The sequence below is a fragment of the Mercurialis annua genome, linkage group LG8, assembly GCF_937616625.2.
Source record: "Mercurialis annua linkage group LG8, ddMerAnnu1.2, whole genome shotgun sequence".
In the NCBI taxonomy this organism is placed as follows: Eukaryota; Viridiplantae; Streptophyta; class Magnoliopsida; order Malpighiales; family Euphorbiaceae; genus Mercurialis; species Mercurialis annua.
In genome coordinates, this window is record NC_065577.1 from 38069045 (window position 1) to 38140282 (window position 71238).

A 71238-nucleotide genomic window follows, 5' to 3' on the forward strand; every position below is an offset into this window, starting at 1 on the left:
ATGGCGGAGTTACGATGGACTGATAGCGGAGCGACGAAGAAGAAGAGAACAAAAATGGAGAAGAAGAAGAAGAAGAAGAAGAAGAAGAAAGTGACGGAAAAAAACAAACAGAGAAGAAGAAGAAGAAAAAGAAGAGAGAGAAAAAAGTGACAATTGTCACTTAGAGTAAAAAAAATAGAGAAAATAACAGAAAAAGGCAGAATTCTGCACTTCTTTTCCCAGAATACCATTTTTCTAGTTTCTTTTCATCACTACCATTTTTTCATAATTTCTTTTCATCACCACAATCTTTAAACAAATCACTATTGCAACCTTCATAAAACACGATCTGTATGAATAGAGGCGGCGGCGGAAATCCCCCTCCTTCCCCGTGTGAAACGCTACCTTCAGAAAACACGATCCATTTCCAGATAAAAAAAAGTGATTGAGAGTAAGGAAAAATATGTCATCCCTAAATGGATTTCTATGAGATTTAGATTAATGTCAAGGGATTTCATGGTGGCGGTGGAGAAAATGTTAGATCTGGATGGTTTTCTTGGGTTTTTCTTCATGTTTATCATGAATTAGTTATAAAAATGAAATATTTAGGATTCAGTTGGTATTAGTGGTGCAGTGCTAACATTCTACATAAGTTTTAATTTAATTAACATTAAGGCCTAAGCCTAACAAATGAATGAAGAAAGTGAAATTTAAATCAGAAAAAGAGCAGTGAACCTGAGGCGAGAAAAAGAGAAGCAAGGGCAAAGATGCAGAAGCTTTAAACAAGAAGGATAAAGTGGTCTAAAACGGTAAAACTATGGCAGTGGAGAACTTTTTTGGCTTATTGTTTTCAAAGTGGAAACCATTTCACACACTTTTATAGTTTATACTTTATATAATAGGTACACATATTATACATCTTCAAATACATTTATTATGATTTATTAACAAAACAATTATTTTAAATTAAAAAAATTAATTTTAATTAATAACAACACGATGAATTTAATTTATATAATAAATTTTTAAAATAAACAAACTTACTTGATACATCTTTGATATATATTTTATACATCTTTAATACAAATTTTGATACATCTCCGATACATTATTTATACATGATAAATACATTTATTAAATATACACGATATATACATTTTGTTTTTTTAGTATGTATTAAAGATGTATATTTTTTCTATTTAAAAATAGAAATTTATATTATATATATCATTAATGTATTTCTTTATTTGTTTTACACTTATTTTTTTTATTCTAAAAATATAACTTTTTAAATGTATCTAATAGATACATTTTTGATACATAATTTATACATAATAGATACATATTTAGTTTTTTTAATTGTATATAATATGTATCTTACATGTATATATTTTATTCAATAAAATAAATTTGTATTATATTTATATATCATAGTTTGTATTTTTATAGTATTTTTTTATCAAATTTTAAAAAAAATTGCAGTTTTAAAAATTGTGACATAAAATATTTAAATAATTTTGGTATTTTTAAAAGTGAAACTTTAATTTTAATAATAATGAAAATGAAAATGTTAAATAATTTTATTGATATAATTTTATTGATATAATTTTATTGATAAAATAATACTCCCTCCGTCCCATTTTGTTTGTCCACTTTCTAATTTCATACATATTAAGAAAATTTTAATTACTGACAGTTCTTCCTTTTGTACCCTTTTTGATTCTTGAGTTAATTTACAATTGCTATATTAGAAAAGAAGAATAGTCAATACAATAATAGTAATAACATTAAATGCCAACAAAATTACAAGTTTATGAATAAACAAATGTAAGATAGTCAAACATATGTATTTATGGTACATAATATTCTATAAATTATATCCATTTATATTAAGGGTAAAAGAGGAAAATCTGTGTATATAATACAAATGTGATAATTATTTTAGGACATTTAAATATAGAATAGTGGACAAATAAAATGGGACGGAGGAAGTAGATTTTAATATACAAACAATCTGTTTTTGTTTAACAGATAGTAAACAAGGCTACTATGAGCTGCGCAGTGCGCATCATGCGCGGGTCATGCACCTGCTTACGTCAGCAAAAATGGTAGTGTTGAAATCTTTGTGATACGCGTGTAATAAAATTAAATTTGATGGCAAAGTGTGAAATTGATGGGTTTTTTTTGGTATTTTTGTTGTTTTCTCAAAAAAATATGGCTTGAGTAAAATAATAATAAAAATTAGGCATAATTATAATGTAAACATGTGTCAGAGTAAAAAAATAAAAACAATAAAAAAAGTGAGGTGTTTTCTTCATCTTTTTCTTGTGAGGTAGGAAATCAAATTATTTTTAAAAATAGGATACTTATTCTAATTTTTTCAAAAAAAAATTATAATTTTTATAAAAGTACTTATCGGCCCTTTTATTTTTTCTGGGTATAGTTAAGTCCTTTTTGTTTTCAAATAGAATAAATAACTCCTTTCGTATACCACCATTAGAAACACTCGTTAATGGCTAACATGTCTCTCATAATCATATAGGGAAAAAATTCAAAAATAATTTTAATGCCTAAAATATTTATTGAAAATTTGAAGAGAAAATGTCCCAAAAATAAATTAAGATAGTTTATTTGTTTGATTTTAAAACAACAAGAATTTAATTGTTTAATTTTAAAAATACGAAGATTTAATTGTGCTCTAAAAATATAAAAAAACTGATCTATACTTTTAAAAAAATATTGAAATTTTTTATACCTTCGCCATAATTTTTATAAAATTAGTTTGACCTTTGTATTTTTAAAAGGACATGATGAGGGTTTATTTATTCTAGGTCAATAGCTTACTTAGGTCCCTTAATTTTCTTATCTATTTTATGTAGCTTATATCTTTACTAATAACTTAAGTGATTGTTTAATCCCTTGAACCCAAATGTTGATCTTTTACTCCTTTCGTTCTTTTTTAGTTGTCCATTTAGCCAAAATTGCACATATTAAAATAGTGAGATTTTTGTTTAAATAATAGGAGTAAAATATTAATATAACTCTATTATGAAATAAATGTTTTGTAAATTGAGTTATAAAATTATTTATTAGGGAGGATTAAATTTGAAAGATAATAGCTAATATTATCTTAAAATTCTAAATGAACAATTAAATATAGACAAATTCATTTGCTTAAATGGACAACTAAAAAAGAATGTGGGAGTATTAAAAACGAGTATAGAGTGTTTAACTTTGTTCCTAAATAAATGAGGGTGGTAAAAAGAAAATGGGGCATTCCGAGAATTGAACTCGGGACCTCTTGCACCCTAAGCAAGAATCATGCCACTAGACCAAATGCCCTTTGATGATATTAATTTGTTATATGTAATAATTTAACTAAATGTGTAGGGATAAACTCATCTTCCCTTCTTCACTTCTCAACTAACTACTTAAAAAATACGGGGTACATGAGGTTTTCTGAACGGGTCTCAAATCTTTAAGTCTTCTCCATTCAGATTAATCCCCACTTGAGCCGTGTAGGTCCCTTGCAGGAGGCAAACTCTGGCCCCAAATTTTAAACGGCTACATATATGAGTACGGTTCAACCAAAAAAAAATTAAATGCTTTTACTTAAAACTTTGACCAAACAAAAAAAATTAACTACTTAAATAAGTTACAAGATGTGTGATCTTATCTATACTATATATAAAAGTACGGATGGGAAACATGCACATCTACGTTAATGTAATTTTCATTTTATAAAATATAATTATTAATTAAAAACTATTGAAATTAGAGTACTAACTAATATAAAATACTATATTAAAATAATTATCAAAATTAGAATACCAACTAAAATAAACTACTATGTTAAGATAATTGTTTAGAATACTAATTAAAATAGACTACTTTTAATATTTAATAATTATTTTCTAAATCATATGGAATTCTAAATAAATTAAACTACTTCAAATAGATTGTTATTTTAATTATTGTTTGATATTTTCTATTTAAATTCTCGATAATTATAAAATTTGATTATCAATTAAAAATATTAAACTATTAATAAAATCATATAAAATATTAAATAAAATAACTTATTTCTAATTAACTATTATTTTATATATTACTTAGTAATTTGACAAGTATAGTTATAATAAAAGGACACACAATTCTCATGCATTTATATTACTAAGTAATTTGACGAGTATAGTTATAATAAAAGGTTACACAATTCTCATGCATTTTTTATTGGATGCAATAACCTAAAGATTTAAAGTTTTACTCCTCTTATGAGTTACAATTAAACTTTTTAATTTTAGCAGTTATAGTTTCATTTAAAAAACGTTTCATTTCAATTATAACCAAGTATGTTCAATTAAATCAATTGAATTTGATTATGCTTACTTGGTAGAAGACTAAATATACTATAAAAAAAGTGATGCAATAAAAAGATTAAAAAAAAAACCCTTTAGGGGTGAGATAAAAGATAAAAAGATACACCGAAATAAATCTTCTTTATAGCTCTTTGTTCCATTTTAGAAGTATTTATTATTATTATTATTATTTTATTCGGCTAATGTCAAAAAAATCACGAACTTTACACGTTTTCTCATTTTAATCATGAAGTTTAAATTTTCTCATTTTCATACACGAACTACCACTTTTTCCCAAATTCATACACGCTGCTGAGGTGGCACTCATTAATTGGTGTAAAATGACCTCCACCTCAGCGAATTACACCAATAGAGCTGTGACACCTTAGCACCGTGCATGAATTTGAGAAAAAGTGGTAGTTCGTGCATGAAAATGAGAAAATTTAAAGTGCATGATTAAAATGAAAAAACATGTAAAGTTCGTGAATTTTTATGACATTACCCCTATTTTATTTTCATGTAATTTTTTTTGGGTAATGTCATAAAAATTCACGAACTTTACATGTTTTCTCATTTTAATCATGCACTTTAAATTTTTTCATTTTCGTGCACGAACTACCATTTTTTTCTCAAATTCATGCACGGTGCTGAGGTGTCACGGCTCCATTAGTGTAATTCGCTGAGGTGGAGGTCATTTTACACCAATGAATGAGTGCCACTTCAGCACCGTGTATGAATTTGGGAAAAGTGGCAGTTCGTGTATGAAAATGAGAAAATTTAAACTTCATGATTAAAATGAGAAAACGTGTAAAGTTCGTGATTTTTTTTGACATTAACCCTTTTTTTAAAATGACTAAAAGAAGAATAGGAAAAAAAACTCAACCTAAAAGTAAAAATGAATTTTAAAATGAGACATTTTAGAATGAAAATGTAATTGATTATTTCAAGTTATACAAAGTAATTTTCTAATTGTTTTTTCTTTAAATTCATGAAAAACAAACAAACTGAAATTTCAAAAACAAGCACACATTACAACATACTCAAGACAACTTAAAATATCAAACACAAACATTTAGTATGTAACATAGACACTAAACTCAAGCAGAGTCTCTATACCATCAGTCTCATGCTGATTAGTAGCCGGGAACGTCTTAACAATGGCAAATCCCTGAGCATTCACATATTTTCCGGTGCCGCCCATAATAGCAAGCTGAGATTCCGACACGGCGGTCCGATGAACCCCGAAAAAGCTAAGACTATCTTCATAATGACTGTTTTGGAACATAACTGTAAATGCCATAGTTTGACTAGTACCATCAACAGAACTAGCTATGTAAAACCCCTGTGCCCTGCCAACAAATTGTGACCTTAAATCGTGCCCTTCGGTTAGTTCATCATCGATCACGGTCATGGTTCCGAACATGAGCTGTTGAGGAGTTGACGGAAGGCTGTCTCCGCTAACGACCGGGAAATTAAATCCGTTATTATTATTACCATTATTTTGTGACACAACATTTGCTGTGGTACCACTTAGGCCTGTGAGGAAAGGTAGGTTATTGTTATTAATAAGTCCGTTGTTGTTGTTGTTTTGAGGCACCCCGTTGCTAACCGGGAGGACTGCACCGTTGGGTTTGGCGAACGGAACTTGACCGTTGACTGCCGGGTTGCTGACAATGCCTGTTACAGCTCGAGCTGTAGGGTTTGACCCTCCAAGAATATCGTGCATGAAAAAGGTTAAGGTATGACCATCAGAGTTAACCGTTGGCGTGGAACCCGTGCCTGCAGAAACACCCGGCTGCGTGGATGCTACTGGTGTGGGGAATGGCTCTGGTGGCACCACCGGAGCCTCGGGATCCTCGTCGAGCATCCGGGAAGCGGTTGTTAAGGCAATGGTGAGGGAAATGAAGAGAAAATAGGCTAGAAATTTGTTGTTTTCCATTTGATAAATTGCAGTGGGAAGAATGAGATAACAGAGTTAAGAATTGCTAGATTTCTTTTGTGTTTCTGGTTATGCATTTAGGGTAACGCCAATATGTGTATTTATAGTTTTGAGTTGAGTATTAAGAGTTGATGAAATGGAGTTGGTACAATAATAAGTTTTAGTGCTATGGTTAGAAATAAATTAATCTGTGTTTTAGCTCACCTAAACAAGGTCTGGATCAACTTTTCCACTACAGCTAATTATAAGGTCTGGATCACCTTTAGTAAGAAACTTTTTGTGTCCTGAGAATATTATTTCTGCAAACCCTGCAACTACTGTGTTACATGGAAATTTCCCGAGTTTTATGTCTCAACATTTCGTTTCCATTTCTGAAAACGCTTATAAAACTTCAAAACTATATATATATGTCTATGACTATCTTTATAAGAATGTTGTTTTGCTTATGTACTATTTTGGCGTTTCGCGTTTCAGCATATTTCATACTACAGAAACTGCAACTGTTAGGGCAACTGATAACTCTATGATTCTGACATCCAAAGAGAGCATCACACCAAAGAACATAAAATGTACAATATAATTGATCACGGAGAACGACGACAGAACTTTCGGAAAGATCCTGCATCTGATACATCATATGAAAAGAAAAATGTGTATTTATAGAATTTTGAACTAGCAGATGTCCTTTTAAAAAATGGGTTTTCACAGGTTGATCCCCAGAATACCATTTCAGGAAGATGACCAACACATCACGCATTGCTTAAACACAGGAATACTACTGCAATCTATGTAACACGAGAATAAAAACGCTAAAATAAGAAATGCCAATACGAAATTAAAAATAAAGAAACAAACTTTTACAGTTTCAGAAGCGTTTCAAAATCCGAAACAAAATGCAGAAAAATGGAACTTGATAAATTTTGGAACAACATAGACTGCAATTGCCTGCAACAATTTATGCAGATCAAACAGCTTCTCGAAGAAAAACTCGACTATTATTATTTCTCATCAACGGTGACAAAAATGCAAATTTTTTGAAACAATACCTTGATATAGCACGAAAGAATATCTATGAATCACTTGTATTCTTTAACAAAAACTACAGAAATTGACTTATCAATCTCAAACCTCACACTATCAAAACTTTTGCTATACACCCTTGTCTATCTCTAATGGTTCTGAAAAAAGGTAATGACCAAAACAGATGACAAGTCCAAGAAACAAAAAAATAAAATCTCTGACTCTGCTTTTTTCTTCAAAAACAATCAAAAATATCTGCCTATCTAATGTAATTCTCACTATATATCAAGAATGAAACTGCCATCTACCCAAAAAACAGTTCATCAATCAAAGAATTCTCTATTTCTCTACCGATAATCTGAATATCTTCATCCAACTTCATCCACTTATCGTCTCTCCCAAAGAATTTCTCAGATTCGTTTACCTGGTTAACGAGAAACTTCCATAGCTTCTCCTCAATCATTTCATCTCCCTGGCTAAAGCATAACCTTCTCGATAAAGGTTTTGTTGAAGCTAGCAAACCTGTCGACGGTTGTAAAATCTCAACCAGTCCGGAATTTATGCGGTCAAATAATAGCTTCCTTTCTGATCTCTTCCAAGATATCTGTCCGCCATACTTCTTCTCCATGGACTCAAAGACGCAATAACTGATTAACTCTCGAGAGTGCCACATGTCATAATCTGTTTGCGTGTTTGTATTGCAAAAACCCGCCTCTGCCAACACGTCTACCATATAGGAGAAGTCCCTGCTCTCTTCAACTTTGACTAAATGCATAAGGTTTTGTTTTTCATCAGAGTCATTTACGGATCCTTCCTCCGAATCTTCGTCACTAGAAACCATAATGCTGGATATTTCCGAGTATGTTTCGAATGCCTCTGATTCTAGAAGTTCAAGTTGCAGTTGTAAACCTGTCAAAAACAAGAATTGTCAAATAATAAAAAAATAACACATTCACAAAAATAGATATATCATATATGTAAAACTAGAAGAAAAGGAGTTGTTAGCTAACCATGTAAAGAAGTTTTCACACTTTTAAAACAATCAGAGATGTATGTGATTTCTTTCTTGTATGATGGTTCCAGTACAGAATTTGGACTAAGTCGATAAGCCTCCTCTGCACTCATCGGAGACTCTGGGTCTGTACCAGAATATGGTGAAGAGATAGAATCTTCTTCAAATATTTCTCTGCATATTTCCTGAAAAATCATGAAAGATTGCATTTAAGAAATGGAATAAATAATTTCAGGTATGTACTCATTAAACGAAAATCAAATCAATTTAAAAAAAAAAATCAGAGTAAGATCTAAAAATTATCAGCATATACGGATATACCAAATGAAATTGTAAATAGGAAGCAGACAACATGCTTAGTGGTTAGTACTCAAAAACAGCAGCCATTTAGAATATCATTTAAACTTTATTGTTACCTGCAAAAACGGCAGGATCAATTTATACAATGTCTTTAAGGATTGCTATGAACATATGATTTGACTTTATTTTAATGCAGGAGCAATATAGCTTGTTAAAAAGCTATATAGAACGGAAACAGACAGAAAAACAATAATTTTTCATAATTATAGACTATAAATATAGAGTTTATGAGTCTCAGAATCGTTTCTCAAAATGAAAATGAAACCTCGAAATGTAGAACTCAAGAAGTTTTCATGAACATAGTTGAAAAGTGCAAAGTAGAAAGTTTTAGGATAGTGAATCTAAATGTAAACAAACAGAAAAAGCTCATTGCAAACAATTTTGCATAGAAAAACATTTAATATTAATATTATCTTCTAAATTAAAATCCGCATTATTCGATTTTAAGCACACAGGTATTTTTTTTTTCTAAAATAAATTCCATGAGCAAGAGGCAATAGACCTGAACTGAAACATCTTGCATATCCGGTGAATCTTTCTCTTCTGCTAACAAAATCGAGTCTTTCTCCCCTGGCTTCTCTTTTAACCTATTGATGGATTCTTGGTCTCTCAGTTGTTCGCCATTTGTGCACGCTTCATAGCTGCTTCTCGTATCAGGATTCGCATCAGCATTGAAGTACGGAAGTAGGGACCTGTATTTTGATATATTTCTAAAACACTCATTCTCCCCACCACCCAAACTGCTTAAGCCTAGAGAATTACAAAAGTTAACACCTCCAATGCCTGAACCATCTTCACCCCGAGTTTTGCAACTACTAGCCCTTTCAGCTAGTTGAAACTTTTTTGCTGTCTTCCATCTTTCGGATATTTGTTTCTTCGCTGCCCTGGCCACATATGATCCATCTGAATTGTAAACCTGGCTGTTCCTATAAGATAAAACTGGAGAAGAACGTATACTCGGCCTAGATTCTTTTTCAAAGGGCTTATTAACACTAATTTCAGAACATGGTTTCATGCAAGATATAGTACTTGTACTGTGCCCGACATCTTTGGTTCTTTCCCTTAAAAATCTAGACCTTCGCATGCCAGTTTGAACGCCATTTGGAATGTTTTGGCTTCCTTTCACTTCCACGCGCATATTCCTTTTACGAGTAATTAAAATATCATTTTTCTTTTCATTGCCTGAATCAATGTTACCTGCCTCTCGCAAGTTTGGTTTTAGGACCGAAGTACTGGAAGTTAGGAATGATCTGTTGTCCACCTTCAAATTTGATTTCCTCGACTTGTTTGTATCATCAACGTATATCCCATAACCATTCTGAACTTTCTTCAGCGGGTCCACATACTTTTGTTCACATTTCCTTGATTTCTTGCACACAGTAATGCCTCCAAATTCTGCGACTTGCCCTGCTTGTAAAGAGACATCATTTGTCTCATCAAGTTTCTTATTCCCCGAAAGTTGGCGCTTGTTTCTCCTCAAAGATTCTAACACTTGAAAGACATTCTTGCACTCATCCTGATCTTCAAGAATTGGTCTAAATGAATAGCTATCATATAATTTCTCTCTGACACCAATAGAAACAACTCTATACAAATAATCCTCAGATAGCACTCTTGGTTTCTTTTGAACAGGCTGCTGCCGCGGAGGTTCATCAAGACCCATTAATCTCGCTATAATACTTGGCGTTGGCTGTTTAAATTCTCGTTTTGTCGACATTTCTTCAGCTACTTTAAGTAAGTAGTCTGAAGATTGAAGACACTCCCGAAAGAACACAATCGTATACCTGCATCCAATCAAATAGAATTGGTATTTTCAGGAAAACAATATAAAAAATTAACAATTTTCCATTTTCCATTTTTTCCTATTTGCTATATATGCAAAAATAAGAATTAAATGCCCATAAATCAAAACAATAGTAAGCTACAAGCCTACAATACATGCTCTATCTTCCTAAGTAATACATGCCAAATTAAGACAATTCCCAAAAATAGATTTTAGCAGCAAAATTGATGAGATGAACCTGAAGATAAAACTAAAGTTTGGCTCTAAACACAATCACGAAACGCCAACCCGTAAACTAAAGTAGAATATAATTTTCTAAATACACACCTCACACCAAAAACATAGCCTAAACCAGCAACAACTTCCCTTATTGGATATACAACAAGTAAGCCTAAACAAAACCTAAACAAAAGTTTGGATTTACATTTTGAGAAAAAAAAAACCTAAAAATGGATTAGAATACCCTAAACATAATATAATTATTTACAAACTTTGCAGGCTAGTCACATATGCAGAAACAAAATCATAGGAGATAATTTCATTTGGTCAGCAATAACTAAAACAATATAGAAAGGACTTTAAATTGAGTATCAGTTATCATTATCATTAAATGAACATTACAAAACTATATACTATTAAATTCCAAAATTCATCATCACCAAACTTCCATAATAGCATGAAATCAAATCATAAAAAAGAACAAAACAAGCAACAATCATAACAACAAATAACAATCCATGGCTTTATTACAAAACAGAACAAACAAAACAAAACATTAAATCAAAAACCCATCTTCACAAAATAAATACAAACCAACAAAAATAAAAGAAACCCAGAAAATAATGATCAGAACCAAATAAAAAACTGACCTTTTTGTAGTATTTTTCGAAAGATCGTCAATATCAAGAACAGATGAATCTTTTTATTCCACCCACGAGTCAATTTGGAATCAAAATTGCCTCATTTTAACGTTATGTAAATAAAGAAACAATCTTTAATTATAAATCACTCTCTAAAACAAAATCTTGATTAAAAGAAATAGATAGAGAGAGACGCCGACTTATTATTAAAAACAGTCAACACTTCAACAAATAATAAATGTAAAACAAAAGTCAAAATTCACTTCATTTTGTTGCAAATTTTTACACGCAAAATATAAAAACAAAGAATTTTTATTGGGTTATTTTAAATCTTTGATAAATTTATTGGGTTTTCTTTAAATATTAGTATTATAATGATCACCATGATCATAAATAAACCAAGGAATTGTAGTGAAGAAACAAAAAGGAAATAGAGAGAGAAATAGATGCTAAAATGATTGATTGAATTGAATAATTTATTTTTGTGAAAATTAAAGTAAGAAATATTGGATGGTGGGTTTGTTTTTGTTTGTCGTTTCATGCATTTACGCGCCCAAAAAATTTCATTTAATTGTGCTGTCTGTTGGCGTATTTGGCGCTAGGGCAAGGATACGGTTATTTTCTCAGATACATAAAATATTTTGTTATTTCCAATACACATGTTTTTGCTATTTTCAGATCCGTTATAATTTGGGTTAAATGTTTTTGCAAATATGGAATTATAATTTCCTTATAAAATAATTGTCGAAATATAAAAGGGCTTTTTATATGTTTTACGGGATTTCTTACCCCAATAACTTTTATACGGGCCAAAAATTTTCTTTACTTTTCATACAGTCTTTTATTACTTTCTTGACCTAAATTTTTAAATTCTTCTCTTTTATACGAACTTCTTTCTTAGCTCTGACATTGGCGATTTCTTTTTCGTTTTTCTCTTATTTCTTTTCTTCTTCTCCCCACGATTTCTTCTTCTGATAGTCGTCGCCCTTCATCAAGTCTCAGTGCCGCTCCACTGCCGCCTTCGTTGTGCCGCCGCCGTTCGCTTATTTTTGTGTTTTCTTTTTCAGATCTGAATCGGAGTTTATTGTCGCAAGGAAGAATAGATATCAGAAGTTTTTAATGATTTTAAAAAGTTTTTTAAAGGCATATGATCAGATTTTGAGACAAAAAAATTCACCATTCTTCTTCTTTTTCTTTTTCATTTTCAGATCTAGAAATTATTTTATTAACTGTTTTTAAGTCACGATAATTTTTTTACCATTAAACATGTGTAAAGATTATCTTTAAGAAATGTAATACTAATTTTCATGTACATAAAATAATTTTATGATTTTATGGAATGAAAATATGTTATTTCTGCAGTTTTACTATGTCTGGTTATATTTCTGTGTTTTTTTAATTCTGCAGCACGATTTGTTGATAATGGTAAATTGATAAAATTATTGTAATGTTTCAGTGTTGTTGATTTTATGTTAATTTTATGTTGATAATCAGTTGATATTTATTGATTTTAACATTTACAAATAAGATAATGATGTCCGTGAAATAAACTAAAAAAATAAAAATTTAACTGAGACTAGATAATGATATGTTAGCTTTGGGAAAAAAGACAAACAAAGATGTTGAATTATTGCCATGTTACAATGTTGAAATTGTGTTGATTTTCGGTTAATATTTTGTTGACTTTAACATTGGTGAAAAGGACAATAATAATATTGAATTATTAAAATGTTACAATGTTGATCTTGTGTTGATATTGTGTTGATGTTATGTTGATATCAACATATGTAATAAACTAACTGATTTAAATTTTTCAATATGTTTTTATACTAATTTTTATTTTTTCAATATTTTTTCAATTTAATTTCAATTTTTTTATTTTATTTTCACATATAATGTGTTCTTTTTCGTTAATGATAAAATCAATTAAATATCAACATAATATTAATGCAATATCAACATAAGATCGACATTGTAACACTATAATAATTTAACATCATTATTTTCCTTTTCACCAATGCTAAAATCAACAAAATATCAACCGAAAATTAACACAATGTCAACACTATATCATTACAATAATTCAACTTCATTATTTGTTTTCTTCCATGATGCTACCATACATTATCTAGTCTCAATTAAATTTAACTTAATTTAATTTTTAAGTTTATTCCACAGACAATATTATTTTATTTTCCAATGTTAAAATAAAAAAAATCAGTTGATATCAACATAAAATCAACAACACTGTGATATTACAATAATTCAGCAATCAATCATCATCAACAAATCGTTCTGCAGAATTAAAAAAAACACAGAAACACAAGAAAAATGCAAAAATAACATAATTTTATTCCATAAAATCACAAAATTATTCTACATAACATGAAATGAGTATTAGATTCTTTAAAGATACTCTTTTATACATGTTTAATGGTGAAAAACAGTAAAAAAAATAACAAATTACAGATCTGAAAATGAAAAAAAAGAACAAAAAAATTCAGATCTGAAATCAAAACGATAAAAAAAAGATGACGGCGAGACGAAGACGGAACGGCGGAGGTGGAACAGCGGAAGTGGAACAATGGAAGAGAAACGATGGAAATGGAACGGCGGAGGCGGAAGGTGAGCTGAGAGAAATAAATGAGAGGAAAATTTGAGGAGAGAGAAAATTATTTGGTTTATGAGGATTTGACTTGGAGTAGTATATATTAGTCCGTATAAAAGTAATAATCTCCAGCATGGATGGTAGTTTTCATATTGAAAACTCTTACCCGTATAAAAGTAATATTTTTGTAAATGTTAGATGTTTATGTAAAAAGCCCAATATAAAATGATAAACAAAAAATAGTCTAAATAAATGCAAAATAATTACTCCCTCAGTCCTATTTTAAAAAGAGAAAATAACAAAAAAACCACAATAATGACTTTTTATTTCACATAATGCAATATTAATTAATTTGTTTACTTGATTACAATTTTTCTTTCATAAAATACCAACTTCTATTATACTTTTCAACCAACACCACCTTCCTCCCAAGCCAACATGTGTCCACCAAATCACATATATTTTTCAACCGAAGGGGTCCACAGTTGAGATATGATTCACGGGACTGATGAAACAAAAAGAAAAGAGGGGCCCTTGGTTTCAATTATAGCCGTCAGCATTATGATTTAGAGTACGTCGCATTATGACTTAAGAGTGCCCCATCAATTTTTAAATATCCACTTGCCTGCATTCTTTTTATCAGTTATCACTTTAGGTCCTTTTTCTTTATTTGCGTTATTAGCAAAAATCGGTACACATTCTTTACATCTTGTTTTAAAAATGGTACCACAAACTTTAATTTCTATGATTTTTGTATTTTTGTTTTATTGTTTATATTTTTATTTTATATTAGTGTTTTTATTTTGTACACTTCCGATACATTTTTGATTCATTTTTTATAATATTTTATTCATCTCTGATACATGTTTGATATATATTCGACCGTTCAAACACTTTTTCTTGTGTTTTATACATATTTGATACGTTTCAAATATATTAGATAATTATTGATTTATAATTTTTAAAGAAAATAGTTAAACGACGCGTATGTAGGTTAATTTCTCTTTTTCAAAATCTTGAATTGAGACAGTCAATGATGGAACAATTCCGTGTTGTTGAATTTTTGGATTTTTTTGTTGCATGGAAGAAGTGTAAATAGTTTTACAATGCCATCAGATAAGACTTGGAGGAAATTAGGTGATTCTGCCACCAAAAAAATCTTCTATGAAGATATTATGGCTATGGAGAATGTGTGGAAATTATAAATAAATGCATTAGTTAGTGAAGAAGTGGAGACATTTTGGGTCTAGAAAAAGAATTAGATGTAGTAAAATTAAAGTATAATTAACCAATTTAATTGTTATTTTTTATTTTAGTCTATTTAATTGATTCAGTTGTCTAATTTGATCGGTTCGTTTTATATTTATACATCTATGATGTATAATTTATACATGATAGATACATTTTTTAACGTACTTTATAGATACATCGTTGATACATAAATTATACACGATTGATACATTTCAATACATCTTAGATATATTAGATGATTATTGATTTATTATTTAAAAATAGTTAAACGACATATGTATAGGTTTTTTTTTTTGCCAAACGCGTAGGTATTTTAAAATTTACCTTAATAGATACATCGCTGATAAATAATTTATACATGATAAATATATTTTTTAAATATACTTAACATATGCATAATTTATGTATAATAGATACATCGCTGATGCATTGTTATTTATCAAAAAAAAAATTAAACATGATAGTATATTTTTTAAATGTACTAATAGATACATCGCTGATACATAATTTATACATGAGATATACATTTTTAAAATATATTTAAATAGATACATCGTTAATACATATATACTTTTTAAATATTCGTAATAGATACATCCGTGATACATAATTTCTATGTGATATATATTATTATAAGTTAGGCCCGTGTATCAATAAAATTGAAAAATTATCAAACATATAATTTAATATATCGCCGATAGATGTATGATACATATTTAATACATCGCTGATACATTTCTGATTTGTCAAGTTCTATAGTTTCAAGGACTGCCATCGTTGGAGTATTATTTATAGCGTGGATACATATCTGATATATTCAAATAAATCATCGTCAAATTCTATAAAAAATATATATATAAACATGATAGACACATTTTTTAAATGTATTTAATAGATACATCGCTGATACATAATTTATACACGATAGATATATTTTTAAATGTATTTAAATAGATACATGATAGATACATTTTTACTAAATTTATACATTTTTATTAAATTTACACACTATATATTTTTTACATATATTTGTTTGATACATCATTGATACATAATTATTTATTGTAGTTAATTAAACTAACTTTCTAATTTTTGTAAATATTACTTTAAATAATTTTGTGGATTTTTTTATATTTATAAATATACAGGAATAATAAAATACGATATATAATCAAAATATATTTTTAAAAGATAAATAAAAAACTGTCAATTTTATTTTTTTGGAGAATGTATCAATGATGTATCGGAGATGTATCGGATGATATTACAAAACTGTGTCTATAATTTGTTGATGCTTGCGTGCTATTGGCTGACACTCTGACGCGCTGACGCGCTATGACGCGCGCTGACGCGCTCTGACACGCCAATCACATGTGCTAGTTGTTTTTATTCCTTTTTATTAAGATAATGTCATGTTTGCCATGTGTCACCTTTTTAATGGAATGGTGTTTGTTGTAAACTTTTGTGCTTTTGTGGTAGGAATGATAAATAATGGAGTTAGGTGACAATGTATGAAATGTTGAGCCATTTTTGTGGTATTTTTGTGATATTCTCTTTTAAAAATCTCATTTGGATTGTTTCATTTTAAAAGTTTAAATTTTTTTTAGAGTATTTTTATATTAAACTTTTTTTTAACCTTCATTTAGTCATTTTAAATAAATTTTATAAAAAAATTCATTATCATTAATAGAGAGAAAATATAAAAAAATAAAGATAGTAAATATTTTTTTAATCTTTATGTAAAGCAAATGAGATTTTTAAAATGAAACGGAAAAAATATTCAAATATAAAAATTAATTTTATAAAAAAATTATCAAATTATAAACGTAGGTAAGACATGTATATAATTATATAGTAAACCGTTAATCATTTTATACAATAGCTATAATTTAATAATTTTTTTATAGTTAAACAATTTCTTTATAGAAAATAACAGATAATAGTTATTTTATAATTTTTTATATTTCAATAGCTATTATATAAAAACGCTATAGTTTAACAACCATAAAAATATTTAATTTGGACTATTTTGAATTTGAGGATTGGATAAAAGGAAGAATTTAGGAGTGGAGATAGTGACATTGAAATTGTACAGTATAGCAGCACTTGTGAATCGGCATCTTTATGGTTGGCGGTTGGTCAACCGTATTTGGTGTGAGAAAAACACGTTCACGTGATTTTCACGTGATATTTTGTGATTAATGTTCATTTTAGGTTTAGCAATGGAAACTGGAATCAATGTGCTAAGATTGAATAAGATGGGCTAAAATAGAGGCCTAGACCCAAGATTTAAGGCCTGTTGATGTGCTAGGCTGTAAGCAAAGTCACCAACAATTCTTCTGGCAGTTAATCATTTTTTGATGAGTTAATTAGACAAAATATTATAATATATGAATTTAATTCTATTTTTACGCTGCTATCTTTCATTATTGATAATTACAATTTGTATTATTTTTTTAAAAACTTTCTATTTTAAATAAATACGTTCATCTCTTCATCTTCTTCTTCTGTTCTCAGCCAAACCTAATTTATTCACCATCTCATTCTAATTTTCCTCCTTTTAATTTACAGCCGCCGGATCTATCTTTTTCAACTCGACTTCTGCTTCCGTTGGGTGTTTCTTCTCCGCCGTGAGTCCACTTCTACTGCTACTACTGCGATTTCCGGCCTTTTTTTTCCGCCGCGGGTCATCTACATACTCTTCTAGCGATTCCTCGTCTTCAGTCACTACCGCCGTCGTCGGACACCATCGTCACAAGCCCACTGCTGCCGCTGTCGCACACCATCGTTTCAGTCAAGTCTTTTTTAGATCTTAAATCGAATCAATATTTCGGGTGTTAGTTAACGCATTTTTTTTTGTGAACAACAGTAGTGATGTGGTTGTGGTTCATTTTTTGGTGTTGCACAACTTGCACTTTAAGTGTTTGAAGAAATGCTTATGAGAATTGTAATGTTTTGAGTGTTGGATAACCAATGGTTAACATTGAATAAACTGTTGGTTAACTTGTAATAAAATTTATTTTGAATATATCATTAATAAAATCGTTAGTAAACTGTTGCTGAATTTTATTTTTATTGCTAGTTAACCAATGGTGTACTAGTGGTACACCAATAATTTTATTTTTTAGTACATTGTTAGTAGACGTTGGGTTAAGCGTTGATAAATGTATAATAATTTTCATTTTGAATATATGGTTATAATTTGTAGTATTTTATGTAAAAAAGTATATTGGCCTTTTTATACTTTTGTTTTTAGAATACTGTTAGTGAACTATTAGTAAACAGTTGATAAATTTATAGTTAATTAATTTTTAGTATATTATTAATAATTTTTTAGTAAACTAAAATTGTGCATATAAAATATAAATTATTTTCTAGTATACCGTTAGTAACATGTTAGTATATTACTGGTTAATCAAAATCGTATTTCTGAGATTAAAAAAAATATTTTTTAGAATAACAAAAGAAACATTTTTTGAGAATATTTTAACTTTCTATAAATACTTATCAAACGAGGCTTTTTTGAGATCGTTGCATTATTCTTACCATACTTATAGTTCTAGTGGCATTATTATATAAATTCACTATCCATACGTGTTTTCTTAATTCAATAATAAATTTTAGAAATTGTTAAATTTACACACCAATTTTCAATTTATCTCAACTCAATAAGCAATGTCATAATCTACTAAGGTGATGCTCATTCATTAGTGTGATTTATTTTTGAAGTGGTTTTTGGACAACCGCTTTGATTTATTATGATTTGACCTATCAAATTGAGACTAAATAAAAATTGATATAAAAATTAGATTTTTTTTAAGTTCTATGATTAAATACTCTCAAAAATATAATACTTCTTCCCTCTCTATAGAGTTATCCACTTTTTCTTTATTATACGGTTTAAAAAAAATACAATTATTGTTATAGATCTTATTGTTAACCCTTATTTAATGTAGAGTCCATGTTTAATTTACTTGTATAAATCAATAAATACTAGTTTATTACTGGATTTTAAATAGCGGTAATATGTTAAGATTGAATTAAAAAATTGTTACTTTTTAGAAGTGGATAAGAGTTTTGAAACAATTTTTTTTAAAGTGAACAACTCTATTAGGACGGAGCGAGATATTAATTCTATCGGTGATTCCACCTCGTTGACTAATATTTAATAGCAATTATATAAACAAAAAACAGTGATATATTTATAATAAACTTAATCAAATTCATAAATATTTTTTAATGTAAGTTTTCTATGGTTAGTTTATTCTTTATAAAGTGTATCTTACTTTATTTAGTTATCATCCCGAATTTTTTAAATAGTGCAAATTTGTCATTCTTTATTAAAGCTGTGTTTAAAATATTATGCTATAAATTTTTTAATCTTTTTATATTCTATAATTAAACATTTTATCAAAAATTTAAACCTTTTTAAATATTAACCGATTAAACAGTGTAATTATTTTTAAATTTAATTTTAGAAATGATAGTATTAAAAACCGATTTATAAAGAAAGTTTATGATGAACCGGTTAACCAATACATAACTGGCCCAAATTTTGATGCATTGAGTTGCGGGATAATCCCCGCGGTGCTGTTTTAACGGTTAGTTCATGGAGCTCAGACATAACGTCACTGTCCATTTTTACGGCCGGCGATTTGGTTGATGACTCAGCATTAACAAATCACCAGCCATCTTTAACATATTTAAGATAACATATTATATTAGTATATCAGTTTTATAATTCAGCGCCATTTGAGTACAATTCTGAAAAAGCTGCATTTCCGAATTACTTTTATCTCGTATTTTTGCTATTCTCCGGACTCTATTTTTCATAATTTTTGAAGGTAAAAATCCACTCTCAGTTATATCATAATGTGAAATTCAGTTTCTAATTTATAATTTCTAGTTTTTTTGAATCTCAGAAATGACAGCGACGGCGCGTAGAGGAATTCATTTCCTGCAGAGCTTAAAAGCGACGAAAATACCGGCGGAGGTGATAGAAGAAGGGCAAAAGCGTGTAATCGACGCTTCTCTTACTCTTATTCGCGAGAGAGCAAAGCTTAAGGTATATAAATTAGGAAACTAATTAATTAAACAGGTTACGTGTTAGTGAAATTGATTCTGATTATTATTACTTGATCAGGGTGAGCTAGTGCGTGCTTTAGGAGGTGCTGTAGCTTCGTCGTCGCTTATCGGAGTACCGTTAGGGCATAATTCGTCGTTTCTTCAAGGCCCTGCTTTTGCTCCTCCGAGAATTAGAGAGGCAATTTGGTGTGGCAGTACTAATTCAACTACTGAAGAAGGTACTTTTGGTGTTCTTGTAGGATTTAATTGTATATTAATCCTTTGGTTTGGTTTGGTTTGTTTAGAATTTATGTGAAATTGGTTGTGTTTATTAGGGGTGTAATCGAGTCAAGTCGAAATACTGTCAAGCTCAAGCTCGAGTCCGACTCTAAATTGACTCTAAAATCTAAATCTCGAAACTTGACTCAAAAGCGATCAAAGCTTGAGTTCGAACTCAGAACATTTGAGACTCGAGTTCGAATGGACTCGATTATCTCTATAAATATTTTAAAATTAAATTTTAATATAAACATAAAGTTCTTATTTGTAATATATAATATAATCATAAAGGGTAAAAAAGTAAATTAACTAAAATTCAATTAGGCTAGTGAGCTTATCAAGCTTAGTATTTTGAAGCGGTTTTGAGTAATATTTTAGTCAGTCCCCAGTAGCTCTTGAGTTGGTTTGACTTGGTGACACCCTATGTTAGATGAATTACTATGAAATAAATTCTAGAGTTATAAAGGGTATACTAACCTTTATTTTTCCTTTACCTTATGAGTTATGTGAATAGTTCGAATTAGAATATGATTCATTTCTGATAATTTCAATTATTACCCATATATGATATATGTAATATTATGCCATGGTTGTTCTGCTGTTCTGGCCTTATTCGTGTTTATGTTGAATTCTTCTGTATATGCTTATTTGTGAAACAATGATTGTAATGCAGGGAAAGAATTAAATGACCCAAGGGTTTTAACTGATGTTGGTGATGTCCCTGTCCAAGAAATTCGAGATTGTGGTGTAGATGACGACAGGTTAATGAATGTCATTAGCGAGTCTGTCAAGCTGGTCATGGAAGAGGTGTGTGATTGTTGTTTTAATATTAATTACTACTTTGATTGTAATATGTCGAGAATATTACTTCTGCTTTAAAGGTTTGGTACACTATTTAAATTGAGAAATCTTATATTCATATCAGAACAGCAGAAATTGGTTTAATTTCTTACCTTGCTTTCTATTTCTTTCAAGAATTGCACTGCGAATCGTTGCTCTTGGCTTGGATGTTTGTGTTTTACATTTGTTTGTGAGTTCACCTTATCTTCGCTAACCTTCCAAAAAGTTGCTTCTTTGATACTGTATTTGTTGGCATTTAATCGTAGATTGCTTTAAAGCATTGCGGAAATCTACTCAAGAGTTGAAAATCTGCCCTGTATAATGGTGGCAGTTCTATTTATTAATTCATTTAGAGAAAAAAAGAATTATCATGTATTATTGAACCAAACACTATGTAAGTCAACTTTCTCTACCCTTTGTTTGGTTCAATTATACTCTAAAGTTCATTTGATTTGCAAATGAATTCAGTTAGTAATTCATTTGATACATGCATGATTATTTAATTTATTTCTACAAAAATTAGAAAACTAAATAATTTTTTGAAGATAACCAAACACAACTTTGTTCATTTCGAATTAATTCACATACTTTGTGTATGTCATTTGAACCAAGCACAAGCGTACTATATTTATGTGGTTTATATATTGCACTAGCTAGCTGAATGTGTAATTGTTGTCATTATTCTGTGAAGGATATAAAATATTGCTTAGTGACTTCAGAAGCAGGTATTAAAAGGATTACATGTTAAGTTAAAATGCGGTGTTCTGAGTGCGTAGTTACTGGATTATATTTCTCCATATTTTAATTAATCTCAGATAGAAGCGTTTTACTACATTTTTAATTTTTGAGGTGTTACACATTGACAATAACTGAAAGCATTGCAGCTGTTTTTTCTTTGTTACCTTCTTGTTTAGATATATGAATGATATTATTAATATTACAACTCATTTGATGTTTTCTGCTATTCCAGGAACCATTACGTCCATTAGTTTTAGGCGGTGATCATTCAATATCTTATCCTGTGGTAAGAGCTGTTTCTGAGAAGCTTGGCGGACCTGTGGATATTCTTCATCTGGACGCTCATCCTGATATCTATCATGCCTTTGAAGGAAATAAATATTCCCATGCCTCTTCATTTGCCCGGATAATGGAAGGTGGTTATGCACGGCGGCTCCTGCAAGTATGCCCTATGCCCTCTTTATACTTTAAATGGCCGACATGCTCTGCTTTAATCTTGCATATTCATAATTTCATCCATTTTATGATATGCATACTTTCAGGAAGTTAACCTCATAATTTTCATTGTAAGATGGATCTGTCTAATAAAAGCTGTAAATCAATTTCAGATTTAATTTCTAGTTTATTTAATATTACCTATCACAATTGTGAAATAATGTAGCTTACTGGACACAACTCGGGAATGAATGTGGTTATCTGCATATTTTAAGTTTATCGTTGGAAACCCAATGTAATGCTTGAACTCGAGATCATGTGCCCTTGTACTTATTAACATTAAGAATAGTCATTGACACCTAAATAATAGACTTCAAAGAGAGCTTGTTTTTTTCTGGAACAGAAACGAAACTGATTCCGGAAATTTTCAGGTGGGAATCAGATCAATAAACAAAGAAGGCCGAGAACAGGGAAAAAAGTATGGAGTGGAGCAACATGAAATGCGAACCTTCTCAAGAGATCGGCAGTTTCTAGAAAATCTGGTACGTTTTTCTCATATTTTTGGATGTGCATATGAATGCGGTATATGAATTGACTCCAATTTCGGTTTATCAGAAATTAGGAGAAGGTGTGAAGGGAGTGTATATCTCAATAGACGTGGATTGTCTTGACCCCGCCTTTGCTCCGGGCGTGTCTCACATTGAGCCAGGGGGTCTTTCTTTTCGTGATGTTCTCAACATCCTCCACAACCTTGAAGCGGATGTTGTTGCAGCAGATGTGGTCGAATTCAATCCACAGCGTGACACTGTTGATGGGATGACTGCGATGGTTGCTGCCAAACTTGTAAGAGAACTCACCGCAAAGATATCCAAATGATAAATCTCACATTTTTGTTTGATCATCAAAGTCCAATTATAGAAAATGCTCACCTTGGATTATAATTACTATTATAAAAGTTAGATATAAGTAGTAATTTAGACTTCTTAATCTTTCAAAATGGTGTTTCTTTTTTTAAAATAGTAGTATCAAATAAATCATTTTTTGTATCAATTTTTGAGTCACTGAACTGAAGTGTTGCATATGTCAAAATAGATCTTGGGAATTGTCATTTTTTGAATTGCAATTAATTTTCAACATGGAAATTAATCTTCCAAATTGTCATTTCTTGGAGTTGAAGTAAGTACAACTACAACGGTCTTATCTTCTATTCAATTTGTAAATGGAACAAGTTGAGACATTTTATTTCTCTCTATATTTTTACCCCCACAAACCTGCATATAATCCACCCCACAATTAAAGTTACTCTTAATATGCTGCCACCGTCAAATTTATATTATTACCTACATTAGGTGATAATAATAACTATATAGTCCGATGTATATTCTGCATGTACGAGTTAATTAGTTATGTTATCAACATTGAAATTTCAATATAGTTCATTCTTAGATACTTTGTTATCTATAAATAGATCTTAATTGTAGCAATTACACGATAGTTACAAAAAATATATTTTTTAGTTTTTTTCCGATTACAGTCAAATTTAATATTTTTTTTAATCGAAGATATTTATTAAAATTATAATACAATTGACGAAATTAAAAAAATTGATCATATATTTATATTGCATAATTGAATGCAATTAGAAATGTACTTATCGAAATTAGGCTTAATTGACAAAATTGAAAATGTCGGGTTATAAGTAAAAGAGTTATTTGCGTGTTAAATCCCCGACCTTTTGCGTTTGTAGTGATTTAAGCATATTGTTTAAAATGTTGCAGCACACATTGCATCCCTTTTAAATTTTATATTTTATATCACATTTTTATTTTCTATGGAATACAAAGCTATAAAACGTGTATGCGGTGAAAAACACAAATGTGCTATAAAAAGTTAAATTAAAAATAAAAGATATTTTTTTTATTAGAAATGAGAATTTCATTCATACTAGGCAAATATGAGGATAATAAACTCCATAGATCATTGGGCATTTCTTGAATTATAAAAAAGTCATTAAACAAACTTTTCTTATAAAATTGTCACTGAACTATACGTTTTATTATAAAAATATTTATGTTTTTACAAAAAAAATACTAAACTTTTCATCAATTACAAAAAAAGTCATTGGGTTATACCTTTTATTACAAAAAGGTCACTGAATTATGTCCTTTTTTGAATTTTGGCTTGCCATGTAAGCAAAAATATTGAGTTTTTGGGTGAAAATGGTACGTTTTATATGGGTGAACCCCTTTATAACAAAAACTGTAGTTTAGTGATCATTGTGTAATAAAAGTTTGTTTGATGACCTTTCTGTAATTTGAAAAAATTCTGCTTACCTACATAGTTTAATATTCCTGATAACGTAGCACATCTAGTAGGGGCGAAGCAACCTCGCTAGGAACGAACATCACTAAGTCAAGCATTTCACCGACCTGGCAACAATGTCCGACCTTCTTGAAATCATAGAGCACATGACTTGGGGGGTCACCGGATCGATGGGAGTTCAAACATCATCCGAGACAATCATGCCTGATAAGGTCGGATCGGGAATCCTATCCGGGCTCTGAGTTATATTCAACTCAGACCTAGGCCGAGCTCCGAAGGGCCGGACCATCTGGTCCGAGCTCTGAGCAACTCTCGGATACAAGAGCCATGATAACTTGACTCCCAAGTTATCCGGGCTTCAAGGTTTGACCGGGCTCCGAGGTCCTGCCCCTCAGCGCTCACTCGTGTACCAGATCCTGGGACCACAGAAGATCTTCTGACAGGTACGTGAGGAATGTTCCCTCTGACACACCTAACAACCCGTGCCTCCCGCAGGGATATTCTACCACGTCAGCATAACTGATTTCTGGGACCACTTGGCTCACAGCCTGCCAGCAAGGCAGGTTTGTCCTTAAACCCTAACTATAAATAGAGGGTTTAAGGACAAACCCTAGGTAATTCTTTTTTCTCTACTCAAAACACTCCTCTTCTCTTCTTCTTCTTCCTTTACTTTAAAACCTTACTTGAGCGTCGGAGTGAACGTCCGGTGACCCCCACCGGAGTTCCTTCTGACCTCTGTTTTCTTGTGGTGTGCAGGTCGGTAAAGCTCGGATTCTGTTTGGTGATTCATCACTTGGCGCCGTCTGTGGGAAATCGTTTTGTATTCCCCTGTTCTACTCTGGTTCTTTTGACGTTGCTGATCAGATCTTGACAAGAAACAATGGCTGAAGATCCTGTTTTGGACAGGGTAGACCCACTGGGAACTACGGTTACCGACACTAACTTGGCTGGTGGAGTTTCTGCTAGTGGTCGGACCTCTGTGATCACTGGCTTAACTCCTCCGGCGAATGCTCAGGTGGGAGGATCCAGGGCCTCCGGCAGTGGGGCTGGATTTGTGCCTTTATATGGGTTGGAAAACTATCCTAGGGCGAACCCTTTTGCTTCAGATGCAAGTCACACCCACTTATCAACCCCAGGAACCACCGTGCCTCAGAGTTTCCTCCACAATACCTTGTCTCCCACTCAACTCAACTTCCCGGTAGACGCTACACTGGTGGCTACGGGAACAGGAACAACTTCTGGGCAGGATATACCTCCGGCGGTCTTACAAGCTCAAGAATATTTAGAATACATGGCTCGCCAACTGCACCAGGCCCAGCAGATGCATTTTGCAGTCATGTCCCAGTATTACCCAAGTTACACTCCCTCGGCCACCCCCGTGGCCCCCCCACCCCAAGCTGCTGAGTTTCAGGATGGTCGTCCTCCGAGAGAAGAAGGTCGGAGCGATCACCCACGACCCAGACCTAGGGGTCCCACAGAGCATCAAGCACCAAGAGGCGAAGATCATCGTGACACTAATTTGCCGAGAGACGAAGGTCGGTATGATCGCCCTCTGCCGAGAGACGAAGGTCGGCATGATCGCCCTCTGCCGAGAGACGAAGGTCGGCATGATCGCCCTTTTCCGAGAGACGAAGGTCGGAATGATCCTCCCCCTCCTCGAAGGGAGGGGGTGCAAGACGAGAATCTACCACCGGGGATACAGCGCGGTGACGCTGGTTTGGGGAGGGGAGACCCAGACCCGGAGGCAGATCCTCTGCGGACTGCGAGAGCAGGAGTTCCACCGGTCAGGAGAAACGGGGCAGAAAGTGTTCACAGCTCGGGTGCAGCGTCACAGCATCAGAAAACTTTGCATGACGAAGTTACTCGTCTGGTCCAGGCCGAGCTGGATAGGCATAAAGGGCACAAGGCAGAGTCTCGACCTTTTACTACCTGTGGCATTGCTAGCCCCTTGTCAAAGGCTATATGGGATGACCCATTTCCAGATAAGTTTAAATATCCGCCCATTGACAGATATAACGGTAAATCCGACCCGATGACTCATTTAAGTTGCTTTCAGGTTGCCATGGGAGTCCAAAGTGTCTCGGACGCCACGGTGTGCAAAGTGTTCCCTTCAACGTTGAGTGATGCAGCGCAAAAGTGGTACCAGAACCTCAAGGAGGGCTCTATTACTAGTTTCAGGGAGCTCGCTATGGCTTTCAAAACTCATTTTGCCCCGAGCATCGAACGAAAGAAAAGATCCAGTGATTTGAAGAAATGCTTTCAAAAGCAGGGAGAAAGTTTGAAAGCTTACATTGCTCGGTTCAATGCCGAGGCGATCATGATAGAAGATTTGAACGATGATACCGCCATCGATGCTATGAAAGATAACACCAGCATGCAAGTCTTCCGAGACAGCCTGATCACCAACCCGGTTGACACTTACACCGAGTTGATGGACAGGGCTTGGAATTATATCAATCTCGACGAGGAAAGGCAGAGGAAGTCTTACGGGATGGCTAGCCCAGTTCCCAGTAAAACGCAGAATACTCAGGGATCCAACCGTAACCAAGATCGGTACCGACCTCTGAATGAGACTTCGGGGTACAGGGGTAACAAGCCGTTCAATGCTCAAACCAGTCCGCCAAGTACAGGGCCCGGCACGAAGCCAAGCTTCAGTATTGGAGGAGGAACGGAAGGATACGTGGACCGAGCAGGAGTACCAAGACAATACGTACCACTTAACACACCGAGGGAGCAGATTCTATCCTGGATCAAGCACAACAACGAAGAGATTCGTTATCCACCGAGGCTAGTGAAAGATGGAGACCGATCCAAGTTCTGTGATTTTCATGATGGTTATGGCCACGAAACAGAGGAATGTGGACGTTTGCGAAGTGAGATAGACAAGTTAGTCTGCCAGGGGCGATTACAACATTTTGTTGTGGCCAAGGAGGGCCAAGACCGAGGAAATACGAGGGTCAACTCGGTCAGATCGGAGCCAGGGGGGAGTAGGGAAGCCCAATCCCCATCAAAGAAAACACAAGTCACAGGAGTAATCAACACTATCTCAGGAGGAACTTTAGAATCTGAGTATGGTCGCAAACGCAGAAAGAAAAAGCAAAAGATGGTGATGTCGGTTTCCACGGGGTCGCCATGGCCTAACATTGTTTTTGGGCCAGAGGATGCGAAAGGAGTAGATTTTCCTCATGAAGACGCTTTGATTGTATCAGCCATCATTGGATCGAAATGGGTAAAACGATTGCTGGTGGACGATGGTAGCTCGGTTAACTTGTTGACTCTGTCAGTCTTTTTGTCGATGGGAGGATCCAAAACTGAACTTAAACCTGTGAACATTCCCCTCCTGGGGCTGGGAGGAGCTCCGGTCACCCCAGAAGGCATGGTCGAGCTAGACTTGGAACTCGGTGTTGAAACACCTCAGGAGGACGGAACAGAGGGAATCCTGGCGGAACCAACACGGAAGGTACGTTCACTGTTCATGATAGTTGACATGCCTCTAGCGTATAATGGTATCCTTGGTAGACCTATGTTGTATAGCACAGGTGCAGTGACTAGTATTCGTTACTTAATGATGAAAATCCCAGTGAAAACGAGGTTATAACTATCAGGGGAAATCAAACCCTATCCAGGCAATGCTACATGGCCACTATGGGCAGCACGGTGGAAACGATGAACATCGATACACCGGAGCTGCTCCTCAGAGAGAAAAAAGCTCAGAAACCCCGAGAAAATTTAGAAACGATCGAACTTACAGAGGGGTCCGAGATGTGTGTAAAGCTGGGGGTAGATTGGCCAAACGAGCACCGGGAGGCTATCATAGCTCGGATAAAACAGTATGTGCAGGAGTTTACCAACAAGCCAGAAGATATTGGGGGGGTAGACCCTAAGATAATCTCGTACAAGTTAAACGTGGATGCTAAATGCAAGCCTGTCAAGCAAAAGAAAAGAACTTTCTCTCTAGAGAAACAGATCGCTATCCGAGACGAAGTGGAAAAGCTTTTGAAAGCTGGATTCATCAGGAAAGTAGATTATCCGGAGTGGCTGGCTAATGTGGTTTTGATCAAGAAGTCCAACGGTAGATGGAGGCTTTGTATAGACTTCACTGATCTAAACAATGCCTGCCCAAAAGACAGTTTTCCTCTGCCGAACATTGACCAACTGGTGGACGCAACATGCGGATTTGCGGTCTACGCATTCTTAGATGCTTCTCAGGGATATCACCAGATCCCGATGAGTAAAGATGACGAAGAAAAGACAGCTTTCACAACGGATCTGGGGACTTATTGCTACGAGAAAATGCCTTTTGGTTTGAAAAATGCTGGGGCAACCTATCAAAGACTCATGAATCATGTTTTTAAAGATCAACTGGGCAAGAACGTCGAGGTTTATGTAGATGACATAGTCGTGAAATCCAAAGGGATCGAGGATCACGCAGAGGATCTGGCAGAAACTTTTGAAAAGCTAAAGGGTTTTAACCTCAAGCTGAACCCGGAAAAGTGTGTTTTCGCAGTCCGCTCGGGGAAATTTCTAGGGCACCTCATCTCGGAGAAAGGCATAGAGGCGAACCCGGAGAAAATCGAGGCAGTAATGAACATGAAAGCACCCAGCTCGGTAAAAGAAGTACAAAAGTTGAACGGGAGAGTAACGGCGTTGGGAAGATTCATGAGTTGCTCGGCCAAACGATGTTTGCCATTTTTCAAAATCCTGAAGAATACAAAGAATTTCAAGTGGACAGAGGAGTGCAACACAGCTTTTGAAGAGCTGAAGGTTTACCTCAGCACACCCCCGGTGCTAGGTAGACCTGAGCCTGGGGAAATCTTATATTTGTATCTCTCGGTGAATGACGAGACAGCAGCGGCAGTCCTGGTGAAGGAAGATAAGGGTCTGCAAACCCCAGTTTACTATCTCAGCAGGGTCTTGAAAGGCCCGGAGGTCAGATATCCAAAAATTGAGAAATTTGCTTTGGCATTGAAAGTGGCGGCGGAAAAGCTAAGGAGATATTTCGAGGCTCACATCATTGTAGTACGTACGAACCAACCTCTGAGAAAGGCGCTGCAGAGGCCAGAGATGTCGGGACGGCTGGTCAGCTGGTCGGTCCAGCTGGGAGGATATGACATCCGGTATGAACCGAGACCGGCTCTGAAAGCACAAGTATTGGCAGATTTCATAGCCGAGACCACAGCAAGCGACCAACCTGAGGAACCTGATGAACAACTTCTACGGTGGGTCTTAGAAGTCGACGGGGCATCAAATCTGGAAGGATCTGGGGCAGGCGTAGTCTTGAAAGGCCCTCACGGAGTCACACTCCGAAGCTCGGTAAAATTCGATTTCCCGGCATCCAACATTGCCGCGGAATATGAGGCTTTGTTGATCGGATTAAGAATGGTAAACGTGGTCAAGGCCGAGCACGTAACAATAAGGAGTGATTCTCAGTTAGTCGTTTGTCAAATCCTGGGTACTTTTGAAGCTCGGGATTCGGAAATGAGGAGATACGTGGACAGAGTCAAGTTCTTCTTGAACAAGATTCAGGAGCTCGGAGGAAAATGGGTGATAGAGCAAGTTCCTCGTTTGGAAAATCAAGAGGCCGATGTACTAGCCAAAGCAGCAACAGTGAACGAAAAGATACCGGGGGTCCATTTCTCTGTTCAAAAGCATTCCAGTATCGACAACCATGAAACCATTTTTCTAACTCAGCCTTTGGAAAATTGGATGCAAGGCATAGCCCACTACCTGATGGATGGAACTCTACCAGAAAACAGAGACAAAGCCTACAAAATCTTGCGACAAGCTCCGTACTACGCGTTCCTCGACGGAATCTTATACAGGAAGTCATTCACCCACCCGTGGTCGAGATGCTTGACAGCAGAGGAAGGGGAATATGTGCTGAGAGAAATACATGAAGGTATCTGTGGGGCACACATAGCTCCTCGCATGTTAGCAAAGAAAGCAGTGTTGCAGGGCTACTACTGGCCCCTAATGGTCAGGCAAGCAGAGGAGATAGTAAAGAAATGTGAAAACTGTCAGAGCCATCAGAACATCCGACATGCTCCCACCACAGAGCAGTGTCCTATTACCAGTCCTTGGCCATTTGCAACTTGGGGAATTGACATCCTGAGTCCTTTCACACCAACCACGGGGCAGAAAAAGTTCTTGATAGTGGCAGTAGATCACTTCACAAAGTGGATCGAGGTAGAGGCAGCGAGTACCATCACAGAAGCTCGGATCAGGGATTTCTTCTGGAGACAAATCGTGTGTCGTTTCGGTATACCCAGAGCGTTGGTAACTGACAACGGAAAGCAGTTCAACTGTCGAGCCTTCAAGGAATTTTGCAACGACTTGCACATTGACCTGCGATTCACTTCGGTAGTTCACCCGCAAAGCAATGGGATGACCGAAGTAACCAACCGGACGATCCTAAAAGGGCTTAAGGCCAGACTAGGGGAGTTCGATAGACAGTGGCTGGAAGAGCTACCAAAGGTCATATGGGCTTACCGAACCACGCCAAGGGCAGGCACAGGAGACACCCCGTTTTCTTTGACATACGGGTGCGAGGCAATGATACCTGTGGAAATCGGGATGCCGACTCTAAGGGTCCAGTTCTTCGATGAGGCTAAGAACGAAGAAGAACAGAAGTTATGCCTAGACCTGCTGGAAGAACGGAGAGAGCAGGCAGCGCTGAGAATTGAAGCATACAAACAAAGAATGGCTAAGTATCATAACAAGAGAGTTAAACCCCTGAGTTTCCAAGTTGGCGATCTGGTCCTGAGACGGGCAGACATTGCTAAGGGAAATGTTGGAGTGGGAAAGCTCGAACCCAATTGGGAAGGCCCCTATCGAGTCACTGAGGTCGGACGAGCAGGAGCTTACAAGATAACACACATGTCGGGCAGAGTGCTCCCGAGAACTTGGAACTCCCAGGTTCTTCGGAAATACTATCAGTAGTTACTTGTTTTCATTTTCGAGATACCTAGGGGTTTTTCCACTTATGTTTGAGTTAGGCTTTTGTAAAACTCAAACATAAGTTTTTCCCCTCAATGAATAAAAAAGATTAAAAAGAATTCATGTCTTTTCCAAAACCCGAGCACTCTACTCGGTAAAAAATCCACGGGCTATGTGCCATCCACGGGCTATGTGCCACCAGCGGGCTATGTGCCATCCACGGGCTATGTGCCATCCACGGGCTATGTGCCACCAGCGGGCTATGTGCCATCCACGGGCTATGTGCCATCCACGGGCTATGTACCACCAGCGGGCTATGTGCCATCCACGGGCTATGTGCCATCCACGGGCTATGTGCCATCCACGGGCTATGTGCCACCCGCGGGCTATGTGCCATCCACGGGCTATGTGCCACCCGCGGGCTATGTGCCACCCGCGGGCTATGTGCAACCAGCGGGCTATGGGCCATCCACGGGCTATGTGCCACCCGCGAGCTATGACAATCCCAGGTTATCCAGAGACAACAGGTTACCCACGCCGAATAATTTGTTTAAACTTGATCTATGAATAACTAAGAACTTATCCTAGCATTCTTTATCCCAAGTCTGAGTCAAGAGCCCATATATAAAAACAACAACAAGAAGCTAGAAAATTCACACCAAGAAAACCAGCTCGGAAACTAAACTAGGTTAGCTATGAAAAACATGTTGTCACATACTTAGTCAAAATTCTCAAAAGCAAAAAGTTCATTCAAAGAAACAACATTCAGATAAAAAGAAAACATAGGCATACCGACAAGTAAAAAACAAGATATATATACAAAGGCCAAAGTGATCAAACTTTGCAAAAATATTCAAAGTATAACAAAGGAGCCCAGAGCTCAACATTACAAAATAAAAGTAAAAATTGTTCAGAAATTACAAAAACGGTCATCCTAAACCGGGCCTTGATCTTGGTCATCAGCCAGATAGTCTTCAATATCTGCTGACATGTCATAATCCTCAGGCAGCTCTTTGGCACGGCGATGCAAATCAAGCACGTCCAGCTTAAAATCCGAGACATCGACATCAGCTCCAAACCGGCCTCTCACAAACTCGCCAACTTGGACCTCGCCGACGAACAACATCTTCCGGAAGTCCTCATACAAGTTCTCCTCTCGGACCGTGCCTTCCGCGGCTTGGGCCTCAGCTTTCTCGGCTCGCCTTTCGGCCTCAGCCAGTTTTTTCTTCAGGTCCTCCACCGAATCCCGGAGTCCCTTGGAGGCCAGCTCGTTCCGGCGAGTGACGTCAGCGAGCTGCTTGGAGAAATCTTCTTTCTCAGCAGCCTTCTCAGTCTCTAGACGACTGATGTCACCCCTTAGTTTTCCCAGCATCTCCAGGTCTTCCGACCTTCGATCCTCGGAGTTCTTCAATTTGTCCTCCAGCTGAGCCACCAGCGAAGCCCCGTCCGAAGCCCTTTGTCCGGCCTCCAAGGCCCTTTTCTCGGCTTCGCTGGCCCTCCTCTCCGCATCACGGGCCTTGGCCGCCTCAGACAACATAAGTTTTTTGGCCAAGAGAAGGTCGTCCTCGTTCTGACTAGCACGCCGGTCAGCCCGGTAAGACATTTGAGCCGCCTGAGAACGAACAGCAAAGTTATTTGAAATAACAAGAGAAATAAATCAAGTAAAAAGAGAAAAATCAAAGAGATTACCTGGATGCAGAGGGCAGAAACTGTTGCTAGCAGGTTCTCCGGTTTATAGGTCTTATAGTACGCCTCGTCCTCAAGAAGCGTGGTAACCCGAGCAATATCCCCAGCAATGGGTAGCTCGTGAATAGATAACCGGACGCCCGGGTTGTGCTGCCCAACCCACTCGGCAAATCTTGCCCGAGTTATGCCCTGATGGCCAGAGGCGGTCGTACTGGAATCCGAGGAAACGTCCGGCAGATCCGGCATTCGAGATTCCACAGCACGGGCGCTAGGACCCCCGACTTCAGGAGCAGCGCGTTGAGGAACCTCCTCGGGTTGTCGAGGTCCCATCACGGTCTCCGCCGAGCCCAGATCCACAAAGGGAATGTCCCTCCTCGGTGCGGCGGCAGGGGGAAACTCCACCTCGCCGGGCCTTTGAACTCGGAGAGGAATTGCATCCAACCCCGTGACCTGAACGCCTTCCGGAACCTCCGGAGACTTGGGATTAGCAGCAGCCTCACCCGCAGGGGAAGGCCAGGGGACAGCCGAACCCGCAGCGGGTGCAGCCCGCGGGACTGTAGGGGTCGCAGCTCGGACAGCGGGCTTTTTTCTTTTCTTCCCAATCAGTTTGGCGGGGTCCAGACTATTCACTGCAATCACATCAAAACATAACAGAGTTAAAATATAACACAAACAGTAGCAACAACTTCACATAACAGACAAAAAAAAAAGAAAAAAAAAGAAAACAACAAACAGACCAGCGCTAGCTGCAGCCGTGCCCTTCCAGTAATCAAACAGGAGTTTAGGACACAGGTCGTCGGCCTGTGCTTTCTCCCCAGCAGGAGCAGCATCCCGGAGCTTGTACATATCATCTCGCTCCAAAGGGCCGGGGATATGGAACCACTTGTCGGGCTTATAACACTTAGCGACCCAGGTGGTCACCATCCCCTGGAAGGTAGTAGGGTGAGATACTTGAAAATAGTCCTCCTTGAAGTCCCTTAAGGAGTCAGTTATCCCCGACACCAGCCCCCCGACCAAGTCTTTCCTCTCACCCCGGAATCGCAGATAGGCGAAATGACTCTGATCCTTCAGCGACATCAGGTACATACAACAGAAGAGTCGCATACTATCGGTCACCCCATTCTGCCGACACAGCTCCAAGAAACAAGAATAGTGCCGAACTCCATTAGGATGAATCTGGGATAATGGCACTTCGAAGTAGTTGCTCAACCTCTTGAACTGCTCGGATATGGGAAACCGGATGCCGGATTGGAGATGCTCCAAGGTGAGCATAATCGTGTTCTCGGGAGGAGCGTCATTTAATCTCTTCCCCGCGGGAATCATAGACAGCTCGTACTCCTGCGGGATGTCAAACGCTTTTCGCACAGCCCTCAAAAAACCCAGGGTGCACCGCGACGCCTTGATATCCCGATCATCAGGCTTATCACCGGCAGCTTTCCTCTTTTCTTTCCCTTTTCGGGAAGGGCCAGCAGGTACCGAGGTCCCCACCTCTTCCACCTCGGCAGTCTCATCAGGTCGGGGACGAACCACATAAAACTCAGTAGATGGCTCGTCCATATCCATATTGTTATCATCATAACCCACCCCTTCCTCGCGATCTGATGGGTCACCCGACATACCTAAGGACAGGGAAACAAGCTCGGATGAGACGAGTTCCACTAGACAAACAAGACAAATTTGCTAAAACTTGAAAATACAAATCAAAACAGATTTCCTAAGGGGTGAAACCATCAGAACACGAAGAACACCATAAAGAATTTCCAGATTTCTGGAAATTCTTTTCCCAAACGAAGAACACAAACAATAAAACAAAATCACGGAATTCAATCAAGCAGTTCATAACACATACATTGAAACAATAATGAATAACGATCAAACATTTCTGAGATAAAACTTTCCGAATCAACGTTGCACAAGAATAGAAGTCAAGCATATCAAACACAATGAAAAGTTTGAAACATAAAACAAAATCATTACAACAGAAGACACTTACTTGTAGAGAAATGCAGAAAGTTCCTGGAAAGATGTAGAAGAAGACTTGACACACGCAGCAAAAACAGCAACCAAACTCTGAAACACAGAAACCTCAGGGAAACGAAGAAATCTGGAAAAGACGAAGCACAGAGAGTTTTTTCTTTTCTTTTCTTACAAATCAGGAAGAAATGAAAAGAGAGAAAGAAAACGAAGAGTTTTGTAAGGTTTGAAAAATGAAACTTACAACTGAAAAGAGAGGGAAAATGAAAAGCCACGCTTTTAATTTTCTCTCTCATCCCACTCAAAACGTCCCCTGGGAAAGCGCTCACGCCTTAACTGCTAGACACGTGGACCTAGAGTAGACAACAAGCAACCGCCACATAGGACAACGACTACAACAGCTGTCAGACAGGACATCTCGACAGTCAAGTCCTTTCAACATAGCCATATTAGCCCACCTATCTCTCTGACAAACAGCTCGGTGTTAGAGACCATCCATAAACGGGACAAGCACGCCAAAGATCCCGTGATCTGAGATCTCGGTACACACTAACCAGCTCGGACATAAATATCCGACATACTGAGGGGGGACTAGTGATAACGTAGCACATCTAGTAGGGGCGAAGCAACCTCGCTAGGAACGAACATCACTAAGTCAAGCATTTCACCGACCTGGCAACAATGTCCAACCTTCTTGAAATCATAGAGCACATGACTTGGGGGGTCATCGGATCGATGGGAGTTCAAACATCATCTGAGACAATCATGCCTGATAAGGTCGGATCGGGAATCCTATCCGGGCTCTGAGTTATATTCAACTCAGACCTAGGCCGAGCTCCGAAGGGCCGGACCATCTGGTCCGAGCTCTGAGCAACTCTCGGATACAAGAGCCATGATAACTTGACTCCCAAGTTATCCGGGCTTCAAGGTTTGACCGGGCTCCGAGGTCCTGCCCCTCAGCGCTCACTCGTGTACCAGATCCTGGGACCACAGAAGATCTTCTGACAGGTACGTGAGGAATGTTCCCTCTGACACACCTAACAACCCGTGCCTCCCGCAGGGATATTCTACCACGTCAGCATAACTGATTTCTGGGACCACTTGGCTCACAGCCTGCCAGCAAGGCAGGTTTGTCCTTAAACCCTAACTATAAATAGAGGGTTTAAGGACAAACCCTAGGTAATTCTTTTTTCTCTACTCAAAACACTCTCCTCTTCTCTTCTTCTTCTTCCTTTACTTTAAAACCTTACTTGAGCGTCGGAGTGAACGTCCGGTGACCCCCACCGGAGTTCCTTCTGACCTCTGTTTGCTTGTGGTGTGCCGGTCGGTAAAGCTCGGATTCTGTTTGGTGATTCATCAATTCCAAATACGAAGATTACAGCTCCATAAATAAGAAATTATAGAAATTACAGATAAAAGATAAAAATAGATAAACATAAGTTGTAATTTCACTATCTAATTAAACAACTGAGAGATGTCAAATGGATCTGCTTTTTGTGAGACCCAAAATAAAGAGGATCCACGAGTAGTACTGTCATCAGGGAGCCCATATGAAATCAGTAACTTTGGATGCATAAATTCAGCTCTCCCGAACTGCAGAAACTCGTATAGTCCCGAAGGTGAAGAAATAGTTTTTTTTAATTGAAATTAGAATAGATCTAATCAAATTAATACATTAAACAAGAAATAAATTTTAAAACTAGACAAAAAATGTTCAAAAGAGAAAAAAAAAACAGATCAAAAATCTAAAATAAACTAAGTGAAGACTGAATAGAAACAAGGTAAAACTCATACAAAGACCCCTCTACTTTACCAATTTTATTCGAGAGGCCTCTATTCCAAAGTTGTTCACGTTCGGATCCCTGTACTTGGCAAAATCTAATATTCACATCCTTACGTGGACGGAAAATGGCAAGTGTAGTTTACTCGCCGTTAATGAGAGTGTGGACCGAAAATGCTCTTGATATTTTTACTTTTAATCCCTATAAATACAAATAAAATTTAAGGACTTTAAATGCATTTTTTCATATTTCCACACTTCATCTTCTTCGCATAGCCATCCACCATGGAATTTCAAGAAACCAAATTCTTCAGAGGCATTCCATCGAACACGTAAGGTGCATACAAAATATAACCTTATTCTTCAGAGGCACTCCATCTTCTCTACATATGAATCAAAGTTTTATACATGTATCACTAAGTTGGATCCACTCTTACTGGTCTAACTCACTTTTCATTTTTATTATCCTTTTTTCCAACTCTTTTTTCCAACTCTTACATACCCTTTTTTCCAACTCTTACATATCTCAACAGGGTTCTGTTTGATTCTAAGTTCAGTTTCTTCAGTTTCAGACATGTGAAATTTGGTTGTTTTTTGATGAACTGTTAATTGTGTTGAAATCAAAGTTTTGTTTTTATTTTAAAATTAAGCTATGAATCTAAGTAACGGTAAAGAATCGATGTCAACAGTCAGTTCTAGTGTTGTTTGGAAAACTATAGAGGTTGTTCCGGATCATTTTCCAGCCGGGCTTTAAGTTCTTGTTGCCGATCGATGAGAAACACGGCCGGAGATGAAAAAACCGCTGATGCTGCCGTTGGTCGAGATCTCACTACTGCCGGCCAACAAAGCTACTGCCGTTGCAAGGATCTGCCGTCCGTCGCCGCTACTTGTTGAATGCAGGAAGAGTTGTTGTCGTCGTTCATCGCTGGAGAAGACTACTGCTACTGAGTGAAGAATTCAAAGGAAGAAGGTGATGGCAAAATAACCATTTTGCCATCAAATTTATTTGACTTTACAATTTTGTTATTAAGTTGTAATTTGTATAAATAAATCCTTAAAATTGATGCCACGTATACCTCAATTTATTGAAATGAATGACACATCACTTTTTTCTGTTAATTAACGGAGAGTGAACTACACTTGCCGTTTTCTGTCCACGTAAGGGTGTGAATATTAGATTTTACCAAGTACAGGGGCCCGGACGTGAACAACTTTCGAGTAGGGACCTCTCGAACAAAACTGGTAAAGTAGAGGGGCCTCCGTATGGGTTTTGCCTAGAAACAAAAAGAAAAGTATGATTTTGAATCTGGGACCACAAAGTAATTTGATATACAACGTTTTTTATATATAAAATGTTTGCTACAACGTTTTTTTTGTTGATAATATTTGATACAACGTTTTAAATGAGCATTAAAGAGTTAAAAAATTGATACAAATAGAAGGCCTCTCATCCACATACACCATATCACTAAAGATACCATCACCCCAGCCACTACTATTCCCTGCAAACATCCAAAAATATTCATACAAAATCTATACAAGTTTGATCAATTTTCCAAAAATTTAAAACAAAAATGTTCCCAATTTCTTCTGTTTTCTTGAAACCACAAATGATAGCAACGGCCCGGCGGGGAATTCATTACTTAAAAGCGGCAAAAGTACCGGCGGAGGTGATTGAAGAAGGCCAAAAACGTGTGATCGACGCTTCTCTAAGTCTTATTCGCGAGAGTGCAAAGCTTAAGGTATACAAATCGTAAAACAATAGTTAACTTTGTTATTTTCACACAAGTTAAAAAAACCAATATAAATTTATAAATTTTTTTAACTATGTCTTATTAAATATTTTGACTAATTTATTTTTTAGCTAATGAAAATAAATAATAGACTTTAATTAAAGGGTTAATTCCGTAAAAAAATCAAGATCTTTACGCGAATTTTCATTTTAATCACGACTTTTAAAAATTACCATATAAAATTATGAATTTTTTTTTTCAAATCTATCATCGATTATTTTCCGGTGTATTTTTGCCAACGCGGCTACCGGAATCCGGCGGATTTAAAAAAATGAAAAGTAAAAATACACCGGAAAATAATCGATGATAAATTAAAAAGATATTATAGTTTTATATGCCAATTTTTAAAAGTCGTGATTAAAACAAAACTTGTTTTGTGATTTTTTGGAACGAGAAAGTAATTAATTAAATTGATTATGTGTTGATGAAATTGATTCTGATTATAAATTTCTTAGGGAGAGCTGGTGCGTGCTTTAGGAGGCGCTGTAGCGACATCGTCTCTTATTGGAATACCATTAGGACATAATTCATCATTTCTTCAAGGTCCTGCTTTTGCCCCACCTCTAATTAGAGAAGCCATTTGGTGTGGCAGCACTAACTCAACAACTGAAGAAGGTACTTTTGGTAGAATTTGTGTAAAATTGGTTATGTTTACTGGGGACTAAATGAATCGAGTCGAAACACCGCCAAGTTCGAGCTCGAGTCGATTTTAAAATTCAAATTTCGAAATTCGATCGAATTTTATTTTAAGAATTTGAGTTCGAACTCGTTAGAATATTTAAGCGTCGAATTCGACTCGACTAAATTATTTGTACAAATATTTATAAATTAAATTTTATATAAAATTTACGTTATTGGAAATATATATAATCGTAAAGGGTAAAAAGGTAAATTAATTAAAGCTCGATTACGCTCGCGAGCTTATCGAGCTAAGTATTTTGAAACTCGAGCTCGACTCGATAATTAACACGAACAGATCTCGAGTAATTTTCGAGTCAATCCTGAATAGCTCGCGAATTGGCTCGACTCGGTTATAAATGGTGTACTCGCCTTTTATTTTCTATAACTTATGTGAATAGTTTGCGCTAGAGTATGATTAATTTCTGATCATCCCAATTATCATGACCATATATGTGACATTATGCCATGGTTGTGCTGCTGTTCTGGCCTTTTTTCGTGCTTATGTTGAATGCTTGTATTAAAGGTTATCTGTAAAACAATGCTTGTTTATTATGCAGGGAAAGAATTAAGAGATCAAAGAGTTCTAACTAATGTTGGTGATCTCCCTGTCCAAGAAATGCGAGACTGTGGCGTAGATGACGACAGGTTAATGAATGTCGTTAGCGAGTCTGTCAAGCTGGTCATGGAACAGGTGCGCGGATTATTGTTTTAAAATTACTACTTTAATAATGTATCATATCATATGTCAAGAATTTTAGCTCTGACTTAAGAAGCAGGGCGAAATTGTTACTTGTTAGTTAGGCTAAACTAGTCAATTCTGAGTTCATAGTTACTAGATTATATTTATCCTTAGTTTAATTAACCTCGGATAGAAGGATCTTATTACATTTTTTAGATGTTACACGTCGGTTATCCCTGAAAGCGCTGCAGCTGCTTCTAATAGGATGTTACTCGTACAATGAGCGGAAGTCTTTTCTTTCGTGTCTTTCGGTTTAAACATATGAATGGTATGGTATTATACCAGCACATTTGATGTTTTCTGCCATTCCAGGAACCTTTACGTCCGCTAGTTTTAGGTGGCGATCATTCCATATCTTATCCTGTTGTACGAGCTGTTTCTGAGAAGCTTGGCGGACCTGTGGATGTTCTTCATCTCGACGCTCATCCTGATATCTATGATGCCTTTGAAGGAAATAAATATTCTCATGCTTCTTCATTTGCCCGAATAATGGAAGGGGGTTATGCACGGCGGCTTTTGCAAGTATGCGCTATACTCTCCATATATTTTTCATGGCATAGATGTTCCGCGTTAATCTAGCAGATTAATAATTTCATCCAATTTATGCTATGCACACTTTCTGGAACAAAAACAAAATGATTTCTGAAATTTTCAGGTGGGAATCAGATCAATAAATATAGAAGGCAGAGAGCAGGGAAAAAGGTTCGGAGTGGAGCAATATGAAATGCGAACCTTCTCAAGAGATCGACAGTTTTTGGAAAATCTGGTACGTTTCTCGTATTTTTGGAATGTGCACACGAATGCGCTATATGAATTTGACTCTGTTTTGGTTTATCAGAAATTAGGAGAAGGCGTGAAGGGAGTGTATATCTCAATAGACGTGGACTGTCTTGACCCGGCCTATGCTCCGGGTGTGTCTCACATTGAGCCGGGTGGTCTCTCTTTTCGCGATGTTCTCAACATCCTCCACAACCTTAAAGGCGATCTTGTTGCAGCGGATGTGGTTGAATTTAATCCACAGCGCGACACTGCTGATGGGATGACTGCAATGGTTGCAGCCAAATTTGTAAGAGAACTCGCTGCAAAGATGTCGAAATGATAAAATCTCACATTTTCATCTAGTGAAGAAAGGGAATTATTCAACATGTGTCGTCCTTGCAGCTAGTATTTTATCAGTCATAAGAGGTGACCGTCGAGCTTATTTTGTTTAGCTTGTCTCGCTTCTTGAATGAATTAATCTGTATATATTTCCGATTATCGAATAAAGGTCATGTTGTGAAATTAGGCCTAGTGGAAACCAATATATAATTAACTAGAAAAATAAAAGTTGTAGGTTAAACAAACAAATAAAAATACAAAATAAAAGATTTACATTGTTTGACGACTGCTACGTTTATGAGCGAATGAATGAATTTCTTTTGCTAATATTCAAGAAAATTATAAAGATATTACTCAAACTTGAATAAACTCTAATAATGCTATGATACTACTTGTATGTTTAACTTTAAACCCAGAAGGTCACATAACATGGTATTTATAGGGATCAAAATCTGCTACAAATGAATAGGAAATATTTTTCCTAATAAGACTATACTTCTTGGTCAATACAGAATTGATCAATTAAATAAAGTCTTACAATTAATTTTCAACATTGAAATTACTCTTCCACATTGTCATTTCTTGGAGTTGAAGTAACTACAACTTCAACAGTTTTATCTTCTATAGAATCTGTACATGGAACAAGCTGAGACATTTTCTTTATCTCTACATTTTTACCCCACAGAACTGCGTATAATCCGCACACAATCAAAGTCGCTCCTAATATGCTGCAAACATCAAATAAAATATCATTAGGCCGTAATAATAATATATATCAATATAGTCGAACCAACGAGTTATAGTTTAAATGACAATTGCGCTGTAGTATACCTTCCGAGATGTAAAGGCTCATCGAGTAGGATAGAGCCTGCAACCGCGGTGCATAGGAGCATTAAAGGGTTAAAAACTGATACAAACAAAGGACCCCTCATCCGCATACACCATATCACCAGTGATATCATCATTCCGGCAACTACTACTCCCTGCCAACATCCATAAACAATTATATCACCCCAAATATGATCAACTTTCAAAACTTTAAACATATCTTCTTAATTAATTTAACTTGATTGATAATATGAACTGAAGCGTTTTTCAAATTAAACTGAACCAAACCAATCGGTTCGTTTTACACTAAAACATAACTTGACAATCAATATTTTTACTAAGTTTTATTTGGAAACTTGTTACATATGTATAATTTGATCTAAAAACTTTCCGCTGAAAAGAAATTATGCATATTCTCGGACAAATATAAGCAAAAACCGATTGCCACATGGCAAAAATAAGTAAAAACCGGCTATATAATACATACCGCATAAGCTGCGGTGAGCAGTCTTATATTCCAACCTAATCTCCATTGGCTCCAATCTTTCTCCATGCAAAGGGCATAAACTACTGCTTGAACTGAAGCCATCAAACACATCAAAGCTGTGCTTGAATAAGGATTTGGGTATTTTGCACTCATTTTAGCCTGAATTCAAAATTGAAAATATATAGCATTATATGATGATCGTATCCGACCTACATTATTGTCGAATTCTACATTTTAATATTTATTTTCCGCTTTTAAAACCCTTTCAAAAACTATGAAATTTCATTTTCAATTCAAAAGTTTTCAACATTTTAAACTTTTTTCTGAAATAAGAACTAGTACAAGAGAATTAGGGTTGAAAAGATTTACAATTACTGAACTATAAACTTTTTACAAAACGTTACTTTATATTTATTAGTTAAATTTTTATTTTTATATTCACGATGGATTAATATAGCGATTCAAGTCAAAAATTATTTGCATGGCAACAAAAATTTGTGTGATTATGCAACAATGTATGTCGCCACATATATTTTTTAACTTGAATTGCTATAGTATCCTTCCTTTAATTTTTTTTTTGGTTAAAATATAACAAATTAAACGATGATAACTGCTAAAATCAGTAACCGCGAAAAACTTAAAACCAGAGAATTACCTGAATAATTAACCAAAAGGCATAAGAGAAGGAATTTGCCACAGCTAATAAAGCACCTAAAGCATGATTATGGTTTGGTGTAGCCAAGTGAAGTTTATGGGATTGATAATGGTTTAATAGGTTAATATTTGTTTTCCAAATATTAATTTCTGATCCTTTATAAAAGGTTAATAACATTGCTCCACCTATTCCAAGTAATGTGCCCATCACTTTGGCCTTTCCTGCTAGGCTTCTTATTCCCACCTTCTCCAACCTGAATTTTCAAATTAATTATCACTATTAATGACTCAAGTTATCTCATAATTATTAATTAGGTCTAATCACTCGAAAATATTCTATCCTTTTTTAAATTAACTTATGGTACAACTTTTTAAAAAATTCAATTGTGACCTAATTTAAAAAAGTACGTATCAATTATAGCCAATAATATGACTAATATTAACTTGTTTTCCAATCGAAAAATACTTATCAAAATTAGACTACAATTGGAGATATTAAAAAGTTTGTTCATAAACAAAAAAAAAATTGTATCATTGACAAACATTAATTGAAATGTACATATAGAAATAAATCTAATTAAAACTAATGTTTTCAAAAAATTATATAGAATATTTATAAATAGTTAAGTCTATTAATGAGAAATTCATCAAAAAAAAAGTCTATTAATGAGAAGGCAAGAGGGAAAATAATTGTTAATAAATTACCGAAATGAGATGGCTAAGATGAATGTGAATGCTGGTACAAGATTAAACATGGCAGTAGCAAATGTTGCTGATGTTAATACCAGACTTCCCAAGTACATATTTTGAGATAATGATCCCCTGCAATTTCCATTCTAACTTTTTCACTCAAAGAGCCAAATATAATAATATATAATTGATCAATAAATCATAATTCAAATGTTAAAAACGTTAGACAATAATCTAATATAATAATTTTTCTGTTGATATAAAAATAAAATGAATAATTAAAACATAACAAATAAAAATTATAACCGTTCCGTAAAAATATTATACTTTCATTAATTTTAATATGTATCAGTGTATCTAACCGGTGGATTGGTGAGCCGAGCCAACTGAATATTAGTTGTGAGATAAAAACTTACCCGAATAGGCCACAAAGAAATGCTTGAAAAAGTATTGTCCATGTAAGTTTTGCTCTATTCTTTCTGTCAAAATACAATTGACAGCAAACACTCATAATTAGCAATAATAATTCATATATTTTACCTTATATATCACATTTTTAAAAATATTAAACCTACCGTTCTTTCTATTTTTATTTTACTCATTTTTTTTAATATGAAATTCTCAACACTTTTAATATTTCAATATATTTTCTCAAAAATCCCCTTGCTAAAAATCCAACAGTATAATAAACTCATAAAAAGGGGGAAAATGTACTATTTTAGTAGAACGGAATAAAAATGCAGAATACAAAAAGGAATTTGATCTTAAAACTCATGTTTTTTTTTATCACAGTTAGTATAAAAAATGTTTATGGATACATGATATATATATCAATTCTTTTTATCTTTGCAAATTTTTTTACACTTGATGATAAGAAAAAGTATTACTATATAATAAATACTTTAAACAACAATCGTTCGACATAATACATTCGATTGACGTTAAAATTTTTCGATTAACAAAAACATAGAAATCAAAAATACAAAAACTGCAAAACTTAAATTACCTTTCAAAGATGAGAGCAAGAGGAAGCATAAAAGCAGTAGCAAAAATGTATCTGTAAGCAACAATAATTCTCAAACTCATTCCATCACTGGCTGCAAGTTTAAAGAGCACATTAGTCCCAGCATATGCAATTTGAACCACCACCATTACCAACATTGGTTTTAATCCATCCACCAAATTATAAAATTTCTCCATAAATCTTCACACTAAAAAATTGTATGTATTTGCTTAATTTTAATTACCTTTATATAGAGATAGAAGAGTGTGATTAGTGGTTTTGTAATGGCTTAATCGTTTAAAAGTACTTCATTTTTTAATTTTTATTCGTTTAGTCTCTCATCTTTCATTTTTTTTTAATTTTAACCCTTATTTCAATTTTAGCAATTTGTTTAAATTAAGGGAAAAAAATGTTCAAATATATCCTTCTTATTACTTTATGTTCGTAATTTTTTATGATAAAAATGTGAACTGAAATAATATGAAACAATAAAAAGGTAAATTTGAGTTTTTTTTTTCAATATGAACAAATGACTATAAGTAATCTAAAAATTAAAAATAGGTTAAAATTGAAAAATTTAAAGTTGAAATATATAAAAAAATAATGAGATACTTTTTTGACGAATAAGACCATCTCCAAGGGGAGTCATCAAAATGGGAATTGATGACTCCCCATCTCCAAGGGAGTCACCAAAATGCATTTTGGTGACTCCCTCACACTCTCTTTCATCAAAAATGGTGAAGGAATTTTTCCTTCACCATTTCACTTTTTGAATATAATAATGTGGTTAATTTATATTTTGGTACATATAATTTGTTTGTAGTTATATTTAATTAATTACTTATTTTTTAAATAATTTAACGAGACAATGATATAAAAATATTACACGACTAATTTTATAAAATAATAACATAAAAATCTTACATGAATAATTTTACGAGACAATTAAAAAAATATTACATAACTAATTTTACGAGACAATAATATAAAAACATTACATAGATAATTTTACGAAATAATAACTTAAAAACGAAACATACTACGACATTACATAATAAATAAATAGAACACATATTCTATCAATAATCTGGTAAACGAAACATACTACGACATTCATAATTAAAAAAATTAACAACAATTTATTTTTTTAATATAAATAATACTAGAATTCGGATGAATATGAGCATAAATAAGTTTGTGGGTGTAATTGGTAAAAAGTGTATAAAATATTAAGAATTAAAAATGATTATTATATTAAAAAGTAAAAAAGTACTCCCTCCGTCCCGTTTAAGAAGTCCCATATTCTATTTTGGGATGTCCCATTTAAAAAGTCCCATTACTATTTTTAGAGTATTTTTCCATTGAATATCCCATTTTACCCTTATTTTAGTTATCTTAAAAGAGTTCTATGGAAAATTTCACTATCATTAATAGGGGCAAAACATGAAAAAACATGAAAAAACAAGAATAATTAATGTTTTCTTAATCTGTGTGTAAAGTCAAATGGGACTTCTAAAGTGGGACGGAGGGAGTATGTTTTTTGGTGAAGAATTTGGTGATGACTATTGGAGTAAAATTGGTAAAAATTCACCAAATTGAAAAATGGTGAGGGAAAAATGGTGACTCCTCTTGGAGATGCCCTAAGTTCTTTTATAATTAATGATAAATGTTAGCAATTGGTAATTAATGTGGTGTGGCTAATTAACTTTTTTGGATTGTGTACTTCAGTGGGTTTCCTGTGCTCTTTGCATACACGTTTTCTGCATTATTCATGTATCTAGTGATGATTTTAGAGTAAATTAATGGGATATGTTATAATTCACGGTTTAATAGTATTTTTTATTTGAAAATTAAACGGTTTGATATCTCATTTTTAATTTGGTTTTTAATTCTGTTAATAAAAGTCCCTAATCATTAACGGAATTAAAAGTGAAATATCAAATCGTTTGAGTTTCAAATAAGAGATATCAAACGATAAAATATGATATATGCGGAGGTTTTAAAAATAATTTGCCATAGAGTCCAGCCACTAAAGCAACCCACTCAAAGCCTCCGAGTCAATTAAATTTTACCACGTCACAAAATATTGTCATATACTAATAACAAATTTTTCATATGAATTAAAACTTAGTAATAGGTAATTTTATGCTAAATATTTATGTAAATCTAGTTTTTTCATGTAAAATTATGAATAATTTATTAATTACATCAGACATAATATATGGAGTGTAATTAATCAATTAGTAAATATTGCATCAATTAAGATTAGTTTCTGTTGGTTTTTTGTGCATTTTATGGGGATGGAAACGAAAATAGGAATTTGGTTCTGTTTTTTTATCTTAATTTGATTTTGTCTCCTCGTTTTAATTCACTTGTTGACGAAGTGTAAATTACTTGCTGACCACGATAATTTCCCAAAGAATGTAATACAGCTAATGTTGGGTTGTTGTGTTAATTATGTGTGTAATGTAACAAATTAATGTCTAATAGGGGATACAGTATAGCCTCGAATAATAAATACTCCATAAATATAAATTCTGATAAGGGAAAATATATTTTGCCAGAATTATTGTGGACCGAATTAGACCAGAAGCAATTCTTGATTGCAAATAAGGGCCTAGACAGACTATATTTATAGATAACTCCTTTCAATTTGTTTTGAGTTAATTATATAAAAAGTCACGATCTTTATACGAATTTTTATTTTAATCCCGATTTTTAAAAATTGTCATATAAAACTATACATGACTTTTTATTTTTTTGGCATAGTTACTTAAAAAAACCCCACTTTTAATCTTGTTATCATTTATACCCTGATCTAAAAAAAATGTCACATATACCGTTGACGTTGTATTTATATTTCACCTCTATCCAAAATTTCAAAAAATAGATAATTTATTGAAAACAACTATAAATGAGGGTTATTTCATACTTTTTTCTATTAAAAAAACTACAAACTAATACTTTATCTTTAAAAACGTTCAAATAAGTCCTAAAATTAATTAATTTTTTAACTTAAATAAAACGAAATAAATAAATTTTTTTTTTATTAATTTCAACTTATAAGCGTATTCCGATTCAAAAACCGCTAATATTATTTTTTTAAAAAATATTACGGTTTTCGAGCTCCTCCTCCATGGGAGGAGGAGCTCAAAAAATTTAATTTTTTTTTGTTAAATTTTCTAGTGGATTTTAAAATTTATTTTACGGTGGTAAGTCGGAAATAAAAATATTTAATTTGTTTTATGTAAAAAATTTACGGTATTTAATTTTAAAAAAATATTAATAATTAATATAAATTAAATTATTATTATTAATTGATTTTTTTTAAAGAAGAAGGTGTTTTTGTATAATTAATAACATTGACGTGTAATTAGAATATATACTAAAATTGAAGGACTATTTTAAACTCTTTTTCAAATGAAAAAGGTCAATTTAATACTTCGAGTGTAGAGGTGAAACATAAACACAACGTCAAGGGTATACATGCTATTTTTTCTAGGTCAGGGTATAAACAAAAAAAAATTAAAGGTGAGTTTTTTAAGTAATTAAACCTTATTTTTTTTTTTAAATCTATCACAGTTTGCCTTTGTCATTTGTTTTGACAATAAAGTTCGTTTAGGCAAAAATGTACTATAAATTACAAAACGTCATATATTATGGAACTTTTCAAAAACATCAAAACGACTTTTAATTAGGAATGGAGGGAGTAATTATTAGAGGGTCTACTGTACATTCTATTTTTAAAATTGGGATTCCTCATATTCAAATAAACATGATGGGCCATGTTCACTGAATCTACACCATTCATTACAAAATGAATGGTGTAGATACAAAAATGCTCAATTTTCGTTAAATTAATCTACCCCATTCATTTTGTAATGAATGATGTAGATTAGTGAATATGACCTCTCATGTTCATTTGAACATGAGAGAACTCCAATCCCTATTTTTATATTTCATCTAAAATGTTCATATCATGTGTTTTGATATCATTTGTATGAATTTTTTTTATCTTTTAAAATTAATGATAATTACTTTGTATAAAAATTACAAAAGTATTATTAATAAAAAAAAATATAATAATTAATATTTTCTTAGTATATGTTTAAAAATTATTTGTCCTTTCTTAAACGGTAAAATGACTTATAAAATTCAAATTTCAAAATCAGTTAACTATTTTATTTGTTTTATAAATACTAATTTATTTTAATTTTCACATAAATAATACTCTCATCTCATTTAAAAATAATTTTATTATTTTACACGCATTTTAAAAGATTTTTTATCATTATTAATTATGCTTTTAAATTGTACATATAATCAATTGTTATAAATGTTTTTAACAATGAAAATAAACAAGAATAAATAAATAAATTTTTATTCACTTTTTCTTAAGTTCGTATACAAAATCAATTAACTATTCAGTTATGACTTTTTATATCTTTAATTTTTTTTATGAATATTATTAAATTTTAAAATTCAAATTAAGTTTAAAATAAATCATTCATAAAACAATTAAAATAAATCTTGTCAGATACTTTTATACCTTTTTTATTTATTTTATTTAAATTTAATTTATTATCAATACAAAAAATTTAAATCTAATTCTAACCCAATTCTTTTTTTTTCTTCACCCATGATCTGCCGCCATTCATAAACCCAATTCTTCTTCACCCATGACGCGTCAGCACCCGCAGCCGTTGTATATAAGTTGAAGTGGAAAATCACACGCTATGCGTGAGTGAAGTGTTGAAGTGAGAAATCTCATATCGATTGTATATGAAAATGAACTTGTGTTTATATATTAGTTGGACACCTCCACTTAACACTAATTGACTTAAAAATGAAATCTAACAATATATTCTTCATGCAACAACCATTGTTCTCGACATCTTCTTAATACAATCACCACCTCCTCCTCCTGACATTAACTTTGTAGTTCTCTCTTTGTTGGATTGTTATTTTATGCAGGTGGAGCAATGGCTAGGGGCAGATCTACCTTCAGGCTCGGGTAAGCTCGAGCACGGGCTGACGCCGGAAGTCTAGAGGACCGGCGCTGGTGTTTTGAAAGCTAGCCATGACTGCCGCCAAAAAAAAGGCTGAAACTTTCAGAACTGGGGGTCATTGATTTTGGGAGTCATTGTACTTTTCCAAAATTGCAAAATGGTCACCGAACAATTTTTTGTTCTAAAATGGTCACTGCACTTTGTGATTAGTAACTTCCGGCGATCACTAAATGAAATCCGGTGACTTTTGTCCTATGTGGCTTGCCAGAAGCTAACTCACACCTTTCTTTTTGCCGGAAAATGTTTAAAAAATTAGGGAAGAAGATGATGATGTAAAAAAATAAAAGTAATATCGACAATGACATGGCAAAGAGGAAGGTGCGAGTAAGCTTCCGGCAAGCCACGTAGGACAAAAGTCACCTGATTTCATTTGGTGATCGCCGGAAGTTACTAATCACAAAGTACAATGACCATTTTGAAACAAAAAATTGTTCGGTGACCATTTTGCGACTTTAAAAAAGTACAATGACTCCCAGAATCAATAACCCCAAAACTGGGGAAGAAAAAGAAGCCTTCATCGATTATTTTTTTTATATATAATTTAAGAGGTCAAAAGAACGTCGTTTTGACTTCTATTAAATTAAAAAAAGAAACAAGGGGCCAACCGACACATCCTTTGGCCCCTTCAGTTTTCATCTGTTTTGTTAAAACAAAACAGATGAAAACGGGACTGATGCTTATTAAATGCATCAGTCCCAGCCAAAACAAAAATAGCCCCCACCCCCACTTAATATTGACAATGTTCAATTTAATCCTTCAATTATCTCTTCTTTTCCTAATTCTTTATTAAATTTTATTATTCTTTATATTCTTCAACCAAATTTTCTAGCCTAATTTCAAATTTTACGATCTACTTACTAAATGTTACTCTTTCCGTCTCACAAAAATAAACTGCTTTTTTTATTTTATGCATCCCAAATTACAGGTTACCTTCTATTTTTAATTAATAATTTTAAAATTAAAAGTCTTAGTTACACCTTATAAATATACATGATTATTTTCAATTTTATTAATTACTCCATGTTTCAATATGGAATAAATGTCAATTTTTAAATACAAAATACACCAATATAAAAATTAGTAATCAATATATTATTTAATTATTTAAAAAATTATTAAAGGCTAAAAATGAAAAAGTACATAAATATACTAATTTTAACTAATCTAACTATTTTTTTTCTTAATTTCCGTGTTTGTCCAAACGGCCTATCTTTGTAGGACAGAGGGAGTATAACCTAATTTCTCCAATTTCAAATTCTACTCCAAAATCAATCAACCTCCAACTTCAGGTAAGTCTTTTTCTTTTTAAATTTTATTTGTGTAAATTAATTAATTTAATTTATTTGTCTTATTGTAAAATAATTTTATTCAGTTGCATTGTATTGATCAAAACTAATGTAGATAATATTTATTATTTATTTTTTCTTACATAAACTTTAAGCAAATAAGTTTATTTATTATATGGTATTTAACCTGGGCTGAAAAAAAATTCTGGATCCGCCACTGGTAATGGCGGTAATAAACTAGATTAGACAAACTGTCTTTGTATTTAAATGGGTTAACAACACGAGGCATGAAGCAACATGAAAGTAGGGCCGACATATTGAAGAGTAGCCGACTGGCGACGAATGTTTAGATAGTCTAGACAAAATTATGACAATTAATTTTAATGGATTGGAAAAAAATATACTTCTTTAATCCACAATTATAAAAAAAAGATTGCCACTTTTTCAGAAGGATATTATAAAAAGTAAAAGTTAAAAGTTACAATAAAAAATTGAACCAAACACCAACATATTTTTAAAATAATCTTTAAACTCATTAGAGTTAATATATTTCAATTGGCTAAATTTATGAAATATATTGAAACTATTTCTAATACTTGTCAATACTCATACAAATAAATAAGGATACTTTATCAAAAATCTTAAAGAAAACTTTTTAAGTATAATTAAAAATGGAAATTTTCTTATATCATGGAATAATCCTAATAAAAATAGTTTAGTAATTACGACAAGATTGGAGTATTAAAAGAACAAGGAAATTTGAATAATTATTGTATAGAACCGAAATATGGCAAATATATAGGATTAACCATGTGATTGGCTGGGGAATATTGTGTTAGCAAGGCAGTATAGCATGTACGCCTGTTGAAATTATAGAAGACTCGTCTCAGTTGGTTACAAGATAAAGACAGGTGCGCGACGCGTGTCGGATTCAGATTAGTCAGGGCGAAGTCCCGGAAACCGGATGAGTTTACCAAAAAAAAAAGACAAAATTATCGTGTAATATGATGCGATGGATGTGATTTTAGAGATTAGAAATTTGAAACTTTTGAAGCCTGAAATACTAGTGGAGGATTGTTTGGAGTTTATGAAGCAATTTAATAATAATTATTTTATTTTCATGAGATGATATGAGAATAAGGCAATACATATATTAATGTAATATATCTGTTTCAGATTATCAGAAATAGACTTATCACTGTCTTGAATTTTTCACAATTATAATTTAATAGAATATTTTCCTTTTCAAAACAAGAAAATATAGAATTAACCATATTTTACTGTCTACATTTATGATCATATATTCTAAAAAAAATCAGAAATTACGTAGAATGAAAGCAAAGTTTAGTATCCTATTTGTTATTATTTTGTTTGTTTTATTTAAAAATTCAATTTATTTTTATATAAAAGTTAAAAAAAAAATATTTTTGTATATATTTTATTTCTATTAATAATAATATAATTTTTACTTTAAAATGGACAAATGAAGGATAAAAAATATTCAATATAAAAAAATTTAAAAATAAAAATGAGACTTTTAAAATAACATATCTAAAAATGGCAAATGAAATTGACGGATGGATGTATAAGTTTTGGCAAGCGGTAGAAAGCTTTGCTCCTTTTCTAGTCTTACGCTCAGACACACTAACAGTGCAGTTTTGAATATCTTCTAAGGTAATATTTACTTTAATTCTTCTCTTATCTCGTAATTTTGATTTTGTTCAGTTTATGTATTTTGCATGTCATGATCATTCTCTTCTAAATTTTTCTTTTTAAATATATATATAGTTTTCTTGTTTGCATGTTGCAAATTTAGTTCATGCTAGTTTGATCTTTTACTTGTTTAGGGTTTAGGGTTTACCTTGAGATTTTAGAGAACTAATTAATATGAATTTTGAGATTTTAAATTTTTGCCAAAATAAGATGATCAGCTAAGGAATCTTCAGTAAGTTACAAAACTGTTATAATTAAAATTATTAGATTAAAATTGGGTGCTGGTAGTGTTCTTGTTAAGTGTTTATGTTCTGTGTATGAAATTTTGAAGTGTGTCTGTGTTTCTTGAAATTTTGATTGCAGAAAAGGTCCAAATGTCCGTGTTTCTTGAAATCTTGAAGTGTGCTCTTTGTTGTGTTCAAGAAGAAAATCCAGATTCAAATGATTATGAATCGTTATATGGATATTTTTCTCGGAGAACGATAGAGACATCGAGTGATTCTCGTTTCGACGGATATGGTAGATCAGTGTATGATGTAGTTACTAAATCGAATAGTTCTATCGAATATTTACCTATTTCTTCATGTATTCCGGCCACTTCTTCCTATAGGCCACCGCGACCGCAAATTATTGCATCTTCCTCAAGGCCAACTCAACCGAGGCCGGAAATCCGAGTCCCAGGAGTTTCTTATGACCAGTCTAAATCAATACTTCAACCAAAAGTACATTTTACGAGACCATCTCCAATATCTACTTCATCGCCGTTTTCTTCATCAAAACCAACCCTTCAAGCTTCAGCTTCCTCAAGTACTGATCAGCAGAGTCAAGCTTCGGCTTTCTCGGGTACTGATCAGCAGACTAGAGCTATTTTGGTAAGTCCCTGAAGCTCTAAAAAGAACACTGTTTAAATCAGCATATAATGACTACTTTGATGCACTTATGTATGCGGAGGACTACGATCTCCAGGTACATATTACATAACTCGCGTCTTGTGCAACTTCAGTTTATAAGGCCTTATTGGTAAGTAACAATCATGGATGTCACGATGCATATTATGTACTAATAATCCCGCAATTACTTTAATATGTTGCAAGACAAATGTTTATGCAGCTAAAGAATTTCATTCTGTGGCCATAGTCCAGATTAGTTGATAAACTACTAGGAATTCTGAAATGTAAAATTTGCTATAGACCATTTAGACATTCTGAACTGTCAAATTTGCATTATAGTAGAAATTCCAAAAATTATAAGGTTTTGGTGTCCAGTTATATTGAAGATCTCATATGCGCCTATAGAAAGTCAACTAATTATGAATATTCTTCGCAGAGAACGAGGGAGACACCGAGTGGTGGTCGTTTCGATGGCAGTTTTACATTCAATTCAGGGTCTTCAACTGACAGAATATCAACATCTGCTAAGTCAGTGTATGATGTAGTTACTAAATCAAATAGTTCTGCTGAATATTTACCTATATCTTCATGTATCCACTCACTTCTTCCTATAGGCCACCGCAACCGGAAACAATTGCATCTATTTCAAGGCCAACTCAACCGAGGCCGGAAATCCAAGTCCCAGCAGTTTCTTATGACCGGTCTCAATCAATACTTCAACCAATAGTACATTTTACGGCACCATCTCCCATATCTACTGTATCTCCGGTTTCTTCATCAAAACCACCCCTTCATGAATCTAAGCTTCAAAAAGTTTCTCCTGAGGAAGCACAATCAATAAAACATGAGACACATTCTACCAAATCATCTTCAGTATCTTCTATACTCCCAAGTTCATCTTCAAAACCATCACCACAAGCAACGTTTAAACCAAATCCAACTCCAGTTTCCCCAAATCTTTCAAATCAACCGACAAAAGGCAACTTTATATGGGTTCCAAAAAATACCTTTCAATCACCTGAAGCAATTTCTTCCAAGCCACTTCAAGCTTCGACTTCCTCTGACACTAATCAGCAGACTAGTGCTGTTTTGGTTCTCAAGGATACGTCGCCTACCTATTCGATTCCCAAGAATTTAAAGGATTTGTTTGAAAACGATGAAGTTCCTGAAGTTCTAAAAAGGCCATTGTCTAGATCAACATACAAGGACTATTTTGCTGCACTTCTGTATGCAGAGGACTACTATCTCGAGGTACATATTACATAGATCACATCTTGTGCAACTTCAGTTTATAGGGCCTCATTGGTAAGTATAAGTTGCATAATAACAAATTCTGAGAGATTTTCACTGTCAAATGTCACTCAAATGCAATTTACAGCATCCTGAATCCCTAAAAACTTTATGTTTATACTTAAAGCATATGCATTTTTCTTGTAAAATTCTGTTTTTGCATCTGAAAATTGTCTTGATTAAAGAATGGACTAACTATTTTTCGATCTATAGGTCAGTTTTTCAATCCATTTAAATGCACAATAAGTGCATGTGTGCATCTTTGCTCTATACTTTTGTCCTTATAACTAGAATAAGGTCACGCTGACGCAACTACATAAAATGCAGTTAATTGACAGACATATTTTTTGGTGTATTACTACAGAACTAGGAAAATATGATTAGGAAGAAGTAATGGTTAATATGATTGTTAGAAATATTTAACAGCTTTGTGTTTCTTGATATTGCATCTTAGCAAACTTCATAATTTGTTTTGTTTCCAAGTCAATTGGTGTTGTCTTGTTTCTTCGAACTTCTATAGATATTTTAACGCTTTGATCTTGTAAATTCAACGCTTTGCACCGAGTCTAAGGCAATGTATTCTTTGATTGATTCAGAAATGGAGCAAGTTTAAGTTGTCGGATATCACTTTAAAATTGCAAGAACCACCAAACTTTGAAGAGTACTCTAGACAGAGAATCTTTGAAGAGTCATGCTTTAGCGGGACTTGCGGAAAGGATGGTAAAACCTTTGTAGCATTTAAGGTTAGCTGTTCACTCGAGGAGCGCCCATTTCTTTTATCAAGGGACTTTGTCTTTGCAACACCTTCAGGAAGCAAAATGGAGCCATTTCAGGTTAGTCTCCTGATCTTTTATGCTCCCCATTAGTGTAAGCTGCAGAGAAAATTATTCGATCATGTAATATGTATAAAAAGTTATTTTATAGATTCACATGTCTAATGATTTTAACTGCAAATCAGGGTATTATTAATCGCGTGGTGAAGAGCACTACTGTACTGGTCGATTTTGGTAGAAAATTTCATGAGCAGCATTACTCAACCAGCAAATATGATATCTCCTTTGCTTTTAACAGAGTTTGTTTGAAAAGGGCTCATCAAGCAATCGAATCTGCCTCGGATTCTTTATTCAGAAACTTCATTTTTCCTGATTATGATTTCAGAAGGAGCAACCTCAGCCCAACACCGCCTTTTTGTTATCATGACCTTGATTCGGACCAAAGGTCTGCATTTTCTCATATCTTAAACTGTCAGGGTCCGCCACCTTATCTCATCCACGGCCCTCGTTGTGCAGTGAAGATACGTCGAGAATTACCAATAACTGGACTTGTGGTTGAAGAATTATCAAGAACTGGACTTGTGATTCAAGAAGCAGTACTCGGAATTTATCGAAGATCTCCAGAGCACCGGATTCTTTTATGTGCGCCAATTAACAGCACATGTGACCTTCTGACCAAAAAACTGAACAGGCACATGCCAGAATCCGATATATTTCGAGCCAATGCTGCATTTCGAGAAATAGACGACGTACCAGACGATATTCTCTCTTCGTGTCTATACAAACGTAAAGATGAATGCTTTGCTTGTCCTAAACTGGAGGAACTCCAAAAATTCAGAGTGGTACTCTCTACTTATATGAGTAGCTTTCGGCTGCGGCATGAAGGCATCACTCCTGGTCATTTTAGTCATGTTTTTCTGCTGGATGCCTCATCAGCTACTGAGCCGGAAGTCATGGTGACTCTGTCCAGTTTAGCCGATGAGAGCACAACTGTCATAGTCACCGGTGCACCTGGAAACCGGCCAGGTTGGGTGCGATCTAGTGTTGCCAGGACTAGAGGACTCAGGATATCATACTTTGAAAGAATTAGCAAAAGAGATCCGTATTATAGTGTTGATCCCATGTTTATCACAGAGCTGTAATGTTGCTGGAAGTAATGGCTGATCTATTCATTCAAAGAAAAATGCCAATGTTAGTCATCCGTTAATCTGCTCTTCGTGTATGCAATTGAGGGAAAAATGTTACTAATGATGTTTTAATTTTTCTGAATTTGTTATTTGAGTGTTTCAATTTTTATTTCTTTTAAATAAGTATTTTATATAGTATATCAGTCCAGGGTTTTTTTAACCATATTCTAATTACCCGACAATAAATTAAGGTTAAAAGTAAATTGTGATGTTCTTGATATAGATTGCCATTTTAATTTCACATAGCCAATCGTACAAATTGTGTATCATATAATTTTTCATTAACATGAAAAGGGAAATTGAGTAAATAGTAGACCTATTTATTTTTTAATATGATATATTTTTAAATGAATTTTTAAATAATATATGAAAGATATCGTTTTTTATTTTAACTAAGAGTGACATATTGATACCTTTTTTAAAAAATAGTATGTTGTTTAAATGAGCAAAAAATAGTAATTTAGATGTGCAATGAGACAAAAAATTAGTTTAAGTGGCATTATAGGTCAGAATAGTATAGTTTTTGGGTAGAACAAAATCAAACAAAACTTTGTCCACTTTAACGCACATATTATTCACAAACAATTGAGGGATCAAATAAAATAAAATTAAAAGTTAAAAGGTTCAATAGAAAATGAAAAAAGTTTATAAAAAACATGGAACAAAGCGGTATAGTTTAGAAATTAAACTATATATTAAGTCTATTCAATTAGTGATAATATTAAAATATTAAAAAAAATTATTGACCGCTAACTTCAGCTCTTCCGACCGCGAACTCTGTTCCTAGGCAAGAGAACTTGAGACTAAGAGTATCAAAAGGGGTCATCACACGATAATATGATTCGCCTAACCCGTAAGTTTGGCGAATCCGGGTTGAGGCTTAGCGGGTTCGTGTCGAAAACGTGTCAACCCGTTTATGACACGAAATAAATGGGTCGTGTCACGGGTTGACTCGCGAACCCATCTAACCCACCTAACCCGTTTACAAATTATATTATTTATAATAATATAAAAATAAAATAGTTATAAATATAAAAAATAAAAATAAAATTATTAAATTAATTATATTAATATATAAATAAAGTTAATTATATTAAAATCTTATAATTTGAATATTAATTGATAAATTTGAGGTCAAAATTTTATTTATATGATTTAAAATATTCGTCAATGTTAACTGGGTCGTGTTAGTCGTATCGTGTTAGCCGTGTAATAGTGTTAATCGTGTTAACCGTTTATCTTGTGTTAATCGTGTCGTGTCACTCGTTTAAAATTCGTGTCGTGTCGTGTCACTCGTTTAAAATTCGTGTCGTGTTAGGGTTGAGAATTTTGACACGATTAGTTAAATGGGTCGTGTTCGTGTTGACCATAATCGTGTCAACAGAATGAATCGACACGACACGAACACGACCCACCAACCCATTTTGACACCCCTACTTAAGGGTGAGCTCGGTTCGGTTCGGTTCGGTTCGGTGTGTAAAATATTTAAACCGAACCAAACCACCCCTACTTAAGTGGAAACCAAACCGCACTACTTCGGTGCACGGTTTTTTCGGTTCGGATAACCGAATTTTCGGTTTTTTTCGGTCCGGTTCGGTCGGTTCACACACTATTCAAAATTAATAATAAACTTTAATTTTTAAAAACTTTTAATATACAAATATAAATATACAGTCTGTTTTAAAAGACCTAAGAAATATGTGTAAGGCCTTTTACCCAAAAAAATAGAGGGCCTATAAATATACAGACCTAAATATAAATATAGACTACAAAAAATACAGGCCCACAAAGTTTAATAAATTTTACAGGCCAATTAACAACTTGTATAAGTTGTACAAAAAATGGAACTAATCTACAAAAAATGGAAGTAATCTTCACTTCACTTCACTTCACTTCACTTCACTTCTTCTACCAAAAAATGATCTCATCCCACCAATTAGTTCCCAAAAAATGAAGCCAAAAAACCTGCAAAAAGAAAGAAGGCGGTGAATGAGAAATAAAAAGGAAAAACTGACTTAAAATGAAAGTATAAACTAGTAATAAATCAGAATTAGGCTCAGCTTGCATAAGTTAAGTCATTAGATTCACTCAACTTTCATAAAGGCAACAAATTACTTATGTCACACAATTAAAAGTTGAGCAATTCTAGACTTGAAGTGGAAGCTTCATCATTGCCAAAATGAAATGATATATTAACATAAGACAGAGAAATCAAACACAATATGCAGTGACTCTAAATTGCAGTGACTACATTTTAGACAGATCTCATCAATGTCATTTGCTAATAAGGCTCAGATATGAAAAGTGCATTAAGTATAAACACTTAAGATCATAAAAAGGTGGCAATAATAAAATGCCTCACAGTTCATAACCTATAGTATTAACTTAAATGTGGAAGCATCATCATAGCCATTAGCAGAAACAGACAGAGAAATCAAAGTAAATCACAGCATAAACATCATACCAGCCAAGATTTCTACAATGTCTATATGCCAAATACCATTATTATGATGCAGCAAGGCAAGAATAGATATACTAAGCATCAAATATCAAAAATGCAGTAAGGATATCACATAAGCCAATAGGAGCTTCCAAGGATCAGGAATTCAATTCAGCAAGTTAAATAAAAGAGATTAAACAGTCAAAGACAAACTGTTAATCATTTTTAGCATTTGCTGGATCTTGAAAACCTGCAAAATAAAAATGAACAAGTTAGCAAACATTATAGAAAAAAAATAAAAATTAAACAGAAATAAGATATAGATAGATTTGATTTACCTGCTTCTAGCTCTTCCAATTCTTCCAAAGTCTGCTCAATTGAAACAGGCTTTGAGGGGTCCCTTAGCCAATCTTGAGTGCAAATTAAAGCCTCCACAATTTTAGGAGTTAAACAACTCCTAAAATCAAGCACTCTACCACCAGTGCTAAAAGCAGACTCTGAAGCAACTGTGGAGACTGGTACTGCAAGTACATCTCTAGCAATCCTGGATAGGACTGGGAATCTCTGAGAATTGTACTTCCACCATCTCAGAATATCAAAATTCCCATCATTAGGAGCTACTGCCTCACTTAAGTAAATATCAAGTTCAGATTTCTTGCTTCCACCCACACCACCAGTCTCCAACATTTGCTGCAAGAACCGTTCTTTTAACACATAATTGGCTTGAGAGAATTGGCCCTGAGTTTCAGATGAGGAGCCAGTCTGGCCAGCAACAGCCATTTCTTTCTTGTATTGCACATCATAGTCATTAAATAACTCAACCAAGTCATCCATCACACACTTAAACAAAAATTTCCCTTCTAGGGCACCATACATCTCACTCAAGGTATATTCCATGTACACAACTCTATCCCTGGGATCTAAAATGTTAGCAAAAAAGATCAATTTGTTCATAACTATTGGATCACCCCAGTACTTATTGAACTTAGCTTTCATTTTAAGTCCCATGGCCCTCAGAGACACATCAGTAGAAGCAATCCAATCTTGGAGAATTGTTGACAGATCAGATATCTCATTAAAATGGTTGTTAGAGGTCACATAAAGAGAACCAGAAATTCTCAATGTCATTTTATAGAAACACTCTAACATACCACATAACTCCCTAACATTTTCTCAGTCACTACTACTAGGCACATCATCACCCAAGTCTTTCTTAAAACTAGACTCCACTTCCTCATACTCTTCAAACACCTTTTGATACAACAAAGCAGTACTCAACATAAGATAAGTTGAATTCCACCTAGTTGGGACATCTAGACACAACGAACGCTTACACACAGTTTCAGTTGACTCTTTACATTCTTTAAATTTACTCAATCTTAGGGGTGAATTTTTAATGTATATAACTGCCCTCCTAACCTTTTCAAATGAGTTACCAGACTCTTTTAGACCATCAGAAACAACAAGGTTAAGGATGTGAGCAATACATCTCATGTGTGCATATTTACATCTTACAGAAGTACACCCCCAAGTCAACAATTTTTTCATAAAGAAAGTCATAGCAGCAGTATTATTCTCAGCATTATCAAGGGTCACAGAGAAAATGTTTTTAAGCCCCCACTCTTGCAAACAAGTTTCTAATGCCTTAGCCAAATGCTCTCCTTTATGTTTAGAACAAGGCACAAAAGAGATGATTTTTTTATTAAGCTTCCAATCATCATCAATATAATGGGCAGTGACACACATGTAATTGTAATACCCCGTAAGTTCAGGTGCCGTTTAGTACAACGTGTCCGGTAGAGAAGGACCGGAGTTACAGAAATAAAGATATTGGATATTAAAGAAAAGGATAATATGGAGTAGGACGTAATTGTTTATGGATTGGAATAAGAAAATAAGGAAAAATATCAAGAAAAGTCACAAACTAGAGTTCAGGGATTAAAGTGGTAATTTAACCAGTTAAGTCCGAAAATGGAATTATTTCGCCAAGGTCCGCGAAATGTTTTATAGTATTGGTGGTAAAAGTTTCAGGTCAATCGGAGACCTTTTAAAATTTGGACGCGGATTCATTTTGGGCTAAATTGTCAATTTTGAAGAATTCAAGGACCAAAGTGCAAATTAGCCAATTTAGCCTCGAGAATAGAAATTGGAAGATTATCGACGGAAATAATTATTTTTGGAGTAGTATTATTTATTGGGATATAAATAATACGTAGATAATCGAGTTAAAATGATAATTTAACCGTTTGGTTAAATTAGAAAGTTTAAAAGAGAATTGGTTTAAGTTAAAGAAATGAAGGATTAAAAGAGTACATTAACCAAGATATATATATAAGAATTCCTTAAGCATAAGGAAATGAGGAAAGGATCAGAAGGAATGATCCAGAGAAGAGAGAAAATGACGATCACCGTCGTTTCGCCGCCGTTTCGCCGTTTCTCGTCCGAATCGAGTGATTCTCGCGCCGTTGGATTAAGAATTCAATTCTCTATCTACCACGAGCATCAAATCGAGGTAATTTGGTGATTTTTGAGATTGAAATGATTGAATTAGGGTTATATCGTTTTAACGAATTAAACGAATTGTAATCGCGTTTCTATAGTAGTATTTGGTGAGATTCGAATTGGGTTATATGTTAAAATGAAGCGGAAGCATGTCGGGAGTGCCGGAAAGCGGCGCAGCGCCCGGAAAATGACTTTTCCGGGGGCTGTCAAGGGTGTGCGTTCGCACACATTGAGTGTGCGATCGCACACTCCTTGAATTTTGGGGTGTGCGTTCGCACACTACCTAAATGTTGCCAGATTGAGAAATCCTACGGTCAGTTTATAGATTTGCCTCTTAGGAACGCGTCTGTCAAATTTCAGCTCGATCCAACGGTTCAATTGGGAGAGATCGTCGTTTTACTAAACAGTGTCAGTGCGCAGGCAGCACCTGCGCATTGTCCTGAAAACTACGATTATATTAACCTAAGTTTATAACTTAGAGTTTTGATATTAAGCCTACGTTTATGAATTAAACGTACGTATGATTTGAATAGGAAGTGAATACATCGACGAGGTACGAGATCGACGAGCTGGAATAGTTAAAAGAGTGAATGACGTGTGGAGCTTACGTTTGGATATAAGGAATAGCGATCGTTGTGAGTTAAACTTTACTTTGAGTATTATTACGCAATAGATAGTTTTTATATTATAAGTATAATATTAAACTACATCGCATGTTATAGTATTTTATCGATAGAAATGAATTTGTGCATCGTATTATCGAATATATATAGATTGTGAAAACTAGTATATGATCCGGGGGAAACAAGCTACCTATTGGGTGTCAATAGGCTGTGTGATCACCAGCGTCCGGGTAAGTCATAGATAGAGATTGCATTGATTGTTTATCGTACTTGTTCGTGCATGCGATACAAGGCCTATCTGGTTGAACTATCCCGGGGCTTGTATCTGCGAGTCGACTGGTTGAACTATCCCGGACTCATATCGATCGATCGATCGTTAAATGTTGTGATGGTGTTCAGTATGCATGCTAAGAGACTAGGGTTTCGATCGGATCAAATGCTCGAAGTATAATATGTTTGTATATATGTGTTTTGTTTTAAATGCGATGTTATTTTCTATAATACCTTAGTAATGTGTTATCTCACTCAGTATTTCCCCAAATACTGACCCCTCACATTGATGTTTTTCAGGTGTATAGAGTCGGATCAGACAGACCATTTTTGGTGTGCTGGGTACAAGTCCCCTTGGTGCTGCAGTAGTATACGTGTGACGAGTCTTAGCCTAGTATAGTTAGGTCTTATAGGTTGTGTACGTATTTAATGTTTGTTTGATGTGATGTCTTTTGGTTGTCAGTTTTGTATTGATCGATAGACGGGCTAGTACGTACAAGTTACGGAAGTGAGATGCCCACTATGGTTGTATCGATGGTGTGATATATATGATGTACGTTATGATTGTAAACGTGTCTTCTTATTACATGTTTATAGGATAGTTGTGTTTGCGTTTCCGCGAAAAAGTTAGAGTGGTTTTAGGCTTGCTACGGGTTTCGGAGCTACCACTCCCATTCCCTAGCGCCGGTCTCGGCTCAATAATTTGGGTCGTGACAAAGTTGGTATCAGAGCAGTTGGTCCAGTTACCTCTGCTAATATATGATTTGAGTGCAGTTAGTCCCTGATACCACTGCGAGTCTGTGATTGATGTTTGTTTGTTCCTAGGTATTAGGTCATTAGACTAAGCTAGGAACTACTGCAGCTATAGAATTGAGCCATGTCTGATCCAAGTCGTTTGTATTATTTGTTTTAAGATCGAGCTGATTGATTGTGAATTTTTGATTGATTGAGAATTCTTGTTTATTTCATTATGATAAGTATGATCGATGGATTGTGAAATTCTTGTTTGTTTCACTATGATAAGTATGATCGATGGATTGTGAAATTCTTGTTTGTTTCATTATGACAAGTATGATCGATGGATTGTGAAACCTTTGTTTGTTTCTTTGCGAAATACGTATATGACGTATAGATGGTATCGAAATCGAATTATTGAAATGTCGAGATGTGCATGAAGAAGAAATATGAAGTTACAGAAGTGGAAGAACCTACCGTGTACAGAGTTTAAAGGTCTAGAGAACTTACAAAACTCGAAGTTTAAAACTTTTTGAAAGTTGTTTGTGTAAACGATTTTGAAAACATAATTGTGCCTAGACCCGCGATAGTCATCGATAAGTGCCACGACATTGATAGAAGTGCATCACTACATATATCTGTACATACATCAATAGGACATGCATCATATGCATTATGTTCAGACGAAAAGGTGAGATGTGGCAACTCTTTGGGGATGAGAGACGTCATCACCCTAGTGCACAATTTTGTTAAAATGAAAATGAAATTTGATTTAAAGTTCAAGATGAATCGTTTTATCGAAAGAGTTTTGAAAGAGTTTTGTTTTCATGTAAGTATACCTAGACCAGAACTCTGTGACGGAAGTGAAGTGCTCGCGAGCAAGCTGCGGTCAAGACCAAGAGGCGAATGAATACGTATCGTTGCGAAAACATAGACGTTATGCTTCTAGGATATGAACATAGTTTCGAGTTAACGAGCTAGAATATAGCTAAGACCGTGAATACGTTGGACAGTGATATGTATCCGATTAGTGGTAAGTTAGAAAGTAAGTATCTCTTTGACGGGATGTCAAAGATTTTAAATGACGATATAAGAGAAGAAGTGAATAATAGATGTGTGTGAATAGCGGAATGAAAATGATTGGACGGTGAACTAGGACGTTCATACTGTATGATATAAGTATGAAAATGGGATAGTCGAGTATAGAAATCAACTTATAGTTATGCTTTGAAGATAGAAGATTACCCTTATGATAAGATGATGTGAATATTGTGTGATATTAGAAAATCGTCAATGATGGAATGACGATACGATTATACATTTTGGAGCTAAAGATGTTAACGATTTAAGATAAATTAAAAGGTAGTATGAAAATTCGAGGACGAATTTTTATAAGGGGGGAAGAATGTAATACCCCGTAAGTTCAGGTGCCGTTTAGTACAACGTGTCCGGTAGAGAAGGACCGGAGTTACAGAAATAAAGATATTGGATATTAAAGAAAAGGATAATATGGAGTAGGACGTAATTGTTTATGGATTGGAATAAGAAAATAAGGAAAAATATCAAGAAAAGTCACAAACTAGAGTTCAGGGACTAAAGTGGTAATTTAACCAGTTAAGTCCGAAAATGGAATTATTTCGCCAAGGTCCGCGAAATGTTTTATAGTATTGGTGGTAAAAGTTTCAGGTCAATCGGAGACCTTTTAAAATTTGGACGCGGATTCATTTTGGGCTAAATTGTCAATTTTGAAGAATTCAAGGACCAAAGTGCAAATTAGCCAATTTAGCCTCGAGAATAGAAATTGGAAGATTATCGACGGAAATAATTATTTTTGGAGTAGTATTATTTATTGGGATATAAATAATACGTAGATAATCGAGTTAAAATGATAATTTAACCGTTTGGTTAAATTAGAAAGTTTAAAAGAGAATTGGTTTAAGTTAAAGAAATGAAGGATTAAAAGAGTACATTAACCAAGATATATATATAAGAATTCCTTAAGCATAAGGAAATGAGGAAAGGATCAGAAGGAATGATCCAGAGAAGAGAGAAAATGACGATCACCGTCGTTTCGCCGCCGTTTCGCCGTTTCTCGTCCGAATCGAGTGATTCTCGCGCCGTTGGATTAAGAATTCAATTCTCTATCTACCACGAGCATCAAATCGAGGTAATTTGGTGATTTTTGAGATTGAAATGATTGAATTAGGGTTATATCGTTTTAACGAATTAAACGAATTGTAATCGCGTTTCTATAGTAGTATTTGGTGAGATTCGAATTGGGTTATATGTTAAAATGAAGCGGAAGCATGTCGGGAGTGCCGGAAAGCGGCGCAGCGCCCGGAAAATGACTTTTCCGGGGGCTGTCAAGGGTGTGCGTTCGCACACATTGAGTGTGCGATCGCACACTCCTTGAATTTTGGGGTGTGCGTTCGCACACTCATTGTGTGCGTTCGCACACTACCTAAATGTTGCCAGATTGAGAAATCCTACGGTCAGTTTATAGATTTGCCTCTTAGGAACGCGTCTGTCAAATTTCAGCTCGATCCAACGGTTCAATTGGGAGAGATCGTCGTTTTACTAAACAGTGTCAGTGCGCAGGCAGCACCTGCGCATTGTCCTGAAAACTACGATTATATTAACCTAAGTTTATAACTTAGAGTTTTGATATTAAGCCTACGTTTATGAATTAAACGTACGTATGATTTGAATAGGAAGTGAATACATCGACGAGGTACGAGATCGACGAGCTGGAATAGTTAAAAGAGTGAATGACGTGTGGAGCTTACGTTTGGATATAAGGAATAGCGATCGTTGTGAGTTAAACTTTACTTTGAGTATTATTACGCAATAGATAGTTTTTATATTATAAGTATAATATTAAACTACATCGCATGTTATAGTATTTTATCGATAGAAATGAATTTGTGCATCGTATTATCGAATATATATAGATTGTGAAAACTAGTATATGATCCGGGGGAAACAAGCTACCTATTGGGTGTCAATAGGCTGTGTGATCACCAGCGTCCGGGTAAGTCATAGATAGAGATTGCATTGATTGTTTATCGTACTTGTTCGTGCATGCGATACAAGGCCTATCTGGTTGAACTATCCCGGGGCTTGTATCTGCGAGTCGACTGGTTGAACTATCCCGGACTCATATCGATCGATCGATCGTTAAATGTTGTGATGGTGTTCAGTATGCATGCTAAGAGACTAGGGTTTCGATCGGATCAAATGCTCGAAGTATAATATGTTTGTATATATGTGTTTTGTTTTAAATGCGATGTTATTTTCTATAATACCTTAGTAATGTGTTATCTCACTCAGTATTTCCCCAAATACTGACCCCTCACATTGATGTTTTTCAGGTGTATAGAGTCGGATCAGACAGACCATTTTTGGTGTGCTGGGTACAAGTCCCCTTGGTGCTGCAGTAGTATACGTGTGACGAGTCTTAGCCTAGTATAGTTAGGTCTTATAGGTTGTGTACGTATTTAATGTTTGTTTGATGTGATGTCTTTTGGTTGTCAGTTTTGTATTGATCGATAGACGGGCTAGTACGTACAAGTTACGGAAGTGAGATGCCCACTATGGTTGTATCGATGGTGTGATATATATGATGTACGTTATGATTCTAAACGTGTCTTCTTATTACATGTTTATAGGATAGTTGTGTTTGCGTTTCCGCGAAAAAGTTAGAGTGGTTTTAGGCTTGCTACGGGTTTCGGAGCTACCACTCCCATTCCCTAGCGCCGGTCTCGGCTCAATAATTTGGGTCGTGACAGTAATTTAGTCTTTGATTGGAAGTCCATGAATCACTAGTTAGACTAATTCTTTGTGTACTTGTTTTCAAAATATTTTTCAATTTCAATCTCTCTTCAACAAACATGGAATAACAGTCTCTATTCACAGTAAACCTAGAAGGGATTTTAAACAGAGGACAAGCAACACTCATTAGCTTCCTAAAACCCTGTTTCTCAACAAACTTAAAGGGCAATTCATCAACAATAATCATATATGCAACAGCTTGCCTAATTACATCTTGATCAAACTTCCATGAAGCAACATTAAACATTTCAGGAGCAGCAACACAACCATCATTCACAACAGGCTGAAAAGATAAAAGGGCTTGCCTAGTTTCAATAGTGTGTGGGTGTTTAGTACATCTAAGCATATGACCCCTCAAAGTAGATGTTCCATTTTTTTTGGCATGACAATTATAGATACGGGCACAGTACTTACATTTTGCTTGCAAGATAACACCCTTTGTATCTTTAATGGAATCAAAGTGGTCCCATACCACTGATCTTTGTTGTGATACTTTTCTCTTTTTCTGATTTGCTTCCACATTAGCATTTTCCTTTTGGCCATCAGAAACAGGGACAGGGTCAGGTATAGCTTCTTGACTAGCATTTAATGCTTCCACATCAGCTTGTTCTTGGCCATTTGCAGGCTCAAGTTGGCTATCGATTTGATGAATCACCAAATCAGGTTCCATCTACAAAATTGATAAAAATGCAACAAAGACTCAGACAGCCAACCATTAAGAAATATACAAGCAGAACAGAACAGAAATCAGTACTCAGAGAGCCAAAACCAACCATTAAAATTATACAAGCAGAACAGAACTCAAAACTCAGAGAGCCAAAACCAACCATTAGATTCAGCAAAAGTCATATTACCTTAAGGTTAACGTTTTAAAGCTTCCACCGAAGACCGTTGGCCAAGTAACCTTCGAGAAGTTGTTCATGAAAGATAGAAAAACAGAAGATACTAAATAAGCAAATATAGAAATCTGATGGAGTACCAGAATGATAAACCCCATAATAAACGAAGAAAGCACAAAGTATAAAAGTTTAATCTCAAATATACCTTATAATCTGGTCTTTTGGTAAGAAATGCAGGATCTGTACAAAATAAACAAAGAGATAAAAAAAAGTTAGCCCAAATTGTTTAAAACCAATTTTAATGCAATAAATTAAAAAAAATTACAAATCGAACCTGTTTACCTTAAAGATCTAGCATTTCTTCTCAAAATCACCAGAGATTTTATCAATTAAAATTCTGAAAACCGATTAGCAAAGTTGCAAAACAACAAAGTGAATTAGGGTTTCACTTTGATGTAATAGAGAAGAACGATGACTGACCAGGTCTCTAACAGCGTTCAACAAACATTGAATCCATTAAAGAGAAGAATATAAGCCAGAGAGAAGAGTGTTTTAGGGTTTCATCGACTGAGACTGAGAGAGAGGGTAGACAAGAAGAGAGTTGAGAGGACTCAGAGAGGAGAGAGGGGAGAGCGATAGAATTAGGGCTGCGAGTGTCGGTGTTTCTGAGTGAATTAGGTTTAGGAAAATTTTAAGGAGAGTATTTATACCCCCTAACCCCTAAAACAAAACGACGTCGTTTTGTAATTTCGGTTTTCGGTTCGGTTCGGTTAACCGCGCCCTAAAACCAGATCAGAACCGAAAACCGCAGAAATCAAAAATCCCAAACCAAATCACACCGAGTAAACCGATTTAACCACTCCACAATTTTTTTCGACTCGGTTTGGATCGGTTTTGCGGAGTGGTTCGGTTTTTGCTCACCCCTACCCCTACTCGTGGGTGCTAATGTTTAGAAGAGTTGAAGACCAAATGACTGTCGTTGATTAGAAGGTTCGACGGGTATTTTTTGTTCTGAATAAAGGTCCGACACATCAGCTAGAGACCGTTGGATTTTTTTTTTCAAATTGTACTTTGCAGGCGCAAAACATGACTAGTTTAATGTATTGTTATGAAATTTTAATTTTAAATATTTATTAACATTTTGATTTTTGATTTTTTTTTAAATTCTAGGTTCAAAAAAGTAAATGAAATAAAAAAAATGTAAGAAAAGTAAACAAGTTAAATTAGATTTGTACAAAAATAAGAAAAGTAAGCCATTAAATTTCATAAAAATATAATTTTTATTTAATTTGTACAAAAATATTTTTTAGTCAAATATGTCAAAGGGACTAAAATGTTAACAAATATTAAAGCGAAGGAGTATATTGTTTGAATTTTCAAATACGAAGAATGAAAGTATTAATTATAATATATATGGACCCTTAAGTATAAAATTCACAAAAATAGTTAACAATAATAAAAATCAGTTATAATATTATTACATACATATGATAAAAAAATTAAAATTATTAATAACATAAGATAAATAATAAAAAGAAATGAGTTATAATTCAAATGGTATAAGCGCTAGGCAGCAAATTGCTAGGTCGTGGGTTCGATTCGTCCCACAAGCGCTCCCCCTCCTCAATTATAATGAACACCATGCATCATAAATGCTAATTATATGCCATTACCAGTAGGCAAAATAAATTTATCAATTCATAATTATATTTTACCGAGTATATCATAATTTTTTTTTTAGAATAGAGTATATCATAATTTTTAAACTTTACCAATTTAGTCTTTCATTTTCTCAATTTTTACCAAACATGTCAAATCTCATTTGAATTTTTCCAAGTAAACCCAAGCTTCGGGTATATTTATAAATATTGAATAAATGACGGATAAACTGACAAAATTAAAAGATCATGGTATGTTTAGCAGAAACACTATAGTTATGGGTAAATAGATTTATTTCACCAATATTATAAAAGCCTAATGCCTCAAAAAACCCCTACCTTCTAGCTCCTTTTCAATCCTACCCTGACGTTAAAAATTGATCAATTTTATCCTATTTTGTATTTTTGTGTTTCAATTGTACCCTGAAATATGAAATTGACGTTTTTTTCGTTTGGAAAAAATTAAAAAACGTTCTTCATGTTTAGCATATATTAATTGTATATGTTGAAAATTTATTTAGATTTAGTTAAATTAATTAAGAATTTAGATTAGTTTTAATTTGATTATGGTTTTTAGTTAGTTTTTAAAAATAAAAGACTTATTTGTACTTTTTTGAATGGAAATAAATTTAATTTTATCTTTAAACTTAGTTAATTAAATAATTTCATCATTTAAATAAAAAAATTGTGAAAAGTTAAAAAATTAGAGTACAATTGAAACGAGAAAATACGAAATAGGATAAAATTGACCGGTTTTCAACGTCAGGATGGAATTGAAAAGGGGTTAAAAGGTCGGGATTTTTTGAGGTATTAAACCTATTATAAACTATAAATATTATTAATTTTATTAATTTTGGTACATGTGTATGAGATTTTTGAAGGAGTATCCACTCTAAAAGGTGGTAAAATTCTAGTCATAAATTTTAAACAGCTAG

General features: G+C 34.3%; 8 protein-coding genes and 1 non-coding gene across 10 annotated transcripts; 4 read left to right on the forward strand and 5 right to left on the reverse strand.

The window, feature by feature from the left end:
- Positions 1-3249: 3249 nt before the first annotated feature.
- TRNAP-AGG (transfer RNA proline (anticodon AGG)) lies at positions 3250-3321 on the reverse strand. Its single transcript has one exon. It is a non-coding gene; the product is annotated as a tRNA-Pro (tRNA).
- A 2001-nt stretch (positions 3322-5322) lies between these two features.
- Positions 5323-6352, reverse strand: LOC126660882 (dirigent protein 10-like). Its single transcript, XM_050354585.2, has one exon. The coding sequence runs from the start codon at positions 6274-6276 to the stop codon at positions 5410-5412; it is 867 nt and encodes a 288-aa protein (XP_050210542.1). The 5' UTR covers positions 6277-6352; the 3' UTR covers positions 5323-5409.
- Positions 6353-7249: 897 nt separating this feature from the next.
- On the reverse strand, positions 7250-11426 carry LOC126662031 (uncharacterized). The gene is made up of 4 exons (XM_050355917.2): positions 11321-11426; positions 9171-10452; positions 8307-8493; positions 7250-8205 (listed from the first exon to the last, which is right to left on the reverse strand). Exons 2-4 carry the CDS (start codon positions 10383-10385, stop codon positions 7601-7603), a joined length of 2007 nt encoding a protein of 668 aa, XP_050211874.2. The 5' UTR covers positions 10386-10452; positions 11321-11426; the 3' UTR covers positions 7250-7600.
- An 8366-nt stretch (positions 11427-19792) lies between these two features.
- Positions 19793-23643, forward strand: LOC126660387 (arginase 1, mitochondrial). Its single transcript, XM_050353858.2, has 7 exons — positions 19793-20014; positions 20093-20235; positions 20314-20473; positions 21187-21320; positions 22324-22533; positions 22958-23068; positions 23142-23643. Exons 2-7 carry the CDS (start codon positions 20095-20097, stop codon positions 23400-23402), a joined length of 1017 nt encoding a protein of 338 aa, XP_050209815.1. The 5' UTR covers positions 19793-20014; positions 20093-20094; the 3' UTR covers positions 23403-23643.
- A 4841-nt stretch (positions 23644-28484) lies between these two features.
- On the forward strand, positions 28485-32329 carry LOC126662033 (uncharacterized). Its single transcript, XM_050355920.1, has 8 exons — positions 28485-28935; positions 29047-29151; positions 29206-29456; positions 29574-29727; positions 29821-30300; positions 30442-31322; positions 31443-31736; positions 32294-32329. Exons 1-8 carry the CDS (start codon positions 28485-28487, stop codon positions 32327-32329), a joined length of 2652 nt encoding a protein of 883 aa, XP_050211877.1.
- Positions 32330-38680: 6351 nt separating this feature from the next.
- On the forward strand, positions 38681-41818 carry LOC126660386 (arginase 1, mitochondrial-like). Its single transcript, XM_050353857.2, has 6 exons — positions 38681-38966; positions 39473-39632; positions 40256-40389; positions 40750-40959; positions 41093-41203; positions 41276-41818. The coding sequence occupies exons 1-6, from the start codon at positions 38799-38801 to the stop codon at positions 41534-41536; spliced, it is 1044 nt and encodes a 347-aa protein (XP_050209814.1). The 5' UTR covers positions 38681-38798; the 3' UTR covers positions 41537-41818.
- A 112-nt stretch (positions 41819-41930) lies between these two features.
- On the reverse strand, positions 41931-45396 carry LOC126660385 (WAT1-related protein At1g68170-like). Its single transcript, XM_050353856.2, has 7 exons — positions 45201-45396; positions 44611-44673; positions 44210-44326; positions 43506-43758; positions 42851-43009; positions 42367-42518; positions 41931-42263 (listed from the first exon to the last, which is right to left on the reverse strand). Exons 1-7 carry the CDS (start codon positions 45392-45394, stop codon positions 42095-42097), a joined length of 1107 nt encoding a protein of 368 aa, XP_050209813.1. The 5' UTR covers positions 45395-45396; the 3' UTR covers positions 41931-42094.
- A 7741-nt stretch (positions 45397-53137) lies between these two features.
- LOC126659955 (uncharacterized) lies at positions 53138-57494 on the forward strand. Of its 2 annotated transcripts, none has more exons than XM_050353285.2 (6): positions 53138-53226; positions 53629-54137; positions 54592-54689; positions 54770-55406; positions 56042-56278; positions 56404-57494. In XM_050353285.2, exons 2-6 carry the CDS (start codon positions 53640-53642, stop codon positions 57358-57360), a joined length of 2427 nt encoding a protein of 808 aa, XP_050209242.1. In that variant the 5' UTR covers positions 53138-53226; positions 53629-53639; the 3' UTR covers positions 57361-57494. The 2 variants fall into 2 exon arrangements, with proteins under 2 accessions (XP_050209242.1, XP_050209243.1); XM_050353286.2 differs by having other exon boundaries at positions 54592-54683.
- Positions 57495-67741: 10247 nt separating this feature from the next.
- Positions 67742-68781, reverse strand: LOC126662034 (uncharacterized). Its single transcript, XM_050355921.2, has 2 exons — positions 68661-68781; positions 67742-68476 (listed from the first exon to the last, which is right to left on the reverse strand). The coding sequence occupies exon 2, from the start codon at positions 68474-68476 to the stop codon at positions 67742-67744; it is 735 nt and encodes a 244-aa protein (XP_050211878.1). The 5' UTR covers positions 68661-68781.
- Positions 68782-71238: the final 2457 nt, after the last annotated feature.

Coding starts and splice junctions, on each gene's coding strand:
- LOC126660386 (XM_050353857.2), top strand. CDS start 38,799: ATGTTCCCAATTTCTTCTGTTTTCTTGAAACCACAAATGATAGCAACG. Junction 39,633..40,255: donor TAACTCAACAACTGAAGAAG/GTACTTTTGGTA, acceptor TTTATTATGCAG/GGAAAGAATTAAGAGATCAA. Junction 40,390..40,749: donor TCAAGCTGGTCATGGAACAG/GTGCGCGGATTA, acceptor CTGCCATTCCAG/GAACCTTTACGTCCGCTAGT.
- LOC126659955 (XM_050353285.2), top strand. CDS start 53,640: ATGTCCGTGTTTCTTGAAATCTTGAAGTGTGCTCTTTGTTGTGTTCAA. Junction 54,138..54,591: donor AGCAGACTAGAGCTATTTTG/GTAAGTCCCTGA, acceptor TATTCTTCGCAG/AGAACGAGGGAGACACCGAG. Junction 54,690..54,769: donor TCAACATCTGCTAAGTCAGT/GTATGATGTAGT, acceptor TTCTTCCTATAG/GCCACCGCAACCGGAAACAA.
- LOC126660385 (XM_050353856.2), bottom strand. CDS start 45,394: ATGGAGAAATTTTATAATTTGGTGGATGGATTAAAACCAATGTTGGTA. Junction 44,674..45,200: donor CTTGCTCTCATCTTTGAAAG/GTAATTTAAGTT, acceptor GTATTTTGACAG/AAAGAATAGAGCAAAACTTA. Junction 44,327..44,610: donor TTTCTTTGTGGCCTATTCGG/GTAAGTTTTTAT, acceptor TGGAAATTGCAG/GGGATCATTATCTCAAAATA.
- LOC126662034 (XM_050355921.2), bottom strand. CDS start 68,476: ATGGAACCTGATTTGGTGATTCATCAAATCGATAGCCAACTTGAGCCT.
- LOC126660387 (XM_050353858.2), top strand. CDS start 20,095: ATGACAGCGACGGCGCGTAGAGGAATTCATTTCCTGCAGAGCTTAAAA. Junction 21,321..22,323: donor TCAAGCTGGTCATGGAAGAG/GTGTGTGATTGT, acceptor CTGCTATTCCAG/GAACCATTACGTCCATTAGT. Junction 22,534..22,957: donor ATGCACGGCGGCTCCTGCAA/GTATGCCCTATG, acceptor GGAAATTTTCAG/GTGGGAATCAGATCAATAAA.
- LOC126662031 (XM_050355917.2), bottom strand. CDS start 10,385: ATGTCGACAAAACGAGAATTTAAACAGCCAACGCCAAGTATTATAGCG. Junction 8,494..9,170: donor TGCAAGATGTTTCAGTTCAG/GTCTATTGCCTC, acceptor ATGATTTTTCAG/GAAATATGCAGAGAAATATT. Junction 8,206..8,306: donor TGTGAAAACTTCTTTACATG/GTTAGCTAACAA, acceptor TGTTTTTGACAG/GTTTACAACTGCAACTTGAA.
- LOC126662033 (XM_050355920.1), top strand. CDS start 28,485: ATGGCCACTATGGGCAGCACGGTGGAAACGATGAACATCGATACACCG. Junction 29,728..29,820: donor CCTGGTGAAGGAAGATAAGG/GTCTGCAAACCC, acceptor TGGCATTGAAAG/TGGCGGCGGAAAAGCTAAGG. Junction 30,301..30,441: donor AGTCGTTTGTCAAATCCTGG/GTACTTTTGAAG, acceptor CCGATGTACTAG/CCAAAGCAGCAACAGTGAAC.
- LOC126660882 (XM_050354585.2), bottom strand. CDS start 6,276: ATGGAAAACAACAAATTTCTAGCCTATTTTCTCTTCATTTCCCTCACC.